Consider the following 72,089-nt stretch of genomic DNA (forward strand, 5'->3'; position numbering starts at 1 on the left):
TAAAAATATTTTATTTTAATTTAATTTTACAACATTTTTTAATTGAATCTAAAAGGGAAAATGTTACAATTTGAGATATCTAAACCCTCTATCCTCACGACTACTAAAAATATTCTAAGGTTTTAATAAAATTAAGCTAAGATGGATCTATGCTGTTTCTATATATATATATATATATAAAGAATCGACATAGATCCATCTTAGCTAAGGATCCAAGGGATGAGAGCAAGAAAATTGACTAATTATAATAGATTAAATATAGTGCATGCTTTTTTAAAGTTTTTCATTATTTTATTTTCTTTGACATGATTGATCCAAAATATAGGTTTAATATTTTACAACCAATACCATGGGCCAATACCATGGCTTATCAATACTACAAGTCCAAAAACCATAACTTATTTCACAACTAAAATATTTTACAACAATATGACAAGATTCTTAACCGTGGATATTCACCCCCACATTACGGTAGATATTATTAACTTGTAAAAAATAGCCTTTGTTACAATACCATGGGTCAATACCATGGATTATCAATACCACATGCCCAAAAAACATAAATTATTTCACAATCAAAATATTTTATAACAATACCACATGCCCAAAAAACATAAATTATTTCACAATCAAATATTTTATAACAATATGACAAGATTGTTAACCATGGATATTCACCCTCACTTTACCATGGATATTAACTTGTAAATCCACTTTGTTACAATACCATGGGCCAATACCATGGCTTATCAATACCACATGCCAAAAAACCATAACTTATTTCATAGTAAAAATATTTTATTTTAATTTAATTTTACAACATTTTTTTAATTGAATCTAAAAGGGAAAATGTTACAATTTGATGAACCACACTTGTTGGTTCGAAGTCGGCCAAAAATTTCTCTTATGTGATTTCTACTGAAAGACTTTGCTTAATTTGAGATATATCTAAACCCTCTATCCTCATGGCTACTAAAAATATTCCCATAGAAATTAAAACAAGGTTTTAATAAAATTAAGCTAAGATGGATCTATGCCGGTTATATATATATATATATATATATATATATATATATATATATATATATAATCCACCATAGCTAAGGATCCAAGGGATGAGAGCATGCAAATTGAATAATTATAATAGATTAAATATAGTGCATGATTTTTTAAAGTTTTTCATTATTTTATTTTCTTTGACATGATTGATCCAAAATATAGGTTTAATATTTTACAACCAATTAAGTTTTTCTAATTTAGATAATTTCTTAAACACAATACAATGTGATCAAATTTAAGAGAGAGTTGGGGAGGGGGTGGAGAGAGGGAGTGAGATGGTGAAAAATTTGGAGGATAGAGAGAGAGAAAGAGAGAGTGATGGGGGGGAAGAGAGTGAGGTGGGAGAGAGGGAGTGAGAGGAAGGAAGAGAGAGGAGAGAGAGAGAGAGGGAGGAAAGAACAAAGACAGAGAGATAGAGGTGGAGAGAGAGGAGTGAGAATGGAGAGATGGAGAGAGAGTGAGGGAGAGAGGAGAGGAGGGAAGAGAAAGAAGAGGAGAGGATAGAGATAGGGAGAGAAGGGAAAGGGAGATAGATGGAGAACTAGAGATGGAGAAGGACATGGAGGGGGGGAGATAGTGATAGAGTTGGACGGGGGAGAGAGAGAGAGGGAGAATGATTTGGGGGGAAGAGATAGAGGGAGGCGGGAGATAAGGATAGAGGGAAAGGAAGATAGAGATGAGGAGAGAGAGATGGAATTGGAGGGGGTAGGAGATGGATGGAACAAGAAAAACATAGAGGGAGAAAGGTGGAGAGAGAGATGGGGTGACAAGGGAGTCATGGAGAGAGAGTGAGGGAGAGAGGAGAGCGGAAGGGAATAGAGAGAAGGATATAGATAGAGAGGGAGAAAAGGGGAAGAGAGAGATAAACAAAGAAGGGGAAGAGAGGGAGAGAGAGTGTGTGTATGTTTGGGGGGTGAGATAGAGAGAGGGAATAACAAAGAGACACAAATAAAAATATAGATATTGTATAGTATTATATAACTAACCTAGATCCATATTAACCCTATAACTATCAAGTTCCGCGAGGTATCCAATCTCTCGAGCTGAAAACATTTCCTCAAGTTTTGCACTAGAAAAAAAAGTTTGCACCTCGGGAAATTGGACCCCTCCCAACGCTTGATAGATCTAGGGTTAAGGTGGATGTAGGTCGGTTAATATGAAATTAAAGTAGTTTTTATTTGATATTATAGTCTTAAAAATTAATATTTCTAATTTCAAATTAGAACTAGATCCAATTAGATTCAATGAATAGATTTTTTAAAAATACATAAAATAATTTTTTTTTATTAAAAAATATATTTTTAAAATTACAAATTATTAGAGATACATAGTGCAAATTTGGCTCACCTATACACCATGTGAGGATGAAGAAGTGTTTAAGGAAGGATAACCTTTCAACCAATCTTTAACAACCTTTCAATCCCCTATCACTTGTAAGTTTAGATTGCTTAAGACAATTAAGATGACTAACATAAAAAACTTATTCATATTATTATAGTACTTGTTAGGTAGTTGTATTTTTGTTCTGGGACTAAATTAGTCATTCATGTTAGTCATTTTTAGTTGTATTACTTATTAGCTAGTCACATATTTTAACCCGTGACTAAATTAGTGATTTATGTTAGTCATTTTTAGTTCGGTCACTTAAGATTGCTCATTTTTTGTAGTATTTCACTTGGAAAAGCTATGGTGACTAACTTTTTAAGTCACCTAGTCACTAATTGATCATTTTCTACTAGTGATTATTCTCCATTTTCGATATTAACTCAATATTTTGTTATAAGTATGAGGGTTTTCCATTCATTCTTTACCATGATCATTATCACCATCATCATTATCGTCTTCTTTTCCTTGAGCTCCCACTTGAGTTCTACACATTGTTTTGGGTTTTTCACAAATTGAGAGATAGAATCGATTACTAAAACATCAAGGACATCAAAGGACCCATCCCACAGAGGGGGTTTTTCATAACCTTTTGTAGATCTCCTTCACTAGGTGTTATCAATAAAGGTTTATTATTCATTTTAAAAGCCCTTCCATTTGGGCTATTACATTGGATATATATTATTTTTTATTGTTTTGGATCACATATGTCTTTTTGTTGCATGTTTTTCTAGTCTTATTATTGTAGAACTAAAGCATAAGCAGCCACAGATTGTTGTTAGGGTCACGTGTCAACAATGATAAAAGTGGAATGTTTTTGGTACACCTTCCAAGAAATTTCATACTAACAAATGGCGACTCAACTGGTGTAGAAAATAAGTTCCTAGGTGACTAAGTTTCAGTAAGTTTCAAGGTTTTCTACAAGAATTTATAGCCTCTCAATTTATATTTATAGTTTTCTTTCCTTTTTTATCAAATTTTCGTATTCTCGTGGTTTTCTGGTTCTTTCTGCAAGTCACGGGTACTGGCCGAGCAAGAGACGGTAAAATTTGTGTGACATCTGCTGACCGAGAGTCCTGGGAGCATAACACACTTTTTAGCCCTAGATCTGCATTCCATAGCACACTTTTTGGCCCAATAACTATTTTTTCCGTTATTCCATGTCATTACCTTCGTTTTGGATTTTTTCCGAGATTTTTTTAGAATTTTTTCAGACTTGCTGAGAGTGTTGTGTGTAGACTGGGAAGGGTTTCTTATCTTTGTTTCAGTCTCCCCTAAGCCTAGATTCTCTTAGTTTTTCTCTTTGAGGAAGGAAAAATCCCCCTAGGGTTTAGAGTACACCTCCACATTTTTAGGAAGAGATTGGTTGGGTGAGGAGTCTAGGGTTTTAGCATTTTTAGCCACTCATTTCAGAGTCCGATCCACTAAATTACAACACTTGTGGATATGTTTATTTCACCTTTTTGTCCTTTAGAGTTTGGGTTTTGCCTTTCCCCCTTAGGATCCCCTTGAGCATCCTAGGTTTTGGAGTTGCATGCCAATCCTTTGCAACATTTGTCACCCTTTATTTTCTTTGTGTATCTGCATCATTTAAAGCAGATTAGTGCCTCTAGATGTCAATCCCTTTGAAATTAGGTATTTTAGGCATTTTACGTGTCTTTGAGTAGCTTGTATTCCTTCTCTTTCTTAGCTACTTGATAGCCTCTTTGGGTGGGGTACTGTGTGCTTGATTGGTCGCTTATTTTTCTTCCATTTTTAACATTATTTACAGTATTTCAACACTTTATTTTTAGCAGCACATGGCATCATAAAACATTCTCAATTAACTCACTCATTTGACACAAAATTTTCACACACTCACACCCTAAGAAAACGTGAGCTTGGTTAACACTACCAAATCAAGACTTGAAATACTACACCTTAATAATTTAGCATACATAAATTAAGACCACTTGGGCACGAGTGCGAAACAATCTCTGTAGTTTAGGTGTAGGATCGGTGGGATAGGGTTCTAATAACACCCATCGATCACTTACATTGAGAAATAGAAGTTGACATATTAGGAATATTAAAATCCTTCAACATCCCATGGTCCAAAGACAGAGTGCGTTAGAAACCCAATTCAAAGGGGGTTAGGCTAGGTCATCATGCAAGCAGTTCTTCTCGGGGCTACCATGGAAGGGAATCCCATGTGTTGGATGATCACCAAGAAGCTCAAGACTCGACGACCCTTGTGGGACAAAGGTAACCATAGCGACCAATCTCCGGAAAACACCCTATAGGACTGGCTGTGGGAAGTAGTTGGTTTTCTACTCGATCTTTCTCTAGACAGCTTTTCTTGCGGGGATGAGATTTCATCAAGTATTTAGTTTTTTGGAAGTCCATATGAAACAATAGATTTAGGATTATTTGAGGATTTATACCACCTATAGGTTAGAGGTATTTTTTTTATAGGACATGTTTTCTTGTATTATAGTAGCATCATTAATATAGTTCGTTTACACTTGGCACCACTGCACTAAGAATTTTCTTGTTGTCTGTTGCTATTTTACTCTTATAATGACCCTTTGGTCCTTAGAGTCACCATTGTCTTGACATCATTATGCCCCCTAGGTGTTTTTCGCGGAGAATTCGATGCCTTCACCCTCAGTTTCCATTAGGACATATTACTCCTCGCTATCGAGTTCATTAGGGGAATTTTGAGGTCTAAAATGGGCCTCCAAAGGAAATTATAAATAATAGTGGAAATAGTAAAATAAAGTTAGATTACATCATCAAATTTTAAAGGGAAAAAATAAAAAACTATTTTTTCAACTCATATTTTAACCTTATCTCTCTATGGGTTTACTCAAATTTTGATCAGAAACACTCATTGGATGTAAAATTTTATTCTTCATCCAAGGAGTACCCATGTTTCATAGTTTCGATGGATCCTGTTACATGAAAAAAGAGAAATACATGAAAAACATGACTACAATAACGTTGTTTCATGTATTTCTCATTTTTCATGTAGCAGGGTCCATCGAAAGTATGCAACATGGGTACTCCTTGGATGAGGAATTAAATTTTGCATCCAACAAGTACTCCCACTTGAAATTTGAGTAAACACTTAGAGAGATAAGTTGAAAATACGAGTTGAAAAAGTAGTTTTATTATTTTATTATTTTTTAATCTTTTTACTTTTTTTACTCCAAAAATGGTGAATCATCCCCCATGGTTGACATCATCATCTTGAATCCTACCGGTTCTTATAAAGTTTATTTTGGTTGTACATTTTTCTTTGGAGGCCCATTTTAGACCTCAAAAGTCCCCTAATGAGAGTACATCCTCCCAGTCCTCCATCAAGTCTTCATTTTGACTCTAGTTCTACTGATTGTTGTAGTTCTTCCTTTGATTCCGCATCTTCTCAACCCCATACCATCACCATGTGAGACACCAACATGGGTGTGGGAAACCAGGGTGGTAACCCAGGTACTAAACAAGGTAACCCCATCAGCGGAACCTCCACCGGTATGGTCACTCTGACTCCATTGCTTCCTTTTATGGATGGTTTGTGTCTCCCTGATTTCAGCCGGCTCATCAACGATCCTCTTCTCCATGACCCCAATTAGCCATCTATGCCTACTAAACTCCCTTCCTACATCCCTAAGTTTGAAGGTAATCCTGTAGAAGATCCCAGAAATCATGTTCGATTATTCCATATGTGGTGTTCATCCAATTCTATCACTGAAGACTCCATTCGTCTTTGCCTGTTCCAACGCACTCTTACTAGAACCGCTACCAAGTGGTATGTCGATCAACCCAGAGCCATCCATTCCACTTTTTCGACTCTTTCCAAAGCTTTTCTACCTTATTTCAAGCTACCTCTCAACTATGACACTGGTACTGAATTAATGACTTCTTTCCATAAAACTTCTTCCACTCGCCTATCTGACCATGTTCAGGAATGGCATAGAAGGAGGAGCATATGTAAATATCCTGGATTTGAAGAGCATGTCTATATATATTGGCTCCTTAGATCGATTTTGGAACCCATTTCTAAATATGTCTCTTCTCACTTCCCCCAATATAAGGAATATGTGCTCCAAGTAGCGTTGAAGTTTGATCTGATCTGTGCCCAGTCAAGTTATTTTTACACTATCATCCCCAATCTACCTCGCCCTGGCAGTGCTAATGCACTGAGGGCATCTCATGTCACTTATGGTATCGTTGGAACCATTCCACACCCTTAAATTAAACCATATGCTCCACCTTCGATGAGTTATGATCAATCCCATGGAGGGACCAGTTCCTGTTACACCTATCCCTACCCAAATCATCCACATGGAAACCCTTATCCAGGTCCCAACACATCATATGCATATCCCCATTTGCATCAACAGATGCCAAGGATAGTTGTTGCTCCACCTGTCTGTCCTTTTTGGTGGGAGAATATTGCCGACACCTTAATCTTTGGTCGTCCGGTAGTTGATCTAAACAAATCTGAATACTGCCACTAAAACAAAGCAATTAACGGAATTCTGGGATCTACAACCTTACAACTTCTCGTTACCGTTTCAGCAGAGATACGGAAATATTTTACGTCATTAATAATCCTTCCTGCACTTCTTGGATGCAATGAAATAGAAATTCAAGGGACTGAGCTTGAAATTTCAACTCATGGATGTCTTTAAGCCCTCGACAAAGAGGGCACCGACAAGATTTCTACTAGAGATCTCTCTCATATTCTTTCCTGCATCGGGTTTATGATAGGTTTATTTTTATTTTTTATTTTTTTTAATAACTAGGGTTTACCTATGTGCTCTTGTCACTCCTAGTATCTCCAACCCAAAATCAATGTGTGAGATTTGTGAAGCATGTTGAGAAACTCATCACACTCTTACCACATAAGTAAGTTTTTTTTTTCTTCAAGAATTTCATAGTACCTCATCGATTATGACGCACAAATTCATATCAGTCATCATTCCCTTGGCATTCTTGTTGAAAGTATCAGAATTTTCAATTAACTCAATAAACAAGGTCACTTTATTCCCTCTCGTAATATCCCATGAGGTGCGTATGTATTTCGATGAAATGAAATAATGCGTTGAGGGGGATTAGGGTATCCCTTCTACAATAATGGAAATCACAATAAGCTTACTAAAGCTGGCAGCAAAAAAAAATATCCCAACACATGGAATATGCCATAGAAATGTGAGGAAGTCGTGTTACATGGCAGTTTATTTCGTAGGAGATTTCATTGTTATCCAACCTCATTAATTAGTAATGAGTTTACTCATGTATTTATTTTTCAAATTTAGGTAGACTAAATTTTTTCATGTTAAAAATTATTGATCAATGATAATTAAGTATTATTTTCAAGTATTTATTTAAAGTTTACATATATTTGAAATTTTCTCTAATACTATATGTAACAACCCAAAATTAAAATATATAACTAATTTTATCAATTTATCTCATTAATAATCAACAGGGAATTGTTCAATTAAATGGCATAGAATTTTCGAAAACCATGAGCAAAGAAGACTTACCTATAGTGATGATATACCTTACTTGTGATTTTAGAGTTCTAATGTTACTTAAATCCCGCTGACTGCAACCAAGTTTTGGGGATGAATTTCCACCCAACCGTAGATTCAATTGTACATAATATTTCTACAGTTGGCCATCCACAAGCGCTGAACCAACTACTACTACTAGGGCATCATTGTCTCACAACACTATCTCTCCAAAAGAATGAAGGAATAATGTTCTCATCTTCCTTTTCATCCATTAAATAGAACAAATGGTTCCAAAAATGGGAAGGGATTGGAAAGGGACCCGCATGCACACAATCCATGTGTCAACATGCCAAGTTTTATTTCTTTATCTTAAGTTTTTTTGTTTGGAACTTCCGTTTATTATTTATTATTATTATTGTTATTTACTATTATTATCTTATATTCTTTATTTATTCTTTATTTTGTTTTCTTATATTTTATTATATTTTATTGTTTTATTTATTTATATTATTTCATATTATTATTAGAGGCCATTACAACTCTTTTCAAAATTAGGGAAAAATAAAATTAACAAATTTTCAAAGGTTTTCCTTTTCTTTTGTAAAATCAAAATTTTTAAATTACATTTAAATATATAGATATACATCAATATTAATAGCTACTGGTTTACCATTTGGGAAACAGGTCTTGTAGCATAAGAACAAAATTTTCGGATTGTTGATATTGTTCTTTACTTGAGAGTCTAGAACTATTTATATGATAGAAAACTAGAAATAAACTTAATAATATAGAAAACAACATAAAATAAGTGTTCTTCTGCATGGTTGCCTTACTCATCTAGATTATGTAGGGGTGTCCTCAACACCTAATGGTTTTGTCTCTCTATAGGAGTTAGATGAGGAAAGGTGCATGTTAGTCAGGTTTTTGGATTGAAGAGTGACCTTTTTGTTAATTTTATATATCTTATCTCTTATTGTTTGTCTACCTTGTTCGTGAGAACTCTTCCCATTAATATTTTTATATGTAATACAAGATACCGACATGCATGTAGGAGTTTGTTGTAACCCTATTAGAGTTCCCAATATCCAATATCTAATCTCTTATCTCCTTCTCTACCTATTTATATCTTCGTGACTTCTTGACTTGTTCCTCCATGTGAGAGATATCCCTTTCAACAACTATAGGGATTATGTCCCTATAGTGTTCCATTGCTATTGTAGTAGCTGCTTACGCTCAAGTGCCAAGAGTAGAGGGTGGAATAAGGTTAGAAGGGGGAGTGAGATCACCTACAGTTATGATGCAGTCGAATACAATGTCTTACAATAATGAAGAGATAGGACTAGGGGAGGGGCTATATAACAAAGCCTCTCGATTGTATGGAGAGGAAGGAAGTCGAATAAGAGGAAGAGAATACAAAGGATAGAGAGATAAAGGTAAAGGAGGGAGAAAAGGCTCAGATGAAGGGAGAGTAGAGGAACGGTGAAGGGAAAAGATGAAGAATAGAGGAGAGAGGAGTTAGAAGGGGTGACCTAGAGATGTAGAGAAAGACCAAGGGAATGTGAAGAGGGCCAAAGTCAGAGGTAAGAAACAGATAGCGAAAGGAGAGTAGAGAGAGGAGTTTGGAATCAGTTGTGAGGAAAAAACCAGACCCCCTATAACAATTAAATCCAAAGAGGGAAAGAAAATCCAAAAGCCCATAAATCTAGAGAGTAGAAATTAAGACATTAAAAATAGAATCTAAGACTAAAACATAATTTGAAATTGGAATAATAAAATGTTCAAACTTGCAACTGGTGGAAGCTTTGTGAGATAGCTCTAGAGCTAAATATTTTCACATGAAGAAGTTTCTTTGGGGATAGAGACCAGAACCTCGAGCCCCAACAGTTCCATGAATTAATTTTGGCAATCCAACTACTCCAACTATGTTTTTTTCTCTCCATGGTTGCCCAATTAAATTCATCTAGAGGCATTCATTCTTCTCCAATTGATCTCTATCTTGCCACGTCTTAGTAAAATTCAATTCGCCCTACCTATTCCCTCCAATAATGAATGACAACCTTCCTTTCTGTTTAAAAAACTAGGTGTAATGTATCTTCCTCAAACTTACTAAGAAACAAATATTTTGCATTACAAACTCTTTCAAGTTACCTAGATCCCCCTTATTCATGTGAGCTACATGCAAGCATGCATACTACTAAGTCGATGACAACCTGCCTTCCCTTCTTTTTGCTTTGGCTCTCATCCCAAGTTTAGGTGAGGTGCCCTATCTTTCTACCCTCAATGGGGATGAACATTTTCAAAATTAATAGAATTACAAGCATAGTTTCAAATTGCTTAAACTTCATCCATCCCTTTTATCTCAAAATTAACATAACTACTAAATCATGTTAGTTCGTCAAACAAATATCTAATTTAACTATGTATATCTAATTTAACTATGTAGAGATTGAATAAAAATCATTACAAAATGTATATGAATCAATGAATAATATTATAGATCCATACTAGTTTTTCATATAATTAAAATGATTTTAATTATTTATAAATAATAAAAATAAATTTAATTAATTATTTTGTTGTTTATATAAATACGTTTATATTCATTCTAATTAAAGTTATATGATGATGATTGAAATTAAGATATTTAAAAATTTTGGACTGCAATTTATATCATTTAAAATTGAATATTCATAAACAAAAAAAATAAATTTATCTAAATTTCAAATAATTTAATTTTAAATATATTAAATATTAAAAATATAAAATATAAAAATTATATAATTAAATAGAAAATTTTATATTATATATAATTTAAAAAAAATTATAATATTTAAATATGATGTCCCACGTTACATTATCTAACTAAGAAAGAATGTGATTAGCCCAACACATTGCCAATGTATTTGGGTCCTCATATCGAGTGAGTGACCCACAAAACCCATGCTTACCAATATAATTTATTATAGAATTTAGACTTCTATGATCCATAACATGTTTGTGAGAATAATTTCGGCAAAATCACATAAAAAATTATTTGTCAACGCGTTTCGAACCAACCATTGTGGTTCATCGTCAGGACAAGTTGAATCTTACAATTCATTGTCAAATCTTACAAATATATTTCATTATTAAATCTTTAATCGTAGTTGTTGAACTTTAATCAAATTTAAAAGGCCCACTTGCTAATCTAAACAACCCTCTTGTCGCAGGCTTGCATGTAGGTAGGATCTTTAATCCACTTCCTTTCGAGTAACCAACTACTTTCCAGCACTATGAATTATGTCACTCCCACGGTCCGAACTTATACTTGGATTTTCCTCAGGTGCACGGGTCTTTCCTTTCGTTTTTTCCTCTCTAGGCTTTCACTTTGGGCTCATAATGCTTACAACACTGGCAACCTTATGAGGTGAAATACCGAATATTTCCAAATTTCTTGCCCGGAGATTCTTGTAGGGTTTCTTCATAGGGCTAAACTTGAATTTTCGAACTTAATTTAACATTGATCACAGTAAAAGATACAATGTCACAGTAGAGTATGTCCTCTTGCTTATGTTTTCCTCAGGTGCACGGGTCTTTCCTTTCGTATGTCTTCTCCAGGCTTTCGCTCTGGGCACATGATAATTTTTATTTGTTGCAAGATGAGGATTCATGTAACTTACATAACATAGATCACATATTGTTAATTCTATCCTCATCTTACTTAAACAAGTGCTGCATGCAGCCGGTAGTCCCTGTCGTAAGTGAATGGCCTCGGTGTAGATCAAAAGAACTCACCAGAGTTAGGAACGAGTACACAGAGCTGAAAGGCTCCTCGTATAGAGTATTATGAGTTTTTTTTATTTTTGGACCTTTGCCAATTTAATCCATTAATGCAACATTGATAGAAATGAGTGACAATATTTCTTGAATTGTAAAGCACCTCTAAACACACACCAAAAATAAAAATGATTGAGTTCAAAGTTTCTTTTGGATATTTAAATTTTTGTTTTTAATATGGTTAAAACCGATTTTAACCCTATTTTTATGAGTTTTTTTTTTTGGACCCTTGCCGATTTAATCCATTAACGCAACATTGATAGAAATGAGTGACAATATTTCTTGAATTGTAAAGCACCTCTAAACACACCAAAAATAAAAATGATTGAGTTCAGAGTTTCTTTTGGATATTTAAATTTTTATTTTTAACATGGTTAAAACCAAATTTATCCCTATTTTTATGAGTTTTTATTTTTTATTTTTGGACCCTTACCAATTTAATCCATTAACACAACATTGATAGAAATGAGTGACAATATTTCTTGAATTGTAAAGCACCTCTAAACACACCAAAAATAAAAATGATTGAGTTCAAAGTTTCTTTTGGATATTTAAATTTTTGTTTTTAATATGTTCATTTATCCCTATTTTTATAAGTTTTTTTTTTTGGGGGGGACCTTTGCCGATTTAATCCATTAACCCAACACTGTTAGAAATGAGTGACCACAATATTTCTTGAATTGTAAAGCACCTCTAAACACACACCAAAAATAAAAATAATTGATTTCAATTCAAAGTTTCCTTTGGATGTTTAATTTTTTGTTTTTAATATGGTTAATAAGAATGTTAGAGAAACGTAAGTTAAGTTTAGGAGTGCCTATGGCAAAGAAAGCATCATAACCGCAATCATATTCTTCATTGATTTAAAAGGGTTAAATGGTTGAATTGAGAAGTTATCAAAGATGGGCCTTGTGGCCAACAAAGTCATAAGTCATTGTTGTGACACTGGACAACAAAGTCATACGTCATTGTGGTGACACTGCACAAGAATATCTGCAAGAAAGTAGGTTTTAACATTCCATAAACAATCTTTTTAGGTCATCCCATTTCTTACAACCGAACAATTTCAATATATATAACATGGTCAGAAAACACGCAAAATTTTTAATACATACAAGGAGATTCCACCATCATGTGCTTTTGAATCTATGGACATTACACCATCAGGTAATCCTGAATATATGGATTATGGGCAAGCATTCTCAACTGCACAACCTTTGCACAGTTCCCGACACATTTGAGGTTGCTTATCACCTTCAGATACTTCTGTTTCTTTACAGAACATTTGAGGTTGCTTGTCACCTTCAGATGCTTCTGTTTCTGTACAGACTATTCCATGTATAATAAACTTTACATCATTCTGTACAGAATATTCCATGTCTAATAAACTTTACATCATTCACATGGATGACATATATTGAAGTAACAGCTTACCCTTAAATACATGAACAGTGTACTTTGAGAAAAGCATAATGAAATTATTCCCAAACTTGGAAAACCAAGTTCAATCTTCAAGCCACTCCAAACTAAAGATCTCTTGAACCTCATCAATGGTGAGGTTATGAAGGGTAGATGCTTTGATGTACAACCATGCTTCACGCTGCCTGTCGCTATCAGATATGACTACACGTTTTAAAGATCTTGGTATTACTGTAGGGACTTCATTGAATACTGAACACTCCCTCATGTCCAACGATTCTAACTTTGATAGCTGATCAAATTCAGTGGGAAGGTCCTGCAAACTTCTGCAATGTGAAATATCTAAATATTCTAGTTGCCCTAGTTTGCAAATGGAAGATGGCAGCCTCGACAGGCTTGGACAGGCAGACAATCTCAGCACCCGAAGTGACTTTAACCATCCCATATCATCAGGTAAGTTTTGGATAAAATGACAATTAGTAATAGACAACCTCTGGAGGGAAGTTAAATTGCATAGTTTGACTGGCAATTCCCCCAAATCACTGCAGTGATCGAAATTAATTTCCATAATGTTTGGAAAGTTAAAGGGCTCAAGTTCCATATCCATTAGAGTGTTATTCCCAAGGCCCTCACATAAGCACACGGACAACTTTTCCAACTTCTCACAGGACCTATAGTTCTCATACAGAGGAGAAGTAATAATCACCTTATGAAGAAACAGAGACCTAATTTGAACAGGTGAAGAAAATCTTGGCAGCCCACTAATATTTGCACGCATGGAACTGTAATTGTATACTATAAGAACTTTCAGTTTTGGCGTCCTATTTAAAAATGTTGGAAGACAGTATTGATTTGCGGAAAAGAATAACGCCAAAGCTTCCACCTCAGGAAAATCAATTTGACTCCAATCTTGTTCTTGCATTGCATCTACAAGGGTCCCAGAAAGATAAAACTCAATGTATGATGCTGATCAAAATGCTTATCAAACACCTTAGTAAACTTGGAAAATTAGTAAATTGAATTCATAATTATTCAATGTTTCATATGGAAAGGGAAAGAAAGCAGGTTTCATGAGCAGACATACCTGTGTAAATTGAAACAAACTGAGTGCGAGATGCCTGATCTTTGAGAGTAGTTAACCATTCTGTGGGAATTTTATCCTCTTTGGAAGGCATGAAGAGCCTCTTAGGAGTGATAATGTTATCCTGGCTTGCCAGGTACAAGGCTAAATCCCGCATTACATCATGTTGAGAAAAGCAGAGCTCAGCAGCACAGCTGAAATTGATGGCCCCACTCCTAACCCATTAAAACCTTGTGTTAACCAAACCAATCATGGTATCTCAAAAGCCCCCTTTTATCTCTAGTTTGATACTAACATATATATTTATCTTACTCTCCTGATTCTCTTTCTAAAAATAAATCTTGTACACAATTTAGATTATAAACTTAGATTATGTTTATAAGCCTCAAGTTTTCTGGGATGTTCATGATTTATCGAAGATGCCAAAGCCCAAAAGCAGAATAATTAAAGTTAAGAAGCATACATGAAGAGGCCGAAGCAATAATCAAAACAAATTCATACGCAGCAGTTGAAGTAAACAGGTTCCATAGTACATACCCTGGATAGCCCGTGAGATTCAGGAGATTTCGACTTGCAAGTTCTAGCAAGACGTCCAAAGCATCTGTCCATTCCATCTGGCGAACATATACCCAAATGTCTAATAATGTTTCCACGCTGAACTTTCTACCTTTGGGAAAAGCCCCCAAATCCAAAAAGCATTGTTTATGTTTACCATCAAGCACATCTATACTCGTTTCCAAGCGTTTAAGAAGACTCTCCTTGTGATATTCTGATATAGATTCTGATTTTGAAAGTTTTCTCTGAGCATTGCTCCAAATTGGCCTAGGCTTACCGCGCAATGAGCTTCCAATGACCTTGAGGGCAAGTGGTAAGCCCTTACACTCTGTTGCAACCTATAACTATAATGTTAGTTAAACTGTGCTAGTTGTCTGCATAAATCATGACTCTAAAACACTTGCTGGAGATACATTAAAGGCATTTATCTTTAGGTCGTAAATTTGGGTATTGATTGCAAAATTGGCATTTAGGTAAAAGATGAGTAAGATGGAGAAAACGTTAAGGCATATGAGATAATGGAGAGTATGTATAATTCATACCTGTCTAACCAGAACCTCATTTTCTGTTGTCGGAATCGATGTCTCATCAAAGGCCCAGAAGCAGAAAAGAGACAGGGCATTAGCATCCTCCAACAGAGGCATCTTATACAAAAGAGTACTACCTGTAATTCTAATGGTGGAATCTTGTCTGGTTGTGATAATTGTCTTGTATCCTTTTGCTTCAAACAACAGGTATTCCAGAGTTGATGTCGACCAGACATCATCCAAAACCACCAAAGTCGGCCGATATATTCTTAACCTAAGTTTTTTCTGCAATTGGTCATGTGCGTCCTCTATGCTCTGGAATTCAGGCACTCGGCCACCAATTATCTTCTCCCACATCGTCTCTAAGAGGCCTTTTACATTTGGATTAGATCGTTTCACTGGAACGAGAACTATATTGCTGAAAGATTGGAAAGAGAATAAACATTACAAACTAAGGCCATGACAACATAATATGGATGTCTGGATAACAGATTTAGGAAGACTGGAAATGTGGTTACCTTTGACTAGGTTATCTTTGCAAAGGGCTGATGCCAGGGTGCTTTTGCCGCTCCCACCCATCCCTGTTATTCCAAGGCGATCAACGTCATCCTGCAATAGAATTTGTTTGACGGCATTGATACAAGTCTCTAACCCAACTACAAAATCTGACATATCCGGGACTTCCTGGAAGGTGGAGCTGACGGGCTGTTCAGCGATTTTAGCCGCCTCGAATTGTTTGCGAAGATCATTGACGGCTGCACTTAGATTCTCCAAACGACCGGCAATTTTGGGCGAACCTTGAATTTCAATCAAATCTTTGATTTTCTCCTGAAACTCTCGAACCCTCTTTCCATATTGCCACTTTCTGTATACATTACAGACGTGTAAATTGTCTCCTTCGTCCACAAGGCTTAAGCCATCTTGCAGGACAGCTTCCAATTCTCTGAACTGGCTGTATCTTGATGAATCTGAATTGGAAATAACCTCGACATCATCAATGTCGCGCTTTAACGACTGAAGCTTGTTCTTCAGCTCTTTTGCTGGAATTGACAGGGTTCCATACGCTGACAGGTGGTCAACATGCAAATATCTCTATGAACAAATGTCTAAATTAGGTGCTGGCTTAACATGGAACAGGCCCCAGAAAGAACTTAGGATAAGATGATATTGCAAACTTTGCCTCCACAGCCTACCACAGCGTACTTTGGATAAGATGAGATTGCCTCAATATTTTTGCATCGGGCAACGTGAAGGCTGCAATAAGACCTCAATCGTTTGCCGAACCAAAAACTTTGGGTAAAATTTTGTTGAATAAAATTGGGAGCATCAAACTTAGGTTAAAATGTGAAAACACCGAAAAAAAACCGGTCAAAGTATCAAGTAATGGTAGGTCAACGATCGATCGATCGCTATTAGTCCCAGGCAGGGACTAATAACATAGATCACATATTGTTAAAAATTTGTTGTTCGTAATTCTCACTTTGTATCAGCCTTGTAAACATGATATCGACTGCACAACCATGCTAAAATTTATTTTATTTATAATAACTTTTACATTTCTTATATTTATGTACATTATATTGGAATGTAGGCCGAACCATGCTCCTAATTAATTACTCATAATTAGCAATCCCGCAAGCTATTATTGTGACATATTCTGATGACTTCGCAGGGAAACGAAGAGTATTATTCGGGGTAAGAATCAAATCAAATAAAAATAAATAAAGCCTCATACAATGAGGTAATAAGAGGTTGATGCATTGGAATAACAAATCAAAGACTTTTGGGAAATTAATAATGAGAGATCGATATATTGTTGTTATATGAAGGCTTTCTATATTAATATGTGGGAGGATGTCTCTAGGTAACACAACCATATTTTTTTTAATAATAATAATTATTAATCAAACAGTTTATTTTTAATAATAATAATAATATTTATTTATTAATAATTATTAACCCATGGATTAATTTTAAAACTCTAAGATATTATAAACTCAAGGGAATAATAAAACCAACAGATTAATACAGAAAACTCAAGGGATTGTAAACCAAAGGGAATAATATTAAACACAAGGGATAAATGTTATAAACTCTAAGATAAATATTGTCAACCCTAAAATAAACAGGGTCGACCATGTATGACCATGGTTGATTATATTCCCTAGGGTTTCTTATGCCTTGATTCTTTTAATTATTAATAAATAATTACTATTATTAATTAATAATTTTCAATAAACAACTATTCTTAAAAATTAATAGAATATTAATACAAATTATTATTAATAAATACTAATTATTATTATTAAATTAATACGCGTTAATAATTATTATTATTAAAAATGAATGAATTATTTATTTAATTAATCACGGTTGATTTTCAAATTGACAAACTCTTTGTCACAAAGCAACGTTGGACTATGGTTGATCATGATTGATTTTCATTTTGAGACAACATTTACCACAATGTGATCTTGGACAATGGTTGGTCATGGTTGACTTTCATATTGACACAATCTTTGTCATGATGCAATGTTGGGCTATGGTTGACCATGATTGACTATGGTTGACCATGGTTTTGGGCTATGGTCAACCATGGTCAACCATCTTCCAACATCACATTATGATAAAGATTGTCTTAATATGAAAATAAACATGGTCAATGATCATGGTCATATTGTGACTAAGATTGTCTCTTGGTCGAATGTCAAATTGTGACAAACATGGTCATACATGGTCAATCATGTTCCAATGTCGCATTGTAACAAATATTTTCTCGATATAAAAATCAACCATGGTAAACCATGGTTTATGACCATGGTCACATTGTGACAAAGATTGTCTCTTGGTCCAACATGACATTGTGACAACCATGGTCATCAATGGTCAACCATATTGCAACATCGCATTATGACAAATATTGTCTCAATATGAAAATCAACCATGGTTAATCATAGTCAATCATCATCAACCATTGTAAATAACCATGGTCACATTATGTCAAAGATTGTCTCTTGGTCCAACGTCACATTGTGACAACATGGTCATCCATGGTCAACCATGGTCCAACGTTGCACTGTGAAAAAGATTATCTCAATATGAAAATCAACCATGGTCAAACAATGTCCAACATCGCATTGTGAGAAAGATTGTCTCAAATTGAAAATCAATCATGCTCAACTATAGTCCAACGTCGCATTGTGACAAAGATTTTGTTAATATGTAAATCAATTATGGTCAACCATGTTTTCTTTAGGATCTATAATATTTACCTTAGGGTTTATATACCTTGGGCTTACAATACTCATCCCTTGGGTTTAATATTATTTCCTTGTGTTTATTATTATTCCCTTGGGTTTTAGTATTAATCCCTTAGGTTTATAATATCAATCTCTTGGGTTTATTATTCCCTTGGGCTTATATTATCAATAATCGTTAATCACAGTCAATAATATCTAGACATAGTCAAATATGGTCAACCATGGTCGAATGTCGAATTGAGACAAAAAATGTCTCCATAGGAAAATCATGGACAATCATGGAAAGTCATGGTCAACCATGGTTGAATGTTGCATTGTGACAAAGATTGTCTTGATATGAAAATCAACCATGGTTAACCATGTTCAACCATAGTCCAATGTCGCATTATGACAAAGATTGTCTGAATATGGAAATCAACCATGGTCAATCATGGTCTAAAGTTGCATTGTGACAAACATTGTCTAGATATGAAAATCAAAAATGGTCAACCATGGCCTTATGTTGCATTCTCACAAAGATTGTCTCGATATGTAAATCAACATGGTCAACCATGGTCTAACGTCACATTGTGATAAGAATTATCTTTATATGAAAATCAACCATGGTCAACTATGTGTTTATAATATTTATCTTAGGTTTTATATACCTTGGGTTTATAATATTTATCCCTCGAGTTTAATATTATCCCCTTCAGTTCATAATCCCTTGGGTTTTTAGTATTAATCCCTTCAATTTACTATTCCCTTCAGTTTATAATATTAATCCCTTTGATTTATTATTCCCTTGGGTTTATAATATCAATCATGGTCAATCATAGCTAGTAATGGTCAACTATGGTCGAATATTGCATTAAGACAAAAATTGTCTCGATATGAAAATCATGGACAATCATGGTCAACCATGCTCAACCATCATTGATCATGTTCAACCATGTTTTATAGAGTGAAACATGGTCAATCTTGGTCAACCAAGGGTGAATGTTGCATTGTGACAAAAATTGTCTCGATATGAAAAGCAATTGTCATCAACTATGGTCCAATGTTGCATTATGACAAAGGTTGTCTCGATATGTAAATCAACCATGGTCTCAAATGTCACATTGTGAAAAATCTTATCTCGATATCAAAATCAACCAGGGTTTCCATCGTCGAACGTCGCATTGTGACAAATATTGTCTCAGTATGAAAATAAACCATGGCCAACCATGGTCTAACATCGTACTGTGACAAAGATTGTCCCGAATATGTAAATCAACCATGGTTAACCATGGCCTGATGTCGCATTGTCATAAAGATTGTCTCGATATGAAAATCAACCATGGTCTAATGTCACATTGTGACAAAGATTGTCTCGATATGTAAATCAACCATGGTCAACCATGGTCTAACGTCACACTATGATAAGAATTTTCTCAATATCAAAATAAACCATGGTCAACCACGTGTTTGTAATATTTATCTTTGGGTTTATATGCCTTCGGTTTTCAGTATTTGTCCAAGTTAGGTTTAGTATTATTTCCTTTGGTTCATAATCCCTTTGGATTTTAGTATTAATCTCTTGGGTTTATAATATCAATCCCTTGTATTTATTATTTCATTTGGTTTATAATATCAATCATAGTTAATAATCGCCAGTCATAGCATACCATGGTCAACCATGGTCTGTCATGGTCAACTATGGTAAAATGTCGCAATGTGACAAAAAATGTCTCCATATGAAAATCATGGATAATCATGGACAGTCATGGTCAACCATGTTTGGACGTCGCATTGTGACAAAGATAGTCTCAATAAGAAAATCAACCATCGTCAACAATGGTCAACCATGGTCCAACATCACATTGTGACAAAGATTGTCTTGATATGTAAATCAACCATGGTAAAGCATGGTCCAATGTCACATTGTGATAAGGATTGTCTCAATATGGAAATCAACCATGTTCAAGCATGTTTATTTTAGTGTTTATAATATTTATCTTAGTTTATAATATTCGTCCCTTGGGTTCATAATCCCTTGGGGTTTTAGTATTAATTCTTTGGGTTTATAATATCAAGCCCTTGGGTTTATTATTCCCTTTGGTTTATAATATCAATCAGGGTCAACCATAGCCAACCATGGTCGAATGTCACATTGTGAGAAAGATTGTCTCAATATGGAAATCAACCATGATCAACCATAGTCCAACGTCCTGTTGCGACAAAGATTGTCTCGATATAAAAATAGATCATGGTCAATCATGGTCAACCATGGTCCAACGTCACATTGTGACAAGGATTGTCTTAATGTGGAAATTAACCATGCTCAACCATGTTTATTTTAGTGTTTATAATATTTATCTTAGGGTTTATATACCTTGGGTTTATAATATAAGTCCCTTAGGTTTATTGATCTAAGGGTTCATGTTCCCTTAGGTTTATAGTCCTTTGCATTTTTAGTATTGATCTCTAGGGTTTATTATTCCCTTTGGTTTATAATATGAACCATTGTCAACTATTGTCAACCATGGTCAACCATTGTCAACTGTGTTTTAATATTAATCCCTAGGGTTTATTGATCTAAGGGTTCATATTCCTAGGGTTTAATTTTTTTTCCCTTAGGTTTATAGTCCTTTGGGGTTTTAGTATTGCTCGCTAGGGTTTATTATTCCATTTGGTTTATAATATCAACCATGGTAAACCATTATCGATCATGTTTTAATATTAATCCCATTGCCTCAAAATGAAAATCAACCATTGTCAACCATGTTTATTTTAGAGTTTATATATCTCGGGTTTATAATATTAATCCCTAGGGCTTAATATTATTCCCTTGGGTTAATAATTCCTTGGGTTTTTAGTATTAATCCATTGGGTTTATTATCCTTTGGGTTAATATTATTGCTTTCAGTGCATAATCCCTTGGGGTTTTAGTATTAAACCGTAGGAATATGAACCCTTACATTAGTAAACTAAAGGGATTGATATTATTAATCCACGGGATTAATACTATAAACCGAAGGGAATATAAACCCTATGGGTTTTAGTAATAAACCCTTGGGTTAATATTATTCCATTGGATTTATAATCCCTTGGGGTTTTAGTATTAACCCCTTGAGTTTATTATTCTCTCGGGTTTATAATATCAATCCCTACGGTTTATTAATATCTAAAGGTTCATATTTATATTACATAATTTCAAATTAAATAATAATAAATAACAGTTAATATTAAATAATTATTATTATAAAAAAATAATTACTATTAATTATAATGCTAATAATAATATTTTTAATGCAATAATATGTTTTTTCAGTAGATAGAAATAGTACAATTTACAAATGGAAATTTATCAATAGATACAAATGAAACTTTATACTTCTATCAACAAGATTAATACTTTTAATGTGATTGTGCTAATTACTTAATTATAATTGTAGAAAACACACTTATTATTTTAAAAGGGACCGTGCCAATAGCGTGGGGCTGCGACTAGTGAGCAAGCATCTTACCCAAAACATCGACGACCAGTAGTATCGATCGGATACTTGCTGCTAAACATAATCGTCATCAGAATGAAATAATAACGGATTATTTCAAATATAATGGTGATGGTGTGAAATAGAAACTATGGTATAACCTTCTTTTCTTCCCTTATTACTTACCTAGAACTGAGCGTAAGGATGAGCAGTAGCGTGATGGGTAGATGCGATTGTCAAAGTGGCAGGACGATGGATAGAGGTTTAAATGGGACACTTGATTCATCAAATGGGACACTTGATTCACCGAAGGCAAATCGTTCTTAATACAAATAATCGATTGTGTTAGATTTAGTGACTAATCATCTTTCATTAATAGAGAATTGATATTTCTGGGGTAGATCTTCGTACATTGAGCAACACTAATTGTGGTCGAGTAAGAGTAAGGTCTGTATCATTCATATTAGACTAGTATCAAGTGTATCTTCGTAATCAAATCATTGGCATTGAAACAAACCTTGACAACATGTTATAGATGTAATAAAATCTCCCAAAAAACAATGTTAGACTTTGCACAATTAATCAGTTGTTGGTATACCGAAGTGCATAAAAATACATTGTAAACATAAATAAAAGCACCATTAGAGAAGATTTTGATTGAGACTTTTTGTAGAGATATCTCTTGCAATAATATTTTGATTGAGACTTTTTGCAGAGGCATCTCTTGACATAGGAAGAACGTTCATTACATATTTTCTTATGAATATTCAGAATGGTTTCAAAGGATATTTAGTCTAGTTAAATGATCTAATTAGCTAAATGATCCACTTAATATTCATTAGTTTCGTTATCACAATATTTTAAAAATGAATATGTCAAATATCTTTAATCTCATTAAATAATTGACTTAACTAAATTGCACACTTATTTTTTTTTATTAATTATGCCAAATATATAAGAAAAGCTAGTTTTCTATTTATTTAAGCATAATTTAGTTGATAAATATAAATTTTACTAAAAATACATTAAGTACAGAAATGAAAAACAAATAATAAAATAATATATTAAGTTGAATATACATAATTTAAAATTTATTCAAATATTAAATAAATTTATTCTAAGAATAAAACCTTCTTATAAGAAATAAATAGAACCTTTTTATAATAATTAAATAGAGGAAGAACGATTTAAAGGTATAATCCACACATATTGTGAAACAAATTCATACTAATCAAAATGAAACAGAGAAGCCGATTGAAAATTATATTAACAAAGAAGCAAATGTGAATTTGATGTAACCATTAGCAAAGAGAAAATGTTTCCAATCATAATCAAAATGAAACAGAGAGAAGCCGATTGAAAATTATATTAACAAAGAAGCAAATGTGAATTTGATGTAACCAGAGAAAATGTTTCCAATCATAATCAAAATTTTAACATTGAATAATGTTCATCAAATTTAACACTACTACAAACTTAGTCTACAAAATTTCCCCCTACATTTTGCAAACAATTGTCCGATTTGTGGACATAAAATCATAATAATTGAAGTACATGAGTTTGCGTAAAACAAATATGGTCATTATTTAACACCATCAACCTTACATTTAGAATCCATATTTTGATTAAATTAAAAATTTATCAAAACAACACCATGATTTTCTAAAAAAAAATTGTTAAATTGAAAACCTTAAAAGATTATCAATTTAACACCATGATTTTCAACCAAAAAAAATGGTTAAATTCAATTCTAGAAGACTGCTTCAAAAATATTTATTCATCTTTCTTATCGAAAAGGCAAATCCATGTCTTCATTAAATTAAAGATTATCAAAATAACACCATCAGTTTTTTATAAAAATATTGACAAATTGAATAGAAAGCTAGACTAAAATACCTCACTCGCACATTTCGATACAAAAAACAGTAAATAAATGCACACCTAGTTCATAATTCCCCATATCAAAAAAAACGTAATTTTTTTTTATTTTTTTCAGAGATAAAATCAACATATGGCCGAGGCCAGCAGATATTTACAACATATGGCCGAAGCCAGCAGATTTTTACAACATATGGCCGAAGCCAGCAGAATTTCAGAATTTACAGCATAGCCGTTACAAATTGTTCAAAGACCGAAGCCAGCAGATAACCAACGCGCGGGGTCCACAACCACTGCCGCAGGATTCGATCGCGGCTGGGGGGAGCGAAAGCCATCCGCCCCAGCCGTCTTACCATGCACGTCGCGTGCGTAATTTTTTTTTTTTTTTTTTTTTTAAATAAACAAAAAGCATTCATGACATTTTTAATTTTCAATATGACATTTTTAATTTTCAATATTATATTTGTAAGTGAACGGAGTGAATAGAATCACAGGTGTCGTTAGTTGCAGAGAGATTCGCGTGTGTTGGGTAATTATGAGATTATGATGGTGGCAATGCTGGGCATCTCGTAGATGAACCCATTGATGCATTTGACACCTCGTTTACTGGCGAAACGCCTAATGACATGACTATTTGTTCATGGTCCTGATTATTGTCTTATTCGCTATTTCCTTATGCCTTTATTGTTTAGAATCGCTGGAATGGAAGAGGTTTCAGTTCTGAGCGGAAGATGTTTACCCGAAAAAAGGTTCCTCTGCTTGGGATGGGATGTCAAGGTAATACTGTAAACGTTACTACTTACCTTTCTTAAATATTGGCTTTGATTTTGTTTTCCATAAATTTAGGGTCTTTTTAAGTCAATCTAGTTAGTCTAGTCTAAACCTCTACTATACTTGTCCTTTCTGATTGATACCTAGGTCATTTGCATACAATAGCATGAGGTATGTGACATTGTTTTTGGTTAGCTTTATTCTTTTATTGTCAAACCTTATATACTTTTATTGTTAAACCTTATATAGATTCAGTTCAATTTGCTTACTAAGCCCACCAAAAGTAGCGTATCTATGAGTAGTTGTTTCATTCAATCGTTATAAAAGGTAATTTGGCTAGCAATATTTCCTTCGGGGTCATTAGCAAGGTGTGGTGGTAAGGTCAACATTCTACGTACTATCAACGAGCTGAGCACAAATTGCTTACAATTATGCGAGTTGATGTTGGCTAATGTTCCTATGTGAGTCAATGTTTTTTTGAAACGATTTGAAACGAATCAATGTAACTCATCAAACACTTGACCGACCTACTCAATGACTCCAATCAATAGGCACCTAACCTAACATAGAAACACATGCATGTTTATTCCATTTTTCATTTTGAAAATGAATTTTTCAATTAAAACCTAGGTCTACAAGGTCCTCTACCCATTCTACCACTTATTGCAATTTCAATTCTCTCAAAAACTATAATTCCTAGCACAGTTGGAGGGAAATCCCAATTCGAGAGCATAAAAATGACTTCTTGTGTTGTATCATGAAGCATGAACCCCTCAACAAATGGTGTGTGAGGAAATCCATATTGCTTGCAAATGTATTTATGGCATTAGTTCAGTGCATTTAACAAATTTATCAATTGGCTTTGTTGTTGTGAGTGATATTCCTTGTAAAAATATAATAGGTCTCAGATGTGACTAGGGGAAGATAATACAAACAATGGGATGCAAAGATGTTCATCATGGAAGAAGGTAAAACAAGTCTACTATGCAAAGCATAAGGAAGACTTATGCAATTGGCTAGAGAAGGAATTTCATGAAAAATTAGAGATGCCTAAGGAATATATATATATATATATATATATATATATATATATAGAGAGAGAGAGAGAGAGAGAGAGAGAGAGAGAGAGAGAGAGAGATAGCAAATGATATGGTGTCTCTACAACAATAGTTTATATCTATGAAAGCTATGCAAAATATGTAGAGTTTAACAATTTATTAAGTTGACATAGTTTGTCATAGTCCCTAGCATTAGATCATCTTATTGTAAGGATTTTGGGGCTTAAATTATTCTTGAAGGGAAGGGGTTGCAGAGGCACGGCATGCGGGCATCAGAGATAAATACTATAGAACAAGCAGCTACCTGACTCCCGACTCCACAACATAGGCATAAGGTATAATGCTACCTAAATTAAATTAGGTAGGGAATTTAAGTATTGTGCAGTGATGTTATATAAATATAATTTCATTTACATTTGTAAATCAAATTCTAAATATTTTTATTTGTATTTTGTACAGAACCAAAACAAAAAAATACAGAGCCAAAAAAATTATAGAGCTCGATACTGCGCTGAAAAGCCTAATTCAACAGGATTGAAAGAGACATCCAGAGTCTCGAGGCAATACCAATGGAGATTATCGAAGATGATACGAGTGGAGAGTGTTCCTTGAGGCATTGTAGTTGGTGCTTATAGGTAAACATGGTCAATTGTTCCTACTATTATGGAATATTTGATTACTGGTGTTGGAACTACGCTGGGGAAATATGTAAGAATATTGGTATACGCCTCTGAAATATGTGACTATTTGTGCTCGAATTACGCCTAGATATTCAAATATAGACTCGTGGGTATGAAACTTGCTCCATACACCCTAACTTATGCTGGCAACTTTTGAAATTTATATAATACACACAATTTTTTATATAATAATGGTGTTAAAAATCAAACATTAAAGACTACTTGAAATTTATATAATACACACAATTTTTTATATAATAATGGTGTTAATAATCAAACATTAAAAATTAGTGAAATAACTTGAAAAAAATGTAAATTAAACATATTTTTATATCCTAATATACTAACTCATAATGTAGGCCTCTTACTTCGGGAAAAAGCCAAAAAGCCAAAAGCCAAATAAAATAACAATTGTGAAACTTTGCATAAAAATAAAATGCCAATGAAAATATAATGGGGAAAATAATAATAAAAAATTGAGTTTCTTCACACTTTGACATAAATCAATAAAAACATTATCTATTTTTGTGCAAGGTTAATAACAAAATGCCCAACCGATTACTCTAATCCCTGCATCCCTCTGTGCAAGGACTAATAAATAGTGATTATCTAAATATGAAATGTGATAGATGAGTTATAAGGGACTAATAAATAGTGATTATCTAAATATAAAGTGTCATAGATGAGTTACAAATGCCTTGGGCCATTCTAATATTGCAAAATTATATTTAAAATATAATTTTGTGTTGGAATTATAATTTATTATTAATTTTTATTATATAATGTAATAGGTGAAATATGTTAAGTATTATTTAAAATATATGTTTTTAAATATTATGTAAAAACATATACAAAATTAATATGATAATCTGCAAAAATATCTTCAAAATTATTAAATAATCATAATTTTTTATTAAAACTATAATTATTGCTATATCCATGTTTTCATTACAAGCATCTTAGGAAAAAATATTTTTTTCTAAATTTTATCATTTATTATTGAGATGTGGTTCCATAAATGCCCTAAATATTTTTTTTACAAATTTATCACGTCTTTAACAAATCATCTATTATCTGGATCACATTCTGAATTTTTTTAAAGCTATACATTTTTTATTTATCTATAAAACTTTTGAGGCATTCAAAGTGTATTGATTCTAGGTTGGAACTATAAATTGCTACCATAGTTTGAGCACATCTGCACTCGAGTTGTGCAAAAAGAGGCGCAGCTAAAATAAAATATTTGGCAAAGGAACGCATTATTTGGTTAAAAAGAAATCAACTTTATTGGTAAAATAAATGAACTTTTTAGGAGTGAAGTTAATTTTTGTTTAAAAAAAAAAAAATATCACCTCTTTGATAAATGATTTGTAATTGATTTAGTTTTTCTGAATTTCTTTCAGGTATAGCTTAATTTGACAACTGCCAAAACCCTTAGGCTATTCCAAATTTTCTCGGATACCTGGTTTGATAAGAAAGTGTCAAAACTTTTGGAAATACTTGAACAATAAAAAAAATATGTGTTATCTAACATGCACTTTTCCAACATAAATCACCTTTCTAGGAGCGAAATGCACTTTTCTAAAACAATTATCACCTCTTTGATAAATGTTTTTTATTTTGATTTAGTTTTTCTTAATTTTGGTTTACGTGTACTTTAATTTGGCATCTGCCAAAACTCGGAGACCATTCAGAATTTTTATTGAGACCTGGTTTGATTCGACAGGTGTAAAAATTTTTTGAGATGTTTAAACAATAACAATTAAAAAAATTAGATTACAATTTACGATATGTCCGTAGATTTTAATCATAATTTCACTTATTATATTAAAAAAATTGTATTTCAATTTACGATATGTCTAGATTTTAATCCTAATTTCACTTAATATTGTTAAGTGAAAATTGATATATTATATTTAAAATATAATTTTTTAAACATTTAAATAGTAAATATTAATCATCTAATGTATCTTTTAAAAACGTGGAGTTACTGATGGATGAGAGGATTACTTTTTGATGAGTTAATATGAGAGGATTAATTTTTTTAATAAGTTAATATATAGGATGTGATATATCACAAATTTACTCATTCATTATGAACCTAAAGTTTTATGGTGAATGTTTTTTTTTTCACGGTAAGGTTATTCTTCTAAAGGGGCTCTTATCTTCACCATTATAAAGTTTGGCTCTTATTCTTAACCACTCATCATAAAGTTTGAATTGAAACTTGTTGGATACTAAATTACAAACAAACTAATTAGTTAACACCCCATAAATGACTTAAAAAACTTATAATAATAATAATAATATGATTCATGAGAATTCCAAAATGTTTGAAAAAAACATACATGTTAGATATTTTTCTGTTAGATATTTCTGTCGGACTATAAAAGTAAAACTTGATATGTATTATATGAAATGAATTTATGCATTATATAACATGAAATTTGGAATAACTAAATTATTAGAAATTTGGAATAACTAAATTATTAGTGGTTTAATGCATTTTCAGATTTCTCATTATAAATGGCAAAAAGGATAACTTTAAAACCATTAAAATATAAGAAAAAATCAATATTTACTTACAACTATAATATGTAACCATATTTAAAACATAATTATCCTCTAGGACATTTTGAAGTGTATTGGATATTTTATCTCAACTATTAATATGAGGATTGACTTTATTATCTTTGTTTTTAGAATGAATGAATGAATGATATTTTAACATCCAAGAGACTAAAAACAGTGTATGAAACTATCAGTGTCTTTATTTTTTTTTTCTTTTGCAATTTAATCTTTTTCTTACTCAAATTGATGATGAGCTGACCCAACTTTCTAACAATCCCCTCGATGAAAAGACAATGCCAAAGAATTGATGCTAACATATTGCCATAGCCATCTCTATGTCTCTTGGACTAAGGTCACTTTTATGTTCTTTCATTACTATATATATAATATTAAATATATAATCTAATAATTTTAGAATAAATTATATTAACATATTTTTAAATGTATTAAACAGTTAAGGTATTTTTTCGGGTTCATTTATACATTTTGATATTTTATTTTTATTATATTAAAGTAAAAATTATTATTTTTGAATTATTAATTATTTTGTTTATTTTTTATCTATTAAATATTTATATAAATCTTATTTGCTCAATTATAAATTTCTATTCTTTTTGCAAGCTAAAAGAACCTGGTATATATAATGTATTAATGCATATAGAAATATTTATATGTAATACAATCTATCAATATAGAGATATAATAGGATAGAAATATTTATATGTAATACAATCTATCAATATAGAGATATAATAGGATCCACATGTGCATAATATATAACCAATTTATCTGCCTCAATTTGTTCTACTAATATTTATAAACAAATTTCTATGAATTATTTTATTTATAAAATTAATTATAAATTTATACCACATTACAATCAAATATTTTTTTTGTTAAATTTTAAACTAGCATTAATGTTATGTAATTCATAACAATAGACATTAGACTTTCTGTACTCAACCTATATTCAATATTTTTGTACGCCTAACAATAGAGTCTACACATGCCATGGAAACACGTAGAACGTGTTTCCTAGTAAAGGTTTAGTGCATGGTTATAACAATCGAGCAATCTGCCAAGTAACTAGTGCACCTCGTCAGTCGATAGCATTAAAGGAGCAAGAAATACCGCAAAATATCACCTTTTCTTTTTTTTTTCAAGAAAAAATCGTCTATTTTATATTATGTTAAAAACAATACATAATTATGAGGGACAAATAGTCCTCATATGCCCTGTGGTTTCCACAATTTCCACAACAAGATTACATGGGGTAGAAAATATTCTACATACATACAACTGAACTGTAATCTACAATTTGCATCAATTGTGGAACTAAGTTCTCTCTGTCATAATTGCAAAATTATCACAGATTTTCAAAGAGATGCTATAAGCTCTAGATATGTCTCAAGACATTTACATATTCTAAAAATCACTGCCATACAGTAGACAATCCACATGTGTTTTCTTTACAGTAGCTGATACAAAATTTGTACAAAATTTTAAACAAAAACAAAAAGAAACAGACCTTTTTTGAACTTATCTGTGTTGGAGTTCTGCCTTTTTATACGACCTTCGGAGTCCTATCTCGATAGCTTTAGCCTTTCTACTTCTGTCTCGTGTTCTCCCATTTTGATCATGATGTACATATCTTCTTCTGTGGCTATTAGTCCTTCCTTCGATAAATCATCTGCTATTTTGTTATGTGTCAAGTTGATGTGCTATGAAAGAAAAAGAACATATACCCCATCTCCATGTCCAATAACCATACCATCGGAGCACAACTAATCGTAATGCTTACATACCGGAATATCTGGCGCTATACACCAACCTCACGTCACTGATACCTAGCTCATTGAAACAAATAACAATCATCGATCTCAGTTTACACCTTTAGGTTTAAACCTTCCCTCGTGCTATTTGTATTCCCTCTAGGGCCCTATGGGTGTCGCTATTATATTCTCTTTTCTATTGCCATAGGTCCCGTAGGGTAGTGATGAAAATCCCAATGAAGAGAACACATAGATCAGAGGAATGCACCGTGGGAACACATCCATTACACGGGGCACATATAAATAAGGGGAACACATGAGGGGAGGCACACATTGAATATCCAGCATCAAATCCAGTATCTTAACCTGATTGAGATCCGTACCCATATCCATAGTGATATTCATATCTAGTAGCAGCAGTCAATCCAGCTTGCTTTGATGTTTGTCCAGCACAATGGGTAAGTAAATGCCAATGCTAAGGTCATAATTAAGGGTGGTGGCCGACAGGTCTTTATTTGGTTTGTAAAGATAGTCAAAATGATCAAATGCACTGTGTAAGCCCCGCAATGAACTAATGTACATAATTACATAACTAACCCTTCTTCTTAATGTTAACGATCTCCTTCAAAGGTAACGGGTGAAACAACTTGTAGGATATTTTTGATTTGACTATCAACGACTGGGCAGGATTCCTCGTAGCAACTTCCGGAGATAACAACACCAAACAAGAAATGTAATAGCTTTATGGCCCATATGAGACATAAAGGGAATATTTCGAAGTAGGTAGGTGTAGGTCCCCTTGTACTATGATATGTAAGAAGATTTGAACTATTAGGAGAGGTATCAAATCGCTCAACCAAAGGAACTTTAGTTGCTCGACCATAAGGGAGAGGATGCACAAGCAGGCTCTCAATAGTGGGAGTGGGAGAGGTATCACTATTAGCATTATTATAAGATGTATGAAGATTAGGAACACATACCCTATAGGAGATCATACTCATCAGGTCCCCACACGTACCATTGCACTTGGGGCTATAGATCCCATTATCAGGTGTATTTGCGTGAAATTTGGACTGTACCTTGAACCCTGATTTCACACCTATCTGGAAAAGGGGTTTGGTATGGAATTCGATCATGTTGATCATCATAGGGAAACTTACCAAAATAATTTCTTATAGGGATCTCCCACTAGCTTAGGATCCATCCATATAATCACGTAATAGTTGGGGGGGTTGGTTTTGTTTGCTTGGGATGCATTGAATTACATACTATTGGGGTTGGTTTTGTTTGCGTGGGATGGATGCACTGACTTCAAATTTGTTTGGTTGTTTGGCTTTGGTTTTAGTTGCTTGGAATGCATTTCATTACTCTATATTTGGGTTGCTTGGGATCCATTTACTTAATAGATAGAATAGTTGGTTTGGATCAGGTGGCTTGGGAGCCATTTCCTCACTAACTTACCTCATATTTGGACTTGGATAGCTTTGCTCGGGATTTTATTAATGAATTTTTGGGCGGGTTGGTTATAATTTTCACTATCATTAGTAAGAATGACGATCCATCTAACAGTTGCGATCACGTCCATTGTCTGCTTGCATCGAAAGCCAAAGGACATCTGGTTCCCCTCAATACGTGAAAAAGGTGGAGGTGCAAAAACCTTGTAACTATTGATTCCTATAGGGGCAACTCGACCAACAACGTGCAACAACCTTGTAGCTAGTACTTATCAAGCTCGTGACATGTCGGGAATAGATATAGGTGGACTCGTGCCAGTATTTGCAGCAGAAGATATGACTATATCAGAACCCCAAAGCATTTATCTAAGTCACCACGCACAAGGGATCAAGTCCATCCATGACTTTTGATAGAAATGGAACTTCTCGTCTACTCGAGATCTATATCAAATTCAAGTTGTTGCAGCAGTGAAATGGCTCAATCTCTCATTCAGGTAAGGGGGACCAGTAGAATCAGGTTCAATCTCTCATTCGAGAAATAGCAGTGGGATATGACACCTCCTCTATCCCACCTACTTAATAAGTTAGGAAATGACATTGTGTAGCATGAATGAAATAGTGTCTTACATTCGCATCAATTTGGTTCATTTCGACCAATGATTCTAGTCATGAATGAGATATATTATATATGTAATTCTGTGATGAACTATATATGTAATTACGCCATTCATTATAGCAATAATCAATCAAATCAATCCATTCATTCCTGATAAGAGAAGGGTTGTGAATAGGAGTACCGACCGACTATGCAATGAATTCATCAAGTGGTATAGGTAGAAAAGGTATAGTTCCTCAGGTGGGTAGATTGGTAAGAGTGAAGGTAAAGGGAAGGGTTGTGGCATCCCAAGTCTATAGATGTTCCTCCTGAGTGCTTCATTCATTCAATTCATCTGGAAACACTGAAGTAAAGGTAAGGGTGAGGTTGGTGGAACCTGTCTAGAGAATTGTCTATAGCAGTCCCACCCAAGTAAGAAATTCATGAAGCAAGTTTCTAAGGCTACAAGTATAGGTCTTAAGGTGGATGGGTACTAGAAGGTGGAGGTATTAAAGGTCAATCTATCCAGTTCTAGGGGTTCAAATTGATGACTCGGTATTGGCAAGGCTCTTAAATCCGAGTTGTCATGGTACCAAAATTTATAAGGAAGGGAAGGGGAGAATGACCCTGAACGAATGACCCATTATGCACAGACGGGAGAACGCCCGTAGATTCTCAAATGTTGGGCTATCTAATCATAGACAGAAAGGGAGCCCACATCTTATAAAATAAGAACGCTCCCTATTCTATTAGGTAGGGAAGGGGCAATGAACGAGCGAGGCAACATAACATATTGGAAATAAGCTGAGTCTTTATTGATTGTGGGGCTAGCTTTGCTAACTACTCTGATCAAGTACAAGGGGATAGTTCGACAATAAGAAGCAGCTGCCCGCCCGGGACTATGCGTACTTCTTCCCGACTGACTATTCCCATAGTCCGGGTGCTCTGGAGGCCATTGAATTAAATGGCTTATGCAATGAAAGAAATTATCACTCAATTCTTTGGGATAGGGGATAGATAGGTGAAAGCAGAAAGAACGCGTAATGCATGTACGACAGCTTGGTCGATCTGCACCAACCATTACTTAGATACATAATGAGTGCGGTAGCCAGCAAGCAGAATTGGTCATTGTCATACTACCATCTATTCATCCATCCATTATAAAATGACAAAGTTCCAAAACTATCTCATAAGCTATGTCTACCTCTCAATCCACCCCACCTATGTGATCACTCATCAACCTAGATGTGCTCAAGTCAAGCCCCACCCTCCATGCAAGCAACCAAGCATCCTCATGTCGTCTAGTGCTCAACTTCCTCATCTAAGATGCTCAACTCTCCTCCTCCAAGGCTATTCATCAGCCAAGCAAGCAACCTACTCTCCATGTGGCCATGGTGGGTGAAGAATGTAATCATACTGTCTAGGTCTCCAACACTCCAAGGAATAATGCCACATGAACATCCATAGAAAGTGTCTCAATCAATGAGCAAGCCACCTCCCATGTGTATGTTCATTATGGCACAACTAAGCATCATCCATAGAACATGCAACCCGCATCAATTGAAGCACCCTCAAACATGGTGTAAACACTTTCAAAGTAATCCCAAAAGGTCACACCTAAAGCATGTATTGTTGTTAAAGATTTATCTTGGAAAGAAAGAATTGACTATTTATAGACTTTTTATCGAGTTACTCGTATGAAATCCATTCGGATGATCCTATATATAGTTACTTCATTGAATTGGGAGGTCCATCAGATGGATGTCAAAAGTGATTTCCTCCATAAAGATCTTCCAGAAGAAATTAATATGAAACAATTGCCAAGGTTTATATAGAATGGTCCCATCCCCTTGGTTTGTAAGCTATATGCCTTGAGATAGGCACCTTACACTTGGTATGAGAAGATCCACCATTTCTTTAATATTTGTGGCTTCACTCGCTGTAAGGTTGAGTTGTTGGCTTATTGGGCCCTGACCCATGTTCGAAAGAGTTATTAGCCAAACAAATCCTGCAGCTACCGGCCCTTTCGGCAATAGCCCGCAGAGCGCGGACTGAGGTCTCACTCGAGGTAGCAGGGGAGGGTGCTAGAACTAGGTTTCTGCACCCTTGGGATGTCTTGATGTGGTTTGGAGAGGGTCGCAAACCTTTCTGTGGCCTCGCACCACTTTTGTACTACTATTGAACTGCAGGTGTACTTTCTTATTAAGGAAATTATTATAGATCTGATCTTCTTGTTATAGTCTTTAAGTAAACATTTAACAATAAAACCCAGTGCGCGCAATTATAAAGAGATATAAGCTCAGATAACAGATGCATAAACCAGAACACAATAGATCCACGATATTTCAAAAAACAACTTATCTTTATTAATATCTTTCGTCAATACAACCAGATCCACCCTGCGCACTCAGCTACAGGGGTCCGCGCACACAGCTGCGGACTCTACCAAGCCTCTGCACACACAGCTGCAGAGCCTCTATCTATCTACCAACACCCTTGACTCGGACTTACAGACGCAGAGAATATTGCCTTCACAAACCCATAATCAAGATCCAAACAAAACCTTAACTGCCTTCTACCCTTAGAGCCTCGCTCTATTTATACATTCCCATGGTCCGCAGACCATGGGCAGACCGACTTACTTTTTATTATTCTATATTATTTTTGGGCGGACAACCCCTTGACTCGACCTATTACATTTCGCACTCCACTCATTTCGGAGATTTACAATATTATTTCCCTAACTTCTAGGCTTTAAGCCCCAAAACCATTATGCGGGGCCTCTGCTACCCAACAGGCCCCCAACACAATCATCGTGACTCATCCCGAGTCACTCGTCAGTGCGGCGATATGTGCTACCTAGGCTTCGTGGTCCACCATCCCTGTGAGTGACACACTTCGTGCTGCTACTCCCTCTTTGTCTCCTGCAACTCTTCTGCTAGCTCCTGCTCCATTGCCTTCACTAATTCGCGCAACCGATGATGCTCATTCTGCTCTGCTCAGTTAACACAGAGCACCCCCTCATAGGATTTTAGCTCAAGTTGGGGTGCCACGTACGGGAATTCTTTGTGCCAACGTAGCAAGTCGCCAATTTCTGGTCGCCTATACGCACTGTCTGCTGCAGCTTGTGTTGCAATTTTGCAAGACAATTGTTGCTATCCGCGAGATCCCAATCTTCAAGGTGCATGAGAGACGAACTATTAACTACAATTCCATCATTTGGCTCCATATTTACCGGCCTTCCCTTATCATTTATGGTTCGCTGGCCAGCTCATGGGTTAGGCAGTGGCATCCGGACCAGTTCTGCTTCGTGTTTGAGAATTTCCGTCACATCCCCTACCATTGGTGTTGAACTCTGCATGGTGCCCGTGACTGTCAACACCATACGATCCAAAAAGTCCTGCATCTCCATTGGCCATATCACAACCCTTGAGCTTACTCCTGGAGCGTAAATAATGAACAACTCCGTTGTAGCGGGGAGGCACAATAGCTTACTTTCCTCAAAAGCATAGATCATTTGGTGGATGCCCCCCTGAGATTTATAAGCATTTCGAAATTCAAATTCGGCGGTTCCCTCCTTTTCTGGTGCTGTAATGTTGAGCCTACGACAGATCGTTCCAGATTTGGCTCGTACCGCGTATCTTAATTGCTCACCGCCTGCTCCCTGTTGCCATAACTTAGACATCTTGTCATGAATAGTGTTAGCAATGGTCACCTTTCTGCTTGTCCATGCAGCAGTGCAGCCCCTTCTACGCAACCACGACCTTGGTGACATACCAATTCTACGTGCCCCTTGATTGTCGTGTAGCTTCCCCATAGACTGCTTTAACGTCCCGCGCTCTCTTTCAACTGCCTGGAGCGGTGAGACTGTCCTTCGGTTGGTTAGTCATGCAGTCGGCCCACCCGTGTAGAGCTTCAGGCGACTGCCATTTACTCTGCCTGGGAAATATTCACCATTCAGCTTGGCAAGCTGGACTGCACCCCCATCTGTGACTTCTTGGACTACATAGGGTCCCAACCAATGCATTCAGAGCTTTCCAGGGAATTTCTTGAACTTGCTGTCATAGAGTAATACTAAATCATTTTCTTTGAACGTGCGTATCTTGATATGGCGATCATGCCAAGATTTTTCCCACTACTTCTGTACCTGTTGATGGAATCCTGCCAGAAACCATTCCTCCTCAAGTTCTTCCAGTTGCGCGATCCTTTCTTCTAAAGCTGTGTGGTCGGCCATTCTTGTCGTTGCCGCTATTCTCAAACTGGGTACAACGTACTCCATTGGCATGATGGATTCCTTTCCATAGACTAGCTCGAAAGGCGTCTGGCCTGTCAACTTCTTGCACATTGTGCAATATGCCCATAGCAAAGTGGGTATGCACAAATCCCATTTGTTCCACTGCGCATTACATACCTTTGTCAATGCAGTCTCCAAGATCTTATTGAAAGCTTCAACGTTTCCATTTGCTTGCGGATGGTATGGTGTACCTTGTTGATGATATATCTAGAACTCCTCAGTAAGCGCGCTGATAGTTTCATTTAGGAAGTGCGTTCTGTGGTCGCTCATTAGGATTTTGGGACATCCAAATCATGTTAACACATTCTCGAACAAAAACTTCGCAACTGTAGCGGCCGTGCAGTCCTTAGCCAGCTGTGCTTTTGCCCATCGAGTCAAGTATTATGTCGTGGTGATGATATAGCACGCCCCCATCTTTCCTGGGGGTGTGATAGGCCCCACAAAATCAATTACCCATTTCTCGAATAGTTGCAGCGTTAGCTGCGGCTTGAGTGGCATTTCATCCCTCCGCGAAGGTTTCCCAGTTTGTTGACATACGTTGCAGGCCCAACAGTATGCTTTTGAGTCTTGTTGTACAGTTGGCCACCATAGTCCTACACGAAGAATCTTCTGTGTTGTGGCGCGTCCTGCATAATGTCCTCCTGCAACCCCCCCCGTGTGCTTCGGCCAGGATCTGTCCGTGCTCAAATTCCAGTACATATCGGCGTAATATTTCATCGTTGCCCATTTTGTAGATGTGCCCTGCAATGACAGTAAAGTCTGCTGCGCGTATCACCAGTTCTTTATTTTGCTGAATCAATTACCCCTGCGGCGCAATTCCTGTTGTGAAGAATTGAATGATGTCCTCAAAGTGGCCATCCCCAACGCGCACTGCATAAAGATGTGCATTAGGTAGCCCCTCGTCTAGGTTTGTGGGTTCTTCACCATTCTCAATTCGGGACAGGTGATCTGGGCTTGCGTTTAGATGTCCCAGTTTTACGATGACCTCAAAATCATATTCCTGAAATAATAACAACCATCTACAAATGCGCCCCCCCAACACAAGCTTATTCACTAGGTATTTTAGCGCAGAGTGATCAGTATGCATCTTAAAGTGTCCTATAAGTAGGTAGTGGCGGTATTTTTGGAGCGCGTATACCATCGCCAATCCCTCACACTTTGTAGTGGAGTAGTTCTTCTCAGCTTTGGACAATCATCGACTTGCGAATGCGATCGGGTGATCAATTCCTTCCGCTCCTTCCTGAGTGAGTACTGCGCCAAATGCGATACACGACGCGTCAACATGCACGTGAAATTCAATGTCCCTTGACTTTTGTTACATTCCTCATTCCAGTAATAAGTAGCATCCTTTTTCAACCACTATTCCATCGGTGCCGTGATCTGCGCGTAGCTCTTGATGAAATTTCAATAGTAACCAGTGTGTCCCAGTGTGGCGTGCAACTGCTTGACACTTCACGGTGCTTTCAGATTGAGTATAACAGCGATCTTTGCCGGGTCCACCATGAGGCCTTTCCTATAGACCATATGGCCGAGTAAGTTCCCGAAGGGGACGAGGAAAGTACACTTCTTTAAATTTAGTGCAATCTGGTGTCGTTGGCACGTATCTAGCATTAACCATAAGCTTGTGGTATGTTTCTTAACTAGCCCAAATATGGTCCAATCATCAAGATATACTTCCAAGAACTTGTGTATAAATTCCTTGAACGCAACTACCATGACGCGTGAGAATATCGCTGGCGTGTTCTTTAGTCTGAAGGGTATCATAGTGTACTGAAAGCAGCCCCATTTGGTTGCGAAAGTCATTTTACTCCTATCCTTCGGTGTAATCTTGATCTGGTGGTACCCCGAGAAACCGTCCGTGAAGGAGTAAGCTTCTTGTCCTCCCACATTTTCCAGTACTTCATCTATAAATGACGTCGGGAATGGATCGTTAACACATGCATCATTGAGCTTCCTGAGATCCACACAGATGCGAATCTCTCCCTTCTGTTTCTTCTCCTGTACAACCATAGGACTTACCTAGTCAGATTCCTCCACTGGTTCAATTATTCCTGCTGCGAGCATTTTGTCCAACTCTTTGCAGACTTTTGCTTTATACTTTGGATTCAACCAATAAGGCCGCTACTTGACTAGCTTCGCATCCGGCTTCAGAGTTATCTTCATCATTCCTAGGTTGCCGAGGATCCCTTTTAGCTCTATGATTTTGGTCGGGAATAAATCTTGATATTCTCGCAATAACTCAACGACCTTCTCCATCGTGGCATCATCCCAATAGTCCCCAAGCATTGCATACTTCGGCTCCTCCTCCGTACCAATGTTCACTTGTTTTGTTTTCAGCGGCGCGGTGATGTTAGGGTCCTCGATCGCTGGTCCATGAACCTCGCGACTCCCCTCTGTTTTCGGAATATTGATGTTTCTAGGGTCATCCTCATCATCTTCTATCTGTACGTTGTAACATTCTAGGGCTTGGCTCAACTGACGTGACCAGTCTGGCGGCACTATTTCTTCTGGTTCTAGTGGTACCTTGAAAATGGTGGCCTTCACCACTTGCAATGCATCATCAACAGTGTCCATCCATTGGTCCTCAAACAAGAATGTCAATAAAAACCCTTCGCACAAGATATCCCATTCGCCTGTACCATGTCGGAGTTCTGTTTCGGTGTACCAGTTCCTTGGGATGACGTCCAGGGTGTGATAAAATAAGTGTACCCACTCTAGTTGAGGCTCTTCTCCATAGGCTTGGGTCCATTTGGTAAGATTCCTGCGCAAGTCATCACGCCCATCATAATTTTCAGTTATTCGTAATTCCGGCTTACCAAACCTTATCTGCATCATCTTCCTGCAGTCGTGCCAATCTTCAAAGGTTCCTTCATGTGTTCCCCACCAATGTACAGGCACCGTGCGCAATGCCCATTTTAACGCATCGAACTGCTACTGCACTAGTACCACATTTTCAAACTTGGTTAGGAATTCATCTACCGCGGTTAGCCCATCATACATCGGTAGTTCGCGATCCTGAGCTCTTATGCAATACAGTGACCTAGTCATCATATTGCAGTTTAACATTGTTACTCCGTTCAGCCGATTATGCCACCGCTCATCTTTCTCATCTGAATCTGCAGTGCAAGACTCTACACGCTCCCACGATATTCTGCCTTCAGCAGTTGGATTGACCCAATCCTAATTGCATGCAGTAATTTTGTAGATATAATCCAATTCATCATCACTTCCTTCGTTGCACACGGGTTCAGTGTAATGCGGTCCTTTAGCCGGGTCTAGCGGAATGACTACGTGGAGTGACTTCTTCTCAAATATCATTTTCTGCTTCTTTAAATTAATGACCCCATTCATATCGGTGGCCCAGTCTATCCCTAGCAACATAGGGTAAGGGCTACTTTCATCCATGATTTCTATTACCTCAAAGTCCATTTGTGTGCTCGCGCCTTATATATCTACGGTAATTCCTTATAGTCTTCCCATGGGCAGGAGCTTCTGTTGGTTCACCATCCGCAATTGAATAGGAGACCATTGTAGTGTGGGCTTACGCATGCACTCCCAAGTTTGTTTAGGTAGTACATTTGCATCCGAGCCTAAGTCCAGAATGATCTGATCCATCTCATAGTCGCCAATTTGCGTCGTTATTTGCATTTCCCGTCTAGTACGCGAAGCATGTTTCCTTAATTTTTGGACCACACGTGGTTCAGCTGATCCTGTGCACCTTGTTATCAATTCTTGTAAGCCTTTAACTGCCCTATTGTAGCGAAGAAATTTCATGCATGTCTCTAAAAAGGTAGTTAGCATCAAGGGATCCCTTTCTGGCTCTAGTTGATCCCTACTACCTGGGGTAGAGAGCTTTACGAAGCTCTTCCTAGCTTCTAGACCTATCTACTTGCGAACCCTTGCATCTTCCTTGGTTGGTTTCCCTTTATCTTCCCCTGTGGCCATGCCACTTCTGAGCATCATGTTCACGTTGGGGTCTTCTTCGCGCGGTTCGGACCTCATCATTTGGATGTTCTGCGTCATCGTAGGTTGTGTTGCCCTTTTCTCACGGATCTGCGCTATTAGTGTGGGGCAATTTATCATTTCGTGATCGAACTGCTCGCAGTATGGGCACGATATTCTGGTCAGATTAGTACAATCTCGCACGTAGTGTCCTGGTCCTCCGCAGTTGTAACAGATTAGCTGCCCATGGCCCCTTCCTGGCCCCATTCCTCCCCGTCCTCATCCTCGCCCCTGGAACCCACCGGGCGCTATTGCCGCGGTTGGATCCTGACCTCGTGCCTTGGTCTACATCATGTAGGCCAGTGTTCAATCCATTAATAATTCATAACTACGGTAGTGTCATTCATCGTGGCCCACCGATCTGCAAAAATTGCAAAATAGTTGTTGGGGGGTCTAGGTAAACTTTTGCAGTAGGTGATAGTTGTCCGTGTTGTGCTTTCCTCCCACCTGTCAAATTGCGCACCAAAGCGAGGGCGCCGCACTTGGCCCCGCTTGTGCCTCTGGTCACAACGGTGTCGGTCCCCCCCTGTTAAGTATTTTGTGAATATCGGACAATGATCCTTATCATGGCCCTGGCCTTTACACTTTACACACCACACCTCCTCGCCCACTTCCGGCTTGGGTGCCTTCTCCTGTTTCAGACTCTGCATTTCCAAGCATAGATTTTGTATTTGTGCGTGGATCTGCTGAACTCCTAACCCAAGATCCTGTATTGGGGTCTCATGCAACCTCATTGCTATTTCTAATGCTTTAGCCTAGGTCGAGATCTTCTGCTGTGACAGCGCTGTCCTCAGGCGTGGTGTTAAAGACGCCACAAACCACGTGTGGTGTTGCACATCTGTTAGTGTCATGTTGGCCTCTCAGATTGTACTCTTCAGTCTCTGATCCAAATCCCAAGGGGTTTCTCTTGGTAGCATCACGATCTCCTTGAATCCTATTATCAACTGTGTCTCTGATTTCTACCGACTAAACTCCTTTTTTAGCGCATCCTGGATCTATGCTATTTCGGCATTGGAGTAATCACTAGAGTGCTTAATATACCAAGTCAGCGCGCGATCTTGTAGTACACTCACTAGGGTAGCCTTTTTAATATTATCATTCATAACTCCATGCGCTTCCCACACTGCCCTTACTACGAACCAAAACTGTTATGGATCTTCACTTCCTACTCCTTTGAACACAGGAAACTTAATCGTGTTCGCCATGCTAAACTTCTGGTTTGCGCACAGGTGTGCTAAGGCCACCTACAAACTCGTACTGCTTCTGATCCAATCAATCTTCAATCTCTTTTTTCGTAGGGTTCCAAGCTACCGACATCAAAACACCCCTTAGGCAGATCCCGGTCCCAGCAACGGAACCATTTGTTGGCTTATTGGGCCCTGACCTAGGTTTGGAAGAGTTATTAGCCAAACAAATCCCGCAACTACCGGCCCTTTCGGCAATAGCCCGTAGAGCGCAGACTGAGGTCTCACCCGAGGTAGCAGGGGAGGGTGTTGGAACCAGGTTTCCACACCCTTGGGATGTCTTGATGTGGTCTAGAGAGGGTCGCGAACCTTTTTGTGGCCTCGCACCACTTCTGTACTACTATCACACTGCAGGTGTACTTTCTTATTAAGGAAATTATTATAGATCTGATCTTCTTGTTATAGTCTTTAAGCAAACATTTAACAATAAAACCCAGTGCATGCAATTATAAAGAGATATAAGCTCAGATAACAGATGCATAAACCAAAACACAATAGATCCACGATATTTCAGAAAACAACTTATCTTTATTAATATCTTCCGTCAATACAACCAAATCTGCCCTGCGCACTCAGCTGCAGGGGTCCACGCACACAGCTGCAAACTCTACCAGGCCTTAGCTCACACAGCTACAGAGCCTCTATCTATGTACCAACACCCTTGACTCGGACTTACAGACGCAGAGAATATTTCCTTCACAAACCCATAATCAAGATCCAAACAAAAACTTAACTTCCTTCTACCCTTAGAGACTCGGTCTATTTATACATTCCCATGGTCCGCAGACCATGGGAAAACAGACTTAATTTTTACTATTCTATATTATTTTTGGGCAGACAACCCATTGACTTGACCTATTACATTTTGCGCTTCTCTCATTTCGGAGATTTACAATATTATTTCCCTAACTTCTAGGCTTTAAGCCCCAAAACCGTTACGTGGGGCCTCCGCTACCCAACATGAGCATTATATCTATGTTCACCATGAAGATAGCCAAATTCTTATTGTTTGCTATCTGTGGATTATCTCCTCTTGGCTAGTCACTCCACAATTATGATTAATGATTTGAAGTAGCACCCAAAGGACTCTATTTAGATGATCGATTTGGGGTTTCATATTTATACTGGGTTTTCCTTTTATCACACACAATACGCCTTGGATTACTTGTAGCACTTTGGCATGGAAGATCATCAATTTGTTGGTACTCTTACTTATTTTAGGATGAGGTTTTAGGCCCAGTGTCTATCACCCTTATTTGATGGGACTATCTATTAATTGTCAGTTGGTACTATGCTTTATCTTACACATATTCGACTAGATATATCTTCTGCAGTCAATATGTGTACTAGAGACATGCAGGAACCCCATGAGAAGCTGCTATGCACATTTTGCACTATCTTAAGGGAACCACTTAGATGGCCATTCTCTACTCAATAGGCATTGACATCCATCTTCTTGCCTTTCCTAACGTCAACTATGCAGGTGATCTTGATGATTGACACACCACTTTAGGGTAATTTTTATCTCTTGGTTGTGGATTGGTTTGTTGGTGTTCAAAGAAGCAATAGGGTTTGGGACTCACCTCCATTGAAGTTAAATATGCTAGTGTAGTTCATGTCGGGAAGTATCTTTCTCGGATGTGTATGTTACTCAGTGAGCTAGATCTTATCTACCCATCAGGTCCCCACACGTACCCCTGCACTTGGGGCTATAGATCCCATTCTCAGGTGTATTTGCGTGAAATTTGGACTATATCTTGAAGCCTTATTTCACACCTATCCGGAAAAGGGGTTTGTTATGGAATTCGATCATGTTGATCATCGTAGGGCACCTTACCGAAATAATTTCTTATAGGGATCTCCCATTAGCTCAGGATCCATCCATATAATGACGTAATAGTTGGGGGGGTTGGTTTTGTTCGCTTGGGATGCATTGAATTACATACTATTGGGGTTGGTTTTGTTTGCGTGGGATGGATGCACTGACTTCATATTTGTTTTGTTGTTTGGCTTTGGTTTCAGTTTCTTGGAATGTAGTTCATTACTCTATATTTGGGTTGCTTGGGATCCATTTACTTAATAGATAGAATAGTTGGTTTGGATCGGGTGGCTTGGGAGCCATTTCCTCACTAACTTACCTCATATTTGGACTTGGATAGCTTTGCTTGGGATCCATTTCATTAATGAATATTTGGGCGGATTGGTTATAATTTTCACTATCATTAGTAAGAATGACGATCCATCCGACAGTTGTGATCACATCCATTGTCTGCTCGCATCGAAAGCCAAAGGACATCTGGTTCCCCTCAATATGTGGAAAAGGTGGGGGTGCAAAAACCTTGTAACTATTGATTCCTATAGGGGCAACTCGACCAGTGGCGTGCAACAACCTTGTAACTGGTACTTATCAGGCTCGTGACATGTCAAGAATAGAGATAGGTGGACTCGTGCCAGTATTTGCAGCAGAAGATATGACTATGTCAGAACCCCAAAGCATTTATCTAAGTCACCACGCATAAGGGATCAAGTCCATCTGTGACTTTTGATAGAAATGGAACTTCTTGTCTACTCGAGCTCTATATCAAATTCGAGTTGTTGCAGCGGTGAAAGGGCTCAATCTCTCATTCAGGTAAGGGGGGCCAGTAGAATCAGGTTCAATCTCTCATTCGAGAAATAGCGGTGGGATATGACGCCTCCTCTATCCCACCTGCTTAATAAGTTAGGAAATGACATTGTGTAGCGTGCATGAAATAGTGTCTTACATTCACATCATTTTGGTTCATTTCAAATGAGATATATTATATATGTAATTCTGTGATGAATTATATATGTAATTACGCCATTCATTATAGTAGTAATCAATCAAATCAATCCATTCATTCCTGATAAGAGAAGGGTTGTGAATAGGAGTACCGACTGACTATGCGATGAATTCATCAAGTGGTATATGTAGAAAAGGTATAGTTCTTCAGGTGGGTAGGTTGGTAAGAGTGAAGGTAAAGGGAAGGGTTGTATCATGGCATCCCGTGTCTATAGATGTTCCTCCTGAGCGCTTCATTCATTCAATTCATCTAGAAACACTGAAGTAAAGGTAAGGGTGAGGTTGGTGGAACCGGTCGAGAGAATTGTCTATAGCAGTCCCACCCAAGTAAGTGATTCATGAAGCAAGTGTATAAGGCTACAACTATAGGTCTTAAGGTGGATCGGTACTAGAAGGTGGAGGTATTAAAGGTCAATCTATCCAGTTCTAGGTGATGAATCGGTATTGACAAGGCTCTTAAATCCGAGTTGTCATGGTACCAAAATTCATAAGGAAGGGAAGGGGGGAATGACCCTAAATGAATGACCCATTATGCACCGATGGGAGAACGCCCGTAGATTCTCAAATGTTGGCTATCTTATCATAGACAGAAAGGGAGCCCACATCTTATAAAATAAGAACGCTCCCTATTCTATTAAGTAGGGAAGGGGCAATGAACGAGCAAGGCAACATAACATATTGGAAATAACTTGAGTCTTTATTGATTGTGGGGCTAGCTTTGCTAACTACTCCGATCAAGTACAAGGGGAAAGTTCGACGATAAGAAGCAACTGCCCGCCCGGGACTATGCGTACTTCTTCTTGACTGACTATTCCCATAGTCCGGCTCCTCTAGAGGCCATTGAATTAAATGGCTCATTCAATGAAAGAAATTATCACAAAATTCTTTGGGATAGGAGATAGATAGGTGAAAGTAGAAAGAAAGCGTAATGCATGCAGGGCAGCTTGGTCAATCTGCACCAACCATTACTTAGATACATAATGAGTGTGGTAGCTAGCAAGCAGAATTGGTCATTGTCATACTACCATCTATTCATCCATCCATTATAAAATGACAAAGTTCCAAAACTATCTCATAAGCTATGTGTACCTCTTAGTCCACCCCACCAATGTGGTCACTCATCAACCTAGATGTGCTCAAGTCAAGTCCCACCCTCCATGCAAGCAACCAAGCATCCTCATGTCGTCTAGTGCTCAACTTCCTCGTCTAAGATGCTCAACTCTCCTCCTGCAAGGATATTCATCAGCGAAGCAAGCAACCTACTCTCCATGTGGCCATGGTGGGTGAAGAATGTAATCATACTGTCTAGGTCTCCAACACTCCAAGGAATAATGCCACATGAACATCCATAGAAAGTGTAACAATCAATGAGCAAGCCACCTCCCATGTGTATGTTCATTATGGCACAACTAAGCATCATCCATAGAACATGCAACCCACATCAATTGAATCACCCTCAAACATGGTGTAAACACTTACAAAGTAATCCAAAAAGGTCACACCTAAAGCATGTATTGTTGTTAAAGATTTATCTTGGAAAGAAAGCATTGACTATTTATAGACTTTTTATCCAGTTACTCGTATGAAATCCATTCGGATGATCCTATCTATAGTTACTTCATCGAATTGGGAGGTCCATCAGATGGATGTCAAAAGTGGTTTCCTCCATAGAGATCTTCCAGAAGAAATTAATATGAAACAACTGCCAAGGTTTATATAGAATGGTCCTATCCCCTTGGTTTGTAAGCTATATGCCTTAAGATAGGCACCTCACACTTTGTATGAGAAGATCCAGCATTTCTTTAATATTTGTGGCTTCACTCGCTGTAAGGTTGAGCATTATATCTATGTTCACCATGAAGATAAGAAAATTCTTATTGTTTTCTATCTGTGGATTATCTCCTCTTGACTAGTCACTCCACAATTATGATCAATGATTTGAAGTAGCATTCGAAGGACTCTATTTAGATGATCGATTTTGGGTTTCATATTTATACTAGGTTTTCCTTTTATCACACACAATACACCTTGGATCCCTTGTAGCACTTTGGCATGGAAGATCATCAATTTGTTGGTACTCTTACTTATTTTAGGATGAGGTTTTAGGCCCAGTGTCTATCACCCTTATTTGATGGGACTATATATTGATCGTCGGTTGGTAGTTTGCTTTATCTTACACATATTTGACTCGATATATCTCCTGCAGTCAATATGTGTACTAGAGACATGCAGGAACCCCATGAGAAGCTGTTATGCACATTTTGCACTATCTTAAGGGAACCACTCAGATGGCCATTCTCTACTCAGCAAGCATTGACATCCATCTTCTTGCCTTTCCTGACATCGACTATGCAGGTGATCTTGATGATCGACACACCACCTTAGGGTAATTTTTATCTCTTGGTTGTGGATTGGTTTGTTGGTGTTCAAAGAAGTAATAGGGTTTGGGACTCACCTCCATTGAAGTTGAATACGCTAGTGTAGTTCATGTCAGGAAGCATCTTTCTCGGATGTGTATGTTACTCAGTGAGCTAGATCTTACTCAACGTCATACTCTTTTTAGATTTTGTGACAATCAAAGTACCATTAAGCTTATTCATAATCTAGTGAATCATCAAAAGTCCAAACACATTGAAATTTTCATGCATTACATTAAGCTCCTCCATGCTCATGGCAAACTTGTACCAATCTTTGTTCCTTCCACAGACCAACTTGCAGATATCTTCTTCACCAAATATCTGTCTAAGCTCACCTTCACTCGTTTATGCGCACATATTAGTATATGTTAGCTGCCATTAAGGGAGAAAACATGATGTACTATAATATCATCTCACACGGCTCCTTGTTTAGATTAAGGGGCGGTGTTGACTACATGTGGCTGATCTTCACTTGTGGCAATGTGCTGGCCCACTATGTGGGTAGGTGAGGCCCTTAATGGGCCAATCTTTGGGTAGTGAAACCCACTGTTGTACTTTATTCTATTTTTTCTTATTTTCTTATAAGGCTGACCTAGTCTCCTCCTTGGGGCTAGCGCCTTAACCATAGTGGAGTGGTATAAATACATCACCTAATTCATTTGTAATATCATCTCATTCAAGTGAATTAATCTATTCTTTGCCTAAGGGCACCTACAAAGTATTCCCTTGTTCCCCACGCTATTTAATTCTTGTTTAATCACGCTTCTGCTTAATTCATAATAGATTTAAAATTACTGTTAAATCCTTCCACTTGAATCATAACAAATATAAAATTATTGTTACATTATTTCATATAAGTTAGTTTATGGATTTTAATATAGAATGATTTTATTGTGTTACATTATTTCATATAAGTTAGTTTATAGATTCTAATATAGAATAATTTTATTGTGTTGAGAGGTGTATTTTACAGTTTAGTATAAGAGTGATGTGCAACTTTTTCTATATTTAATATTTAATGTGAAGTTGACCTGTGTACAATTTATTATAAGAGTGATGTGTGGTTTTTGTGGAGTTTAGACATGAAGTGTTTAAAATAAAAATAAAATATTCTCTAAATTAAATTACTTAGTTTCTTATAATAAATAATAATAATGAATATATATATTTGGTTAGTTTTAATTATCTCACTATGCAGCAATAAAAAAAATATTTTGGTATCCATATATAGTTACATTTTTTTATTATCAAATTTAAACAAAGATATATCTATATCTATCTATATATATATATATATATATATATATATATATATATATATAATTTATGTTTTTTTTATCAAATTGCCTATGATCCTTCACGCTAGCCGGTTGAAGTCAACCTACTATTTCAAATAAAAATAAAATATTCTCTAAAAAAAAATACTAAGTTGCCTATAATAAAAAATAATAATGAATATATATGTTTGGTTAGTTTTAATTATCTCACTATGCAACCATAAACAAAATTAATTATATATATAATTCATGTTTTTTTGTCAAGTTGTATGTGATCCTCCAGGCTTGACCTATGGCTTGAAGGGGCTGGTCAAAGTCACCCGGGATCGCACCCAAACTGGGCCACATGACTACTTAGATGACTGGATTTTTTTAGCATGTCTCCACCCCTCGCACACACCCCTTAGGTTCGCTCTCATGCCATCTTGTTGACTAGGCCCATTGTCAACCAGTTGTGCTAGTGGTTATTGACTATAATTCGTATTAAAAATATATATTTTGTTTTATATATATATATATATATATATATATACATATATACATGCAAAGAGAAGAAGCAATTGAAAGTAAAAAGGTTCAATATTCCCTTAAAAGAAAAAGGGGGAGATAAAATTCATTCAAACTTTTAATATAAAATAAATATATGGCATTTAAATACTATTAGTAATAAAAAAGACTAATGTAGTTTATAAATAAAATGACTCATAAATAGTCAAGTTCAAGTAGCACAATCGGTTGAAAAAGGGTTTCCTTAGTAAGGCGACCTATGTTCAAACCTCACCTGCTTGCTAACCACTAGGAGACATAAGACTCACAAAAAAATACTATCTATATTAAGTAAAAGTTTTCAATGACATTCGTAACTATTTGTTGAAATTGCAAATTTAAACTATCTAGATTACATAATCTAGGTGTCCAAAAAGATTTGCAAGGCACTAAATCTATTTATACATAAAAAAGACTATCTATCTATATATGTGAAAGAGAATCTTTTGAGGCTCAAACCATTGTTATAGTAAAAAACTTGAAAATATATTTGCTTCAAGATCCTTCACTAAGATAGAACTATATGGGTAATCTCATAATAATAATGTTTGTGTTGCAATAAAATTGAACACATTCTATAGAATAAATCATTTTGAAAAATTAATATTAATCATTAATTCAAATGACAAATTTCTATCTAATTTCTATCTAGACTATCTAATTGAGAACTTTGTACTATACCAATAAAGTTTTACTAAACAAAATCTCTCTCAAATTTTATTTCAAAAATTACTTTCAACACTATGGAAAAATATAAACACTATTACTAAAACGATTGTTATATATATATATATATATATATATATTTTCCTATATATATATATATATATATGAATGAGAAAGATTAACTGTGTCAAAAAGTTCTTTGGGAAAATTTTAAAATTAATATCAAATATTAAATACTAGCTTAATGATATAGCTTAAATGGTTGGTAAGAATTAAGACAATTATCTCACTATATATTTTACATTTTCAAAATTAAAAAAAGAATCATAAAAATTAATTATATTATTATTATTATTGAAAAAATAATTGAGTTAAAGATATATACATTTAAAACAGTATTGATTCATATTAATTACCGATCTATTATATACCTTTATCTATCAAGCATTTAAAGAGATAAAACAAATATAAGCTGGATATAAGATGGATCTATGTTAGGTTTTAATAATATTATTTATATTTCATTTATTTTTTCTCGCAACAGGTGACTCATCAAGCTGTATGTCACTATCATGATGAAAACATCTAGAATCAATGGCCAATTGGCCCTCCATACGTTACCTCTTGGGCATAAGTACAATTCGTTAAATCCTCACGTGAGGTGGGTATTTACAGGCTCTATATGGTTGTGTCATTCGATTCGCAAGCTCATGAATCTGCAAATTATTTTCCAGAAGTTTTCCTCGCAAACATTCCAGGGTATAACATCATCCGGTGGTGGAGCCTCTCCTTAAATATGCCTTTGTTCGTAGTAAGCAGTATTGTCTATCTTTCTAAGCGATCAAATATGCTAGTATCACACACCCATGTTACTTGTTCCCATTTCCTCCACACATTCCTTGGTTGGTCCAATTTTGGGTATCTATTGGTTCTCTCGGGCTTTGAGAATTTGAGAATTTGTGCTTATATTCACATGTCGTTAGGCTCTCTTTATCCTCCAGAATTTATATGGATGGTCCGGGGTTTAGGTTGGCCTACCATAATCTCTGTAATGGTTTGTTTCCCACCCTAAATTCCTTGCCTTATCGCAATCTGTAGATTGCTTTATCTTAGCTCCAAGTTAAATTTTGTGCTAAGATGGTTCTTCCATAATGCTTTTCCCTCATTTCTTACTCTAGCCGGAGATTGACTATCAAGAATTGTGTTGTATGCAAAAGCGTTGGGGTGCCAACCTTCAAAGATTGGTTTGTGGAAATTTCATCAGTTATTTCTCCCAAGTCTCAACTCCATTGGTGCGTGTCGTGCTCTGGTGGGAAATTAGTGGTTCAGCCTACAACATATCTCGACGGGCACTCAGAGGTTCACTTAGGTGGTTGGTGTTGGGATGGCTCAAGCAATGAATTCTTGTAGCTCATAGCTCAATGTTCGTGTTTCAAATGTCCATGGCTCAAGTGTTCATAGCTTGCGGTTCAAGTGTTCATGGTCTAGATGGTTTCTATAGGCAACCCTGGTTGGGTGCCTCCAGGTAACCTATGGCCTAGCTCTGTCCCTAGACATCTTGGGTCTACCTATCCAAGTCTCATCATGGTGATCGTTTTAATCCATTAGTGCTTATGCAATGATTCATTTTTCATATTAGTATATGAATACTCTCTTTTATAGTTGGCTTTTTGTATAGAGAGGGGCCTTCGTGCCTACTACCTCTCGACATTCCATGTAAGGTTAAGAAATATTTTCTTTATGTTTGATGACATGGTCAAGCCGTGCTTATGTAACCTCAAGACTTTAAACTTTTGTTACTGGGCTAGTTTGCTATCAAGGAAACTAGCAGCACAAAAAAAAAAAATTTTGTAACACGTTTTTAAAATAATGAGAAATATAACATTAAAAAAAAAAATCCTTTATGTTTAGTTTTATTAAAACTCTATAATACAAAATATGGTTACATATATATATAACATGTTTTATAATCTTTTGATTGAGTCTTTTTAATGTAATATGCTTGGCAAGTGATGACATATATAAGTAGATAGATAGAGAGATAACTAAGGAAAACAATTTTATTGTAAATATTCAATTTTATATAATTATTAATTAAATTTTAGTTTAAAGGTCTAAATATAATAGTTATGAATATAAATAATTATTTTAATTTATATAGCAAAATTGATTTTTATATACACACACATATATAACTTCTACTTGTTATATGTGAGTGAGATAATATTTAATTATTGAGTTTATTGGTTATTATTGGTAGACTTCTAGCCTTTGCATGGAGGAGTCTATTCATAATTTTTAGAAAGATGTTGTGACCTAGTTGGATGAGAGATTCTCTCTAACTAATTAACTTCATAATTTTGTTTGAGGTTGAGCCAATATAGTTTTCCTATCTTACAACTAAGTGTAATATATTTATATTTTTAGAATCACATTGTTAAATAGAGAACCCAACATAGATTGGTGTGCTATAAGATTATGCCCTCTGATCTCAACATGGTATCAAAGCCGAATTGATGTAGTTACCTGATAGGAGTTCTAAGGACACTTAAAAAAGTTGGATGGATGGAGAAAATGTAAGTGTGAATGACATGAGTAATAATCTGTTGTTTTTAGTGTTTTTAACCAAATCTACTACAAACATGTTGTTTTTGTGATACAAGTTGTCCACTTTGCATTTGTAAGTGTCATGATTTTCTTTTCTATGAGAAAATATAATGTGGCTTCAATGGTGAATGTGTTGGAGTAAGTCCCATGGAAAATCATTCGTAGGTGTCGTGACCTTGACGAGTTTGGCCATGGTGGTTGTGAGTAAGGCCAATTATGAGCCATTCGGATGCCATATGGGCCCTCATTAAGCTACTTTCAAAAGGCAAACACTTACGAATATGTGCCTCTTGGAAGGCACCGACATGGTGCGATAACAAATATGTTATAAAGAGAGGTGAGAACACGTAACAAAAATATATTGATATATCTATAAATACCCTCGAGATGGTGCTGGGAAATGAAGAGGAAGATAAGAAAATAAAAAGTATCGGGATTAGAACATGTCAGCAACAGTGAATGGTGTTGTTCTGTGTCGAATGGTTACAGGTGAGGTGTTTTATGCTCATAACTATGGTTACAAAAAAAGGGTGTTGGAAATAAAAGCGGTCCCATACATACATACATACATACATCTGACGGATTTTGTATGGATAATTTATATGTATACTATGAGGCATGGGAATTAATCGAATTCGTTGAATCATTCGATCAGAAAACCCATTCATTGAGGTATACTTGGTAAATGAATAGTCTATTTATTGCTCTCACTGACACTATTGAAGGAAGAGAGGTGGGTGAACGACCGATTAGAGGGAGCAACACCAACAGGAGATGGACCAACATTGTGTGGGGGGCAAAAAAACACAATTTGATAAGCATTTTATATGTATGTTGCAACCAACAAGAGTGGCTGTGTTTTTAGCATATATACCACTCATCAGCAATGTTGCAGTTTGGAATGAAGAAGGGTTGTGGAAAATAATGTAATTATGTTTTATCATATCATTTTAGTGCATGGTTTTTAAGTAAACAATGCTTGGTTGCCTTAGAATATTTAGTTCTACTATTTGTTTCATAGTGTGAAGCATTTACCATACCTCTAACTTTGTTTTTTTGCATCCTTTCTCAAATGTCTATTTCATTTATATTTTTTTGCTAAATTCTTGAACTTAAATATTACGGGAAGAGCCATGTGGCATGCAAGGTAGTTGATGGAACTTTTAAATTTAAAGTAGTTGATGGATTTTCCAAATAAATTTATTGACTGCACATTTTATTAATAAAATAATATTATATATAGATAATTGAAGTGTTGTAATAGGATACATAGATTATCTTGGATAGATAACCAGTTGGTTGACAAAATATTTAAACCACACACCAATCCAAGAGACTAACTAGTTGGAGAGAATATCTCAACCAACTAAGGCTAAGAAATCTCCTAACTAATCGGAACAAACTGTTTCTAGAACTCTACACATAATGTTCAATAATTTCACACACATTGAGACAAGTGGGAGTTACATGCTCTAAAACTCTCTTTAACAAATCTCAATTTCGAACAAAGAATGTTTACATTTGGTACAACCTAGTCCTTACAAAAAATATTATAATGTTCATATCCATATAAAGAAACAACCATCAACCAAAATGCATGGGTACCCAACAATTATAATTGTCAGTCTACTATGATGTCCCTTTACATACATCATTCATTCAACAAAGATTTATTTATACCTGCATCTCCACTCCATCATCATTATCTTGGGTTTTCTCGAATTAACCACAACCATCTCAAGGATTTCTCAATTGACCCTCAACCATGCTCAAGGTCTTCTAAGCTAACCCTCCAACAAGTGGTTTGTGGTTAACCCTAAACCTACAGTAAAAATTGGTTTATGGGGGTATGACTCAGTTATAATGACAAAATCCATTCATGGAGATACCAAGTACTCAAGCATAACTCTATAAACTTTCTTAAAAACATATGTGTGGCACATACTACAACATGGTCATGAGTATATTCTACAAACTCACACAAACTTCCATGTCCGTCATCCTATTATTCATTATTGTTGTTTCTCTAACCAATATTTGTTGTTTCCTTCATTGTCTTAATCGTTATTTATAATATTCAGTAGCTAATAATTCTCACAAATAAAACATGTCTATTGTTGGATTGGCCAAGTCCAGCATAGAATCAAACTCATGACAATATTTGGCCAAATGTTGTTAGATTCTTTAAACTAGATTTATATCAATGACATGAAAATTTATTTTAAAGACATGAATAAAATTAGAATTTAAAACACACACTTCAACACTTGCATTGATACCATTCAACAACTCCAATTCATCGTAGCCCATTAGGCCCACATTGGATTATTTCAAATCTCTTAGTTCTAGGCTCCTTAACAGACCACCATGCTTAGTACCATAGCACACCAACACATTGTTTCACACAATACCTAGACAAAAAAATAAAATTTTGAGCACCCAACAACTACTTTTTTGGGCACACAGATATTTTATAATGCCCTTGCCGTGGCAATGCTTCTGAAAATGGCTTACATTCTAGTCTCCAACACAAGTCGTCTTGCTGACTGGAGGGCCCTTTTCTTTGTCTCTGACTGCACACTTGAAATCAAGTATTGCATACTTGAAATATAAATAAGAACTCAAAGCCACGAAGACAATGTGATTCAAATGAAACACTCACACCATCATCACGGGGTGGTGTGCATTATTGTGATGGAATCAAAATAGAATCACATGAATTCTTATTCTTATTCATGACTTTGGTTTTGAATGGCGCTCAAAATGTTGATAGCCCTCACACCATCACAACCTTTTTTTCCAACATCATTAGTTCTATGTTACAACCATGATGGAAATGTTGGAGTTAACATCAAATTGAACTCAAATTCGAACAACCACTACAGGAAGACAAGATCTACCTCTATACACAGACTATCTCCTTAGTCAACACCATGGCTCCACAATACAATACATAACAATTGCAATTGTTCAGAAGATTCTTCTTTAGAAAGGCAAGTAATGTATTAGTATCAATCAATGGATCTTGAAATACCATATATATTTCTTCAGAAACTCATCAAATATTGGATGACCAACCTCACATTCAATACGACAAAGGAACCGAAAATACTTCTCATAAAGGACAAGAGAAATCATCATCTAGATACAAATCGGGTTAGTTTATTCTCAATTTGAAAAAATTTTGTTTTATCCTTGAATCTCTCCATATCATCTTTCAATTTTGAATAGCCTAAGCCAATGTTCAAGGTATAAAACTCCTTGTCTTGTACAAGGACATTAAATCACTCCTGTTCATATTCACCAAAGAGCTTTTTGAGGTTCATCATCTCCTTTGTGTTCCCAAACTCATTTTTTGTAGCTATTAAAAGAGGACAGGGTTCATTATAGATACCAAACTAAAATTTAGAATTTAACCAATATTCAAATTTCCAAGTCTCTTATGCCCTCCATCGTAGATCCACAAGCTTGCATGGACCACAATAATCATGAGAGAAGCTACTACCTCTAGTTATTTTTAATATCTTTCGCATTGGGAGATCTTCCCCTACATGATACTTCCTACAAGCTCTCCCTACACGAGTTTCTCTCACATTGGAAGTAATGGACAACTAGAATCATCTTACAACCTAATCATCTCCTATACATGCTTTGGTGGACAAACAAAATATACAAAACTGTAACACTCACAACAAATTATAATGATTTTCTCTATTTCCCTAGGCTCTTTTGTGAGGGAGTTAGCCTAGGTAGGCTCCGATACCAAAATAAGTTTACTAAGCACACATTTTATTAGTAAAATATGTTACATATGAATACATAAGGATTTGTCTCAAGATAGATAAGCTATTTTGGACACACATTAACTTGGTTGAGAATATCTCAACCACGAACCAATACAAGAGACTAATTCATGGGAGAAAATCTCTCGACCAACTAGGCCTAAAAAAATATCCTAACTAATAGGAACATATTCTTTCTACAAATCTACACATAATGACCAATAATCTCACACACATTGATACAAGTGAGAGTTACATTCTCTAACACTTCCAAGAGACAAAAAGAAATGGAGAAACCAGTAATGATATGCAAATAGTGGTGTCCGTTAGTGTGAGAATTCTTGGAAGTTCTACCAAAAATAATTCACTTAAGTCACTAGGTGAAAAGTGACCCTAACAACAAGTTGATGGTTGTTGTCGTCTTAGATCTGAAACAGAAATAGAAAACTTGTATTAAAAGTAGATATAACCCAAAACAGAAAGCATCAATATAAAGAATCCAGTATAATGACCCAATTGGAAAGAAAATTTTAAATGAATTAATCTTTTATTAACAACACCTGGTGAAGGAGATCTACAAATTGGTTTGTAAGTCCCCCTCCGTGGGATGGGTCCTTTGATATCATTGACGCTTCAGAAAATAGATTCTCTCTCTCAATGTGAAAAACCCAGACAAAAGTGAAGAACTCAAAATGGGAGCTCAAGAAAAATGATGATAATGTTGACGATGATAATGATCATGTTGAGGAATGAATGAAAAACCCTCAAGTACAGAATTAATCTCGAAAATCGAGAATAATAAAATATTATTGACGAAATTCAGATCTAACTAGGTGGAATACTTTATTATATTTATTAGAGAGGGAAAAAATATATTAAATCGTTAAATACCTTTATTTAGAAATAATTAACAAATAAAATGATTTATTAATTATTTCACGAGAAACAAGAAAGGTGTGAAATCAAAATAACTATTAAATAGTGATTTAATAATTATTCTAATAACAAAAATAAGGAAATTCAAATAAATAATGATTTATTTAAACATTCCTAAGGGATTTAGTCAAATGTGACAAAAAATAACTATTAAATAATGATTTAATAATTATTCCTAGAGAAAAGTAAATAAATAATGATTTATCTAATTATTCTCATGGGGTTTTTTTGTTTAAAGCATAAAATAATTTAATAAAGTTGGTTTACTAAATTGTTTTTCATAGTGAAAGTTATTTTACTATGGTAAAATTAAATCTACATGGTGTATTTCGATCCACCTAGTTAGAAATTGTTAGGTGATCATTTCTTAGTGATAATGATGTCTCTTTAGCAAAGTATAATATGGTGGATCTACATTATATATTTAGCATGATAGGTGATGGTCACTCGATTATTAGTCACAACAATGTGTGCATGAACCAGTGAAAACCACTTTGAAATATTTTATAACAGTAAGAAATTATTTCAGTCTTAGAAGTGAGCACTCATATTGATCTACATGATCTTAATATGACTTAGGATTTTTTTTGTTACAATTCACAACTCTATGATGTGAGAGCATTAGAGCTTCCAAGCAGCTAAGTCTTGGATGTAACAAAGCTTGAGGGAGGGGTCTTTACTTTTCAGAAGAATTTACATTCTTCTATGTAAATAAATTTTATTTTCCAAGTTGAGATATTTTATGAGTTTTAGAACTAGATGAGTCATAACTTTTAAAAAACTATGTATAGGTCAGATTTTTCCCAAAAGGAAAAATCTAATTTACCTTGAAATGCATGACAGATATAGGGAACAAATCATGAATGTTTTAAAGAAAAACATGAAATATTTAAAGAATAAATCATGGATGGATTTATGGATCTAGGAAAATGTACTTATCTTCTAAAGTTGTATTTAATCATTGTAAGCCTAAGGGAAAAATCTAATGGCCAAATGAATGTGAAATTAGGGTATAGTTAAAGAGAATAAGATAAATTTTTAATTAGAATGTATGTACAAATTTTTAATGAATGGAAGTAAATGGAAGAATCCTTATGCTTATAATTGCCTTTATGTGTATGTGTGAATGAAGATTTCCAACACTTATGTGTAATCTAGAATTAAAGAGTGTTTTAGTTTTGTGTGAATATTGAAGTTAATAATAGAATTATGTGTAAATTTGTCATACAAATATATTATTCTTGTGTGAAGGGTGATATATAATATCAAATACAATTATTTGAGAATAAATTTGTGTAGGTATAAGTATGAGAGTAAGTAAGCTCTTTGGGAAAATAAATCAGAGCTCATTAATGTTCGTTGGAATGAAATTGTTTGTTGGGTAAATTTATTTTTAGAGCTTTTAGCGTTTCAGGTTTAAAAGATTGCGAAGTAAAATTTTCACACTCTAATTCGATTTGAAGAAAATATTGATAATTGCATGGATTCAGATCTCGGAGAAATAAAAAGAACATTGATGTTCTTTCAGGATATAAAGGATTATCTAATTTTTGAGGAAGTACTAGCATGTTTTTGGGATGAGGAAGAACCATTGTAGAATATATGCAATAATAGAGCCAAGAAAAGGATAAGAAAATGTGACAATAATATATCTTTGCATGAGGTTGAATGTAGGTATTTATGTGTTCAACTAATTAGTGAGGTAAATTGTTGATTGTAGGTAGTAGTGATGGAGATTATTAAAATAGGAAGATTGTAACCAAGAATGGAGGAAGTTCTTGAAGAATTGTAGCAAAGAACATTTAAAGGTTCCACATGAGGTTGGAAGGATGAGGACAGGTGGATGTTCTCAGAGGAGGTGAATATTTTTAGAAGCGTAAAAGGAGAAAGGAATCTTAAGAGGTTCCAGAGGAGAGTACCATACATACCAAATGGTTGAGCTCAAAGATAGCTTGGAGAGGTATAGTAACACGTTAAGGAGAAACTTGTTATTTTAGAGGCTTGGGTGTAGTCTAAAAGTGGATAAGTTAATGTTCACAAAGGAAGAAATAAGATGACTACTCATACTCATGTGATGGGTTTCGATAGAAGCCACAACATAAAAAGACAATATGCCAAAGTAGATGGCATAAAGAGAAGGATGAGTCAAGATAATATTGGTAAAAAAGTTTTGAATCTTAGATAAAGGCTTAGTGCAATGAATATGTTGCTACATGAGAGTGTGAAAGATGATATATGTTGATGGAATTTGAAGAAGAAGTTTAAGTGGCTTGTAATGAATTTGTTTGCAAGGAAGTTGAGGAGAAACTTGAAAATATTTAAGAGCAGGTTGAATTCTCAATTGAAGGATAAAGAGCTCAAGGAAGTAGAGATGAATGTTTAGTATTGTGAACTAGAACAAGGACCCATTCTTGGACAATATGAGGATGATCGATCTAATGAGATCCAAGAATCTCACGATTTTAAAACTAATGAAATTTTTATGAATACATGCGATGTAGGTGTAGATGAGGGAGAGTTTCCTCATGAAGGAAAATACTGAGGAAATTTCAATTAATAGAATTGTGGATTAAATTCTTATACCAGAGCATGAAGACATCCTTAGAGAGGAGGATGAAGAGAATGCAAGACGTACTTCAAGTTTCATGAATTATTGTCAAAGTTTAGATTAGTATGATGATTTGATGTTTGAAACATCATATGGGGGCACACATAGCCTTATGATTTTAAATTTCACAAATTGATTATATTTGTAGGTTTTGATGAATATGGATAGGAAACTACAACTATGAAGAGATAAAGGAAAAACATAATCTAAATGTTGTTACAATTGGAGAAGAGGAAGGTGCGTCCTTAAAACAAATTGAAAAAAAACATTATCAAAAATCTATGATGAAAGATGATATGGAAATACAACCTCATAAAGTGAACATGGCACACCTAGCCCATGAAAACATGCAAAAGGGGGACAATGATGAAGAATATCATGTGAATGCAATGCTTGTAAGGGATGATGAAGGTCTTATTCTATGGGAAAGAGATGCCGACTTTGAGGAAGATTAAAATATCTCGGAGGAATGGTTGGAAGATGACACAAATGTTGATTATGACATGAAGGCTACAAATTTATTTCAAGGTAATTTCACTAGGTTATTTAAAGAATTGAATTTCTTAGAGGAGAAATTATAAAGTTAGAAAATGTGTATTCAACTTGTAAAATTGAAACTGGAAGAAGGGGAAATTTTCTTAGAAGAAAATAAAGTGGAGGAAGTTGTAGGGCATGAGTAACAAATAGTGAAGAAAGTGTATAAACAAAAATCGGTAAGAGGCTTGAAACTCTTATGCATAAGGAAGACATGAAACAACAAGTAGGAGATGAAAGTAAGTTTTAGAAATCAATGACAAAGTTTGATGAACAAATTGACAAGTTTGTGTATGTTGATCAAGAGGATGATCAGGAGAAGATACAAAAGGAGGAAAAAGACATCTAGTAGAAAAGTAAAACTAACTAAGAATATTTTCATTAGCAAATAAAGTAGATGATAACAACATATGATTTACAAACCTGGATAAGTGAAGGCAACAACAGCAGTAGGACAACAACATGTAGGGAAGAATGGAAAACTAAAACATAAGAGTTGGCATCTTGGAGAATTTGGGAATTGAGAACACATGACCAAGAGGTCATGAAAATTTTCTACCTTATGCATCTGATGTAGGATCATTAGAGCTTCAATTTACTAAGTCCTTGATGTAACAAACCTTCAAGGAGCCTTGATTTTTGGGAATAATTTATATACTTCTATGTAAAAAGAAATTGATTCCAAGTTCATATATTTTACGATTTTTAGAAATAGATGAACCATAATTATTAGAAAAGCTATGGATAGGTGAGATTTTGTCCATAGGGAAAAATCTAATTTACCTTGAAAAGAATGAGAGATTTAGGGAATAAAGAATGAGAGCTTTAAGGAATAAATCATGAGAGATTTAGGGAATAAATCATGGAGTGATTTAGAGATTTAGGAAAATCCACTTTTCTTCTAAAGTTGTATTTAATCATTGTAAGCCTAAGGAAAAAATATAATGGCTAAATGAATGTGAAATTAAGCCATAGTTACAACAAAGAAGAGAAATTGTATGTACATATTTTTGATGAACGAAACTAAATGGAAGCATCCTTATGCTTATAATTGTCTCTATGTGTATGTGTGAATGAAGAGTTCTAGAATCTATGTGTAATTTGGAATTAAGAAAGGTTTCAATTTTTTGTATCCACTATCATGCATATCCACTACGAGCTTACATTTGATGTTCAATTGCATCCACCATTTCAAAGAATAAGTATGTTGTCATAAATCTTTTGTGAGGTTGACCCTTATGCACCCTAGTCCCTACTATGTAGCATTGCAGGTGGTATCTTACGACCTATATACCACCTTCCATAGTTTTAAATGTTGTTAGTTACTCCGCAATAAGTTGATGATTGACGTATTACTAGATTGGATGGGAAAATAATATAATATTCAATGGATTGGATGGGAAAATAATAAACTTCTCATTGACCATATATATAGAGTTAAACATTTTTGATGGCCAATATTAAGGACCATGCAATAAATTAATGATTGACTTATTGCATTTTCATAATGGACATTATATAAAAATAATGTAATATTGAATTGATGGGACAAGAAAATAGTAAATTACTCAATCATTTATTACATGGTATTTGATATTTACAATAAATCTTAAATATGGATTTTTAAAGTTATAAGTTGAGAAAAATGCATTTATTTATAAAGTCAAATACATTGTCAAATGTGAAATTTTTTTTTTTATATATGTATATATTTAAAATTTTTCCAAAATAATAAATATATATATATATATATATATATATATATATATAATATCTAAAGAGAATTTATATCAAAATTAGTTTTAATGATGAAGACAAAAAGATCTACTCAGTAATTACATATATTATTTCAACCTTGAACATAAGTTATATCCTTTAAAATAGTTTAAAATGTGTATTTAAAATTAATTTGCAAAACCATTTCTTTATATTTATTATAATATAAATAATCAATAAAGTTTCACTTCTTCTATTACCCAATACTAAAAATTAAAACAAAATTAGAAGGAAACCTTTTTTTTTTTTTGTAAGCTTCGGTAGGACCCTCTCATTTTCGAGTTTTTACATGTCCGTTATTCACCCCATTTCCAGGGAGGGTAGCACAAGAATCGAACCCAAGATCTCCGGTTCGGCGAGACTTCATTTCCACGGCCATTGCCACTTGAGCTACCCCATGCGGACCGAAGGAAACCTTTTGAATTGGTAACATATAAATAATATTATTTGTTTAGTATAAATAATATTATTTTTATAATAAAAGTTACAATAAAATTTAATTTTAGGATTCGAATGATACATTATGAATTTTTGTTTTATGTGTAAATTATATAGTCTTTTTATTTTCAAAAACTGGTATAAGGTTTGAACTTTGGATGTTTCACTTTTTTGAAAACTCATACGACTACAATCACCAAATTTTTGCGACCTAAAACAATAAAATTTCACTTTTAAATAAATAAAGATCAATTATATAAATAAAGTAAAATCATATATGAACTACAAATATCTCATATCATTTAAATAGTATAAAGCACTAAAATTTTTGTGTTCGAATTATAATCTTTGTGATATTTTAGTCACAATTCTACCAAAAAAATTGAATAATATTAATATAATTTGAATGAATTTTATTACATAAGTAAAGTTTGATATTCACTATATGAAATGTATTTTTTTTGAAAAAAAATAAATATTTCATTAAACAATATATAATTCATTTAATTATTTTAAAAAATAATAACACTTTCACTAAAATAAAATGAATAATAATTTAATTTAATAAATTTTATTTCACTATTTAAAATGTATATTTCTTATTTTTTTAATTTTAATTTTTTCATGAAACAATATTTAATTCATTTAAAAAAAATTACAAATCAATTTAATGACTCTCAAATAAACAATCATAAATTTTCATTGAAGTTATAACACATTGTCATATTTTCATCACAATTCCACTAAGATGTATCTTTTTTTTTTTCTTTTTTCTTTTTTTTTTTCTTTCTGTGAACTAGGGCTATTTGTATTTATAAGGAAAATATAGATTTACATAGAGAGTATATATATTGTCTTCAAACCCACTACATTATGAAAAATAAAATATAGAACCAAAATAATTAGAATAACTAACTTCCACGACTGTCTTTACAAAAGATATGTTGCAAAATCTCATTCCATAATGCCACCAGACCATATACAAAGAATTCCAATAAGCGTGAAGGCCTTGCACGATAACAAAAGGAGACAATAGATATTAAAAGGATTGCCAAATAGAGCTATGTAAAAAAATCTCTTGGACTTGGACTTGTTATTCCAACACAAATATTCTAGTGCTTTATACTATTTAAATTATATGATATATTTGTAGTTCATATATGATTTTATTTTATTTATACAGAGGTACTCCTATTTCGTAGTATCTCAGCATATTTACACATGTTCGTGATGAGATTGAAGGGGTTGGTGTGACTGTTACAAAAGATGACCTAGTGAGCCTAACTCTTCAACGCCTTCCCAAAAGTTGGCATAACTACCAAGACTCGGTGAATGGAAGGGAAAAATTACCAAAGTGGGAAATTTTATGGTCTGATTTGGTCCAAGAAGACTTCAGGAGAAATAACCGAGATGGAACTTCATCTAACATAAAGGATGAAAATTTTTCTCATTAGTTGGAAATTGAAAGAAGGGCAAAGGGAAGAAATCTCAAACCAACCCAGAATTTAGCAAAGGGGGAATGGAGAAATACTTGTCCAAAATAAAATTCTTCAATTATCATGAATTCGGGCACAATGCTACGAAGTGTCCACACAAAAATTCTAGCAAGAAGAACTGAGGAGGAGTAGGTGAAGATTTGGCTTCACATTTCGAGCTTGACCTCACCCTTATTGCATGCATGGAAAACACAACGATGGGGAGTGTGTGGTACTTGGACTTGCTCATCTATTACACTAAACAATGTAACCATACATTACTCACCATCAATAAAATAAGCTTTGCATAGTCCACAAACCATAATTCCAAATTTCCAAAGGTAAGAGAAATTAATTTTGCAAATTGTATCCAACTACAGAGTGAGCCAGTTAAGAAAAAATAGGAATGCAATATGGCATAGGAGGGACCATAGAGGTCGAAGTAGACACAATGCTCCATAAAGAAACATGTAAACCATATCAACCAATTCCATATAAGAGACCAACAATCACCATACATGAATATAGTATCCACAACATAGTCCTATGATCAAGCACAACAATAAAAAAAGATACCAACTTCATCATGGAAGAATCCATAAGAAAATTAACCATGAACTAGACAATGTACATGAAAACGTCTAGTAGGAAAAGAGCTTAATATGAACACATTTCAGTTCATAACCAAAATAGTAATAAAACTTCCTTCGAAAAACTATAGTTGTAGGAAGCATCATCAAAATAATTATAAAGAAAATTCTATGAATCCCACCACCATTAATCATGATCGAAGAAAATGACTATAGGAGTTTTACCATGATCAATTGAAGGATTGGTGAGGTCTCCTAAAGTAGAGACAGTCACCATGAATTATTCAACACGATCCAAATGAGAATCAACATTGTCCAAAAAAAATTGAGATTGTGCAACATTCGTTTCATATCTTCTATACAAGAGAAAATATTGTAGGACTCCACCTGTTTCTCATTGAATATCAAGTGCAAGAGAGTGGCCATTTGTTGGTGTAAGGCCAACGAGTTCCTGTAATGAAGCCTTCACTTCCTAAATCTGCAATGGCCTAGCATCTATTTCATATCCTCATCTACCAATTCAAAATATCAATGACAAGGCTTATCCCCTACCTCTTTCTTTTCCAATAGTAAAATCTCCCTTCTAACATCTAATGGAACAACGTCAAAAAATGTAGCAATAGAATCATAGGCAAACTATCAGCTTTTTTAAATTCTGACGTTGCATCCTTTGCCTCTCCTACTAGCCATCCTTTTCCATGAGGCATTGAAACAACAACCAAGGAACACTAGACACAGGAACAACAAGACCCTTTACATTCAAAGCAAGGAAAGTGGTGAATTATAGCACCCTAACTTCCAAACCTTAAAATTAGAAAATCCTCCCTCAAGCACCATACAACAGGACAAAATTCTGGAAATTTGTCAAACTACATGCATCTTAGAGACATGACATAATTCCATAGCCATATATGGAATTCATGACACAAGGACCTACAATAAATGGGTTATAAAAATACCCAAGGAACTTGACTCCATCAATTAACACTAGTCTATGATTATAATAACCAAAATGAAATAGACCAAACAACCAAAAATCAAGAACATATGCTCTAGACCTTAAAAGTTTTTGAGCCCAAACATCGTGAGAATAGATACATATAAACCAAATAAATCTCACCCGTAAAGACTGAAATCCACAAAGATGTGGAGAAAAAACCTTCAAGAGAACAACCAAGTACGATACAAAGACATATTTTCTTGAGCTAGAACGCCAATCTAGAAAAGGAGAGATGAAAATTTTAATGAAAATGCACAAACTAACCTGCAGAGAGATACATGACCTAATACATACAAGTTGACAACATAAATTATTGAACCCATTTTGAGAGCCACTTCTCAACTAAAGTAATGTCAAATCAAGACTAATAAGGGAGGACAAGGTGTAGACCTCACCTCCTTTTCGCACACGCCTTGTACTTTTGAAAAGCCATCACCTACACAACAAATTTATAACCTGATACCCACCTATTCTTCTTCCAACTAACTTGAACAAACTCTTGACATGCCATTATGTAGATTGGACAGTTGGTGTAGAAATATGGTGTATAATTGCAATTTCTCAAGAGATTTTAATATAAATCAAGAGACATGATTCTACTCTACTGCTCTGCAGAATTCAATTCACAATTTAGAATAACAATCTTAGGCATGCAATAAGAAATCACATATATGCACAATATCTTTCTAAGGGAAAGAAACTGCTAAAAACCACTTAATCCTTCTTGCATTAATCAGATGAATAAAGACTATATTATAATTGCTATCTCAACCTGAGCTCAACCTACAAGTGAATAACCTATCTCTCACCTCAATGCAAATATTTGACCTAGAATTATTCAATTTATACCTCTTCTTGAGCCCCTATTTCTGCGCTCAATTCTTGAGGAATTAGGCTCCTATTATTTAGGAATTTTCCTCCAATTGATTGCACAATTCCCAAGGTTTCTCATATGGTTCCATGCAACACCTATATAGTCAGGATTAGTCTACAACTAATGTTACACTCCCTTGGAATCTCTGCCACAGCTATGGAACTTGAATTACCTACATGCACTAGCCATTTTGGGCTCATTGATTAGTTAACTACATTATCACTGAGTTAGATTGTTGTCCCACTGCACAACTAACCTTCCACTAGTTCCTTCAATAGTTATAACTAGTTTAACTAAAAACAACTTGAAATAACAAACCTTGATTTCTACAAATTAGCAATCACACATGATTAACTAAACTCCAAGTCCTCTAACTTGAATTTACTAAGCTAACTCAGTGATAAGATCCATTTCACACAATTTAACTATCTCCAAGTTGTCTATTGATGTGGAAATTCGAATTTTCTCAATTTGACTAAGGCAAAATAAAATTGAGACTTTCTTGTTGCATTTTTAAACAATCCCTCTCAGGAAGAAAGGGATTAGCAACCATCGCTATCTTGCACCTGTGGAAGTCGAACTTCCCTCTTGATAAATCTTTTATTAAAATGTCAGCATCTTGTTCTTCTATCAGAATGTATTGTAGAAACATTATCCGCCTTTACACATAGTCTCGTAAATGATGATAACATATACCTATATACTTGGATCAATCGTGAAATACCAGATTGTCAAAGAGCTTAATGAAACTATGATTATCACAATAGATCACAGTTGGATCCATAATCTAACTAAAAAATCCACAAGTATTTTTCTCATCCAAATCACCTTAAATGTTGCTTGACTTGTAACCATGTATTATGCTTTTTCTGAGTTTTGCACCACAAATATTTATTCCTTGCTATACCGGGAAACTATTGTGGAACCAACAATGAAAATTCCACCTAAGGTACTATTTTAGTCAGATGGACTCCCTACCCAATCTGCATCTTTGAAGCCACACAACTTCACTCCCACTGTCTTTCTATACCATATTCCATACTAGGTAGTGCCTCTGAGGTACCGTAAAACATGCTTCACTACATTACAATACAAATTGGTTGGCCTAACAATATATTGGCTCAGCTGGTTGACTATGTAACACCTATTTGGTCGTGTGTTGACCAGATACATCAGTGAACCTACTAGTTGTCGATAAATTGTAGCATCCTCCTCTGCACCTAAAGTGGCATCCTCCTTCCTCTAGTTGGTTGTTAGAGGTATCTACATGGGTTTACAACTCTCCATGTGGAATGTCTATAATATCTCATTTACATACTTGCGTTGAGACACAAACAATGCCCCATCATCTTGCGATACTTCCAACCTGAGGAAGTAGTGCATGAGATCCATGTCCTTCATTTCAAATTCCCTTGCAATGTCCTCCTTGTAAGATCTGATTAGATGGACATCACTAGTCAAAATTAAATCACCAACATTTAAGACAATAATAATCGATTTACCTTCTACCAAGATATGATAGAGGTTCACATCCGCTTCACATTTTGTGAAGCCCAAACCAGTGAGATAGCTACCGATCCTAGCGTACCAAGCACAAGGTGCTTGTTTGAGACCATATAACCCCCGCTTGAATCTTCACAGATGAGACTCTTGATGAAATGTATAAAAACATTTTGGCTACTTGATTTACACCTCCTCCTCAATAACACCATTGAGAAATGTTATTTTTACATGCATTTTATGGATCTTCCACCCCATCTGCGCAACCCTTGCAATAATTGATCTAATGGATGAATACCTTGCTACAGGAGAAAACGTTTCCTCATATTCAATTCCCTTGAATTGATAGAATCCTTTTGCCAAAAATATGGCCTTATACTTCTTTATGCTTCCATATGCTACATTCTTAACTTTAAATATCCATCTCGAATCCACAAATGATTTTTCTGTCAGTCTTGGGATAGCTTCCCAAACATTGTTCTTCATGATGGATTTGTATTCTTCCACCATGGCATCAACCAAAATAGGTTTCTCTACCGCTTCCTCTCAAGGGGATGGATTAGTCTGGACAAGCCCAATCATTACAACCATGTAGCCAGTGTACCTCTCAGGTGACCTCCTTTTCCTATGAAAATTTGAAGGAGCTCCCACATTCTCCCTCGCACCCTACACCAATCTATTAGATTCCCTATTTTTCTTTCTACCTTATCTGGATGGTTCTTCTTGAGTGGATGTCTCCACTCTACCTCCTTTCCTCCCCTCAATTTGTGGCTACTTCACAACTTCCTGAGGCTACTACTTTAGAGATAGAATCTCCTCTTCTAGTGGGATCTGAAGCTCCCTCTCAAGAGAGCACTACATCGCTTTATCCTCATTAAATTTACATTCCTTTACACAACTTTCATTCTGAGGAATGGTAAGTACAGATAGTAGTAGTGTGGATTTTATGTGTAACCCACAAATAGGCCCAAATTTTTTTCGTCTCAAGCTTCTTCCTCGAATATTTAGAGACATGGCAGTAAATAGAGGCTCCAGATATCTTGAAGTGAGTCACATCCAAATTTCTCCACGAGAAATTCTCCTCCAGTGTAATAATACCAAGAATCTGATGAGGAATGCGGTTCTGCAAGTAGACTACTATGTTACATTCCTTTACCCACAAATGCAATTGTACGCCTTGGTCATGTGGCATAGCTCTCGTAGCACCAACAATGCTATGGTTCTTTCTCTCAATTACCCCATTATGATGTGGGTTGTGGGGTGTTGTCATCTCTCCTTGAATTCCTTCTTTCGTAGAAAAATTATTGAATTCTTTCGAAACATACTCACCTCTATTGTCACTTCTGAGAGCCTTCACCTTCTTGTCAGTCTCTTTCTCAACTAGTTGCTTGAATTCTACAAACTTGGAGAATGTCTCATCCTTCTTCCACATGAATAAGATCCATCACTTCCCTGAGAAATAATCAATAAAAGTAAAAAAAAAATATTTGTGTCTGGTAGTGTTGGTTGTCAAGAAAGGCCCACAAACATTAGATTGGACTCTTTCCAAGATTGTGTGTGCTTTTCTTTCTCGATCATGGAATGTGGATTGTACATACTTCCCCAAGGTACAACTTTTGTAGACATCTTGTTGCTCAAGTGATCCTTTGGGTAGGAAAATGGTTATTTTCTACATAATATTTAAGGCGCCATGGTGCAAATGACCCAAGCTCCTGTGCCAAACTTCACCAATATCATTACTCTACACTTTCTCTCCCTTACTACTTAATGCAACACAATCTTCCACATCCAACTTGTGTAATTTCTTCACACGAACCCTGATCTACTTCATCTTTCTAGTGGCTATGTGTCTTAAGAATTCTTTCCCTTTTCTGAAGATCACATCGTAACCACAGTCTTCCAAAACTGTAATAGAGATGAGATTCTTCTTTAGGCCTGGCACAAACATGACATCTTTGAGGCAAGGAGGGGATCCCGACTCCCTATGAAAGGTTATTGTACCAATCCCGGTAGCCCTTTACCTTCCTTCATCCACGAGCTGAATATAACACATATTTCATTAAAATTGGAATATTTTTATTACAAGAACATCACTAGAACTAAGTTATTTAGCTATTTTGAAATTCTAAATCCACTATTTAATTCTAAATTTAATGAAATACATGTTATATGCATTTGGAGATATTTCTACTCCATCTCACTGAAAAACTCTCTACACCATGTCATGTGTAACGAGGCACCAAAGTAAAAGTACCACACACTGCCCATCACTGTGCTAGCCATGCACGCGATAAGGGTGAAGTAAATCTTGAACTATGAAGCCAAAGCTTCACCTACTGCTCCTCCTGATTTCTTTTTGCTAGACTTTTTATGTGGACACTTCATAGCATAGTGCTCAAAATCATGACAATTGAAGCATTTGATTTTGGACAAGTATTTATCCTTTCCCCCTTGTCTAGATTTTGGTTTGGTTTAAGATTTATTCCCTTTTCCCTTCTTTCCCTTTCTAACCAATGCAATTTTTTTTTCATCCTTTACTTTGGATGAAGTTCCATCCCAATTATTTCTCATGAACTCTTCTTAGACTAGATCAGACCATAACCTTTCCCACTTTGTTAATTTTCCCCTTCCTTTCATCGAATCCTAGTAGCTAGACCAACGTTTGGGAATGCCTAGAAGAGCTACACTCACTATGTCATATTTTGCAACAGTCAAACCAACCCCTCCAATATCATCTCGAACATGTGTAAATCTACTGAGATACTACGAAATAATATCATTCTTCTGCATATCTATATTTCAAAGTTTGTCTTTGAGGACTAGTTTCCTATGGTTTCTAGTATTCTCTAATAGATCTGTTAGTTCCTGCCACATTGCGAAATGAGTTTCTTTGCGGTGGAGATTTGAGATAATGTGGTCTCGCACTACCTCCAAGATTATTCTCCTCGCCTATGCTACACCTTTCTTCCATTAAGGGTTATGAATTATGTATGCTACACCTTTCTTCCATTAAGGGTTATGAATTATGTTATATGCACAAAAAACATAGGTTAACATGATATATAAAGGGCTATCGGGGTTTAAACAATAAAATGCCTGCGGATTAGAGGGAACAGGGGTACATGGGATTTTGGAAGGTTTAAGCAGGAAAACATGAAAAGGAGAAGGGAAAAAGAATCTTCCATGAGCTCCTTAGCCACCAAAACCATCATTTTACAACCTGATTTTAGCCCTTACACACTGAATCTATAGTAGAGCTAACACTGGCTCCTTCTGGGGATGAGATCCTCCCTGTGAGGTCTCAAGAACCTACAGACCAGTGCCTTTCCAACTGAAAACAAACTAACCAAAATTCCTAGTGTTCCATTGGGCATGGAGTCTACTCTTCCTGCATGAAATTGGTAAAAACACAACTATTTACAACCTTTAAGGCCAAAGACCTTAAACAACATAAATTTTCAAAAAACGCCCATTGACTGGGCCATCAAAAATTGTCTCCCCTCCCATACTTTTCAGCATGAAGGTGTTGTTCCCTTGAATCTGTGAAATGATGAAAGGCCCTGTCCAGAAAGCATCAAATTTTCCATGATTGCCTCTCTTTTCTTTTAGTGCATCCCATTTGAACACCAGATCACCAACCTGAAAATTACTTCTTTTTGCCTTCTTGTCAAAGGCTTCCTTGATGCTTCTCTGATGCTCTGCAGCTTTTTCAACTAGTTGTTCTCTAATCTGATGTAGCTCTATCAAATCAGTGATTCTTCTTGCCATGTCTTCTTCTTCATCCTGCTCTGTTTGAAGGAAATCTACCACAGGGAGAGTTAACTGAATTGGGAATACAGCCTCAGTGCCGTACACTAACTTGAATGG

General features: G+C 35.3%; 1 protein-coding gene across 1 annotated transcript; it reads right to left on the reverse strand.

Moving 5' to 3' along the window:
- Positions 1 to 13,248: 13,248 nt before the first annotated feature.
- On the reverse strand, positions 13,249 to 36,064 carry LOC149220254 (putative disease resistance protein At5g47280). Its single transcript, XM_089387033.1, has 7 exons — positions 35,893 to 36,064; positions 16,545 to 16,595; positions 15,845 to 16,405; positions 15,357 to 15,751; positions 14,797 to 15,152; positions 14,263 to 14,474; positions 13,249 to 14,105 (listed from the first exon to the last, which is right to left on the reverse strand). Exons 1-7 carry the CDS (start codon positions 36,062 to 36,064, stop codon positions 13,264 to 13,266), a joined length of 2,589 nt encoding a protein of 862 aa, XP_089243159.1. The 3' UTR covers positions 13,249 to 13,263.
- Positions 36,065 to 72,089: the final 36,025 nt, after the last annotated feature.

Source organism: Pinus tabuliformis, chromosome Q (genome assembly GCF_031772625.1).
Source record: "Pinus tabuliformis cultivar Carrire ecotype Pingquan chromosome Q, CPIR1, whole genome shotgun sequence".
Lineage (NCBI taxonomy): Eukaryota > Viridiplantae > Streptophyta > Pinopsida > Pinales > Pinaceae > Pinus > Pinus tabuliformis.

Excerpts from the sequence above, each read along its gene's own strand:
- LOC149220254 (XM_089387033.1), bottom strand. The coding sequence starts at position 36,064 with ATGGAGCCAAATGATGGAATTGTAGTTAATAGTTCGTCTCTCATGCAC. Across the intron at positions 15,752-15,844 it reads CAAAGGTAACCACATTTCCA|TTCTCGTTCCAGTGAAACGA; the intron begins GTCTTCCTAAAT and ends TCAGCAATATAG. Across the intron at positions 14,475-14,796 it reads AATCTCACGGGCTATCCAGG|GAGTGGGGCCATCAATTTCA; the intron begins GTATGTACTATG and ends TTAATGGGTTAG.